Source organism: Eleutherodactylus coqui, chromosome 5, assembly GCF_035609145.1.
Source record: "Eleutherodactylus coqui strain aEleCoq1 chromosome 5, aEleCoq1.hap1, whole genome shotgun sequence".
NCBI classification, from domain to species: domain Eukaryota; kingdom Metazoa; phylum Chordata; class Amphibia; order Anura; family Eleutherodactylidae; genus Eleutherodactylus; species Eleutherodactylus coqui.
In genome coordinates, this window is record NC_089841.1 from 256,840,974 (window position 1) to 256,913,062 (window position 72,089).

Sequence of the window (72,089 nt, forward strand, 5' to 3'; positions counted from 1 at the left end):
TTCTGCTTTCTTCTCTTCACTACATAGTGCTCATTGAGCGTTATGTTGCCTTCAAGAGAGAAGGCAGAAGCGGTTAAAAAACACTTCTGCCTCTTTCTCCAGATTCTCGTCTGTCACTGACAGCTGAGGACCTGACCTGCTCTATTGCAAGAGCAGAAGCTTTAATCCTGTGCTAGATTTTTACGATCAGTTGGGATTAAAGCCCAGGCCCAAGCACCGTAAATTTACGGCGCTTCGTCCTTAAGGGGTTAATAGGGTGGTCTACTCAGTTCCTCCTGCAGTTAGGACTACATGTACAATGCAACAGGTCCCCATTTAAAGGAGTGTTATTTCCAATAAGTAATAGTTGCAAAATGTATCTATAAGTGTAATCAGTTTAGCCAAGAATGCAATTATGGAATAACTCTTGTAAATGTTGGTTTTGCATTTGCTTTGTATGGTGATATTTTGCAAAAAAATGGAAACAAAGGTCATCGCTATCACAAGATTGATCCACAATAATGTAATTTCTATAAAAATTGGTACTTTATTTATGACACTAAAATGATAACTTGTGATTCCAATCAGTTTATTTTAGACAGTTACTTCCCCTTCTGCACTCTCCTCTTCTTCCTCTAAAAGACTATAAGAGGCATGACTCTGAAATGGGCGCTGAAGAGGGTGAGCTAGTAGTCTGGCCATACAGTTATGAAGCTCCAGAGCAGGTCCTGTTATTGACACTTCATATTTATAACTTGTGCCTTTAGTATCAAAACTGCTGAAGAAGGTAAGTACGTCCTGTCAAAGATAAAAGACAATGATATTTGCAAGCTAAACATTAAAAGACATTAAGGCCGGTCTCACGCGACTGGATTGGAATTGCGAATTCTGCAGGCTCTGTCCACCCATGTGATACCCAATCACTCGCAGGTAATCAATTGCATTGCCATATGCAGTTCCATTAGAGTTTCGGAATTACATAATCTGCAAGCGGAAAATAGAACACAACATCTTCTATTTTACCTTGTATACGCACGACATAGATCCCATTGTTCTCTATAGACTTGTTGTTCTCTATATTGTGCATTGGCTGCGCGTACGGTCTAGTATACCAATCATTGCTAAATGAATCCCAGGTGTACTGCATATGACCGCCTATGTGAGTTATGGTCATGTACAGTACAATTTATCCACCTTTACACAGCCGGGTTTACAGCTATAAACCTCTGTGCGAGTCCCACAGCGTTTCTGCTTACGCCCGTGGGAGTCCGGCCTAAGACATACCAACTATAAGCACTGTGAATCTTACACAGTTTATGTGTAAGAATGCATTTTTATGCAGATATTAAGTGTGTGACAGCTGAAGCATGTGTTTACTACTGTATTTTGTTGCAGCCATAGCTAATTGTGCACCATCACGCTTAATTTATTTGTTGGAGGTGCAGACTTTTGTTTCTTTTATGCATTGTATTTATATAGGAGTGGCTGCCTCCTATTTTTCAACTATATTAACAGAAAAAGGATTTGCACTGAAAGCACTGGCCCTTTAACAAATAATGCAGGAGAAATCATTGAAGATGATAGAGGGAAGGCAAACCTATTAAATAGTTTCTTTTCAAGCGTATTCACAAACGAAAAGAAATGCCACATGAGATGCAGGGGAATAAAATGAACCCTACACAAAATATCTCATACCTAACACAGGAGGAGGTGCAGAATCGGTTAAAAAAGATTAAAATCGATAAATCGCCTGGCCCAGATGGAATACACCCAAAGGTACTAAGAGAACTAAGTGATGTGATAGCTAGGCCACTATATCTAATATTAGTGGATACTATCAAGACCGGGGTTGTACCATTGGAATGGCGGATTGCTAACGTGGTTCCAATTTACAAAAAGGGGTCCAAAAGTGAGCCTGGTAACTACAGGCCGGTAAGTCTCACTTCAGTAACTGGAAAAATATTTGAGGGGTTTCTGAGAGATGCCATCGACGAATACCTCAAGGAGAACAACGGTATAACTCCTCACCAGCACGATTTCATGAAGGGTCAATCATGTCAGACCCATCTGATCAGCTTCTATGATGAAGTGAGACTGTGGAACTCTCTGCCTAAGGATGTGGTGATGGCAAAATCCATAGAGGAGTTTAAAAGGGGACTTGATGTCTTTCTAGAGCGGAAGGATATTACAGGATATAAATCTTAGGTTGTTAATCCAGGTACACAGGCAGGTAGGTACTATTAGGGGTTGATCCAGGGATTAGTCTGATTGCCATTAGGGAGTCGGGAAGGAATTTTTCCCCCAAAAGGGCTAATTGGCTCCTGCCTCTTGGGGTTTTTTGCCTTCCTTTGGATCAACAACATAGGAGGATAAGCAGGTTGGACTAGATGGACATTGTCTTCATTCGGCCTTACATACTATGTTACTATGTTTAATAACCGCACCTGTGTTCTGCCCAGGGAGCGCTGATAACAGCTGATTATATTGTCTCAGCTGTCAGCTCTGTGGCAGAACAAAGGGAATATATTCAGAGAACAGCGGGTGGTGTGTTCCCTGAAAACAGTTCCTGGAGGCTCACGCACTACTATTTGGTACTAATAGGCATTAAGTACCAAGTAGCAGTTTATGCAAAAATGATTCATCAAAAGCGATCTTTCAAGCAATCATCTTTATGTCTAAATGCATCTTAATGCATCCATTTTCCAATCTGTCCAATGTGATTCACATATATAGCGAAATATCCAGCTTTCCCATACATATTGAGGCTTTTTAGCCCAAAGAGAGGTGTCTGTACAGCTAGGTACACATCCATTAAGTTTTGCCTTATTGTGGCAGGTCTTATTTTTAGGGCATAGATGGTGTGGCAAAAATTACATGATGCATTTTTTCTGTGGGTCAGTACAATTCTGACAATATCAAAATTTATAGTTTTTGTAGTACTAACTTTATTTTTCCCATCGATAGGGTTGCCTGAAAGCTTATTTTTGTGAAAAGACCTGTAGATTCTACTGGTATTAATTAGTTTGGGGTACATGTGAATCTTTGATCCTTTTTTAATTAAATATCTTTGAGATTGGGTGAACAAAAAAGCTCAATTGTGGCGTTGAGTATTTCTTTTCTTCTGATGGCATTCACAGTGAGGGACAAATAACATATTCTTTTAATAGGTCACATGTTTTGGGAGGCAACAATGTGTTTTGCAGAAATATTTAGGTAGGTGGTACATTGCCAGGATCCAAGGTTTCCCAGCAGAACATCGCACAGAGCCTGATACTGCCTGCATTGTCCATTGTATTGCCTTCTTTCCTTATTACACCCCGCTCCCATCTCTTCCACAGGTAACTAACGCATAGGCATCCAGCCGTCCGCATGATGTACACGAAGAAATGATTTCTCAGATCGGTCCAGCTTCATCCATCGCTCCAGTTCTGACGCTCATTTTCCCACTTTAGGTGTCTATGGCTATGCATGCAGCTGTGATGTACTGTATATGTTCCAACAACTTGCTATATCAGAGCCAGCATTGATTTTTTCCAGCAATTTGAGTTATAGTAGCTCTTCTGCGAAATCAGACCAGGGTGGCTAGCCTTTGCTATAGCCAGGATCTTTTCTAGGCAGTACAATAAAAGAAGAATGGAGGGTCATATTGTACAGACACCACAAAATGAGGGATACCTCAAAGTAGGTAAACTGTAAGGCAGGTTACTGTAAGACTTATGCACTACGGAACAATATGCACTCCCTGTACTGCAGCATGGTGCTCCATGCTGTGTTATATTAGAAAGTTTTTCACCAATAGAAGCAATGCTGCTAGGAGAAAAGAATTTTGTGGTAAGTGTTAGTGAAACAAATATGACTCCATATTCTATCCTAGGCATAGCCATTTTTTTATCGGGTAGCCATCTTGTATAACTCTTTCGTTTACATTCATTTTTCCTTTAAAATGAGACTAATTACTGATATTAAGCCTTGAGTGAACAGCCAAAGCTGATAGCCATGAAGCATCCAGACTGTACGGCGTGTCAAGATGACTTGTTCTCTGCTGTTCATGCAGGTTTCTAAATATTTATACTAAACATTCCAGTATGCATGTTCCAAGAATCTAACCATAGCCGTGTGTTTGTTTGGCATTTTAGATGTTAAATTCTTTATCTTGTATATTCAGATGTGTGTCTATGATTTATGAACCAATGGTAATAAATGAATTTAATCTAATTGAAGCATGTGCTTCTATAAAAACTACTGCCTGTCAATGAAAGATAGATAACTTTTGATCACATCCAGTCAGGTTTGTGGTTTATCAGTTATTTCTGCGCCCAAATATACTTCTTACTGAATTTAGACCCCAGAAGTATACCGTATAGTAATAGATTTATTTGCACTAAGAGTAAGGCTGGGTTCACACGGGGCGTATTCCCGCGGTTTGGCCGCAGCAAAAGCCGCGAGATTTCTGCCGGGAGAGTGCTGGAAAAAACCCGCGGCGGCTTTGAAGCGGCCCGGCCGCTCGCTTTTCCGCTGCGGCCGGCGCTCCCATAGAGGAGAGCGCAGCCTCGGCAGAAAGAAAAGATAAATAGACATACTACATATTCTTAAACCGCGGCTGCGGCGGCCGCAGTCGCGGTTCCAGCCTGCCTTACAGCAGCGGATTGGCCGTCCCGTGTGGACGAGATTTCTGAGAAATCTCGTCCACATGGCTGGCTAATCCTGAGATTAGCGGCCGCGGGCGGATTTGCCGCGGCGAAATTCCGTGACAAATCCACCCTGTGTGAACCCAGCCTAAGTATCAAAAGTGTTATGCAACATTTTCTTTTTCTGTTGGATTTATACAAAATGTATTAAAAAAACAAAACACAATACATCTGTATAAAATCCCAGGCACAATACAGCCCTATAGAAGTCTATGGGTGCCCTATACAACTTGGCATTTATGCATAGCTGTCCTGGTGCCATGTGTCTTACAATTTGTGCTAATTCTGCAAATAAAACTTTTAATTTGTGATACATTAAATATATGAGTTAAAGCAATGTTGTTGATAGAGCATGTAATACTCATAGGTCTCATCACACACTTACCTTCCAGCCTATATCTTCATCATCAGAACCATTATGGATGCAAATGGCATCAAAGAAAAAATAAGGGCACTGCAGCATTTTCTGCGGGAGAGAATAAAGTTATAATTATAATGTATAGCTTTATAACACAATCGGAACACAAAAAGCAAATACAGTGGTGCCTTGGCTTAAGAGTTTAATTCGTTCCGTGACAGAGCTCTTGACCCAAAACATTGATACACTCGAATTCAATGAATGGCCAAGCGCTGCCTGTGATTGGCTGAGCGCTGTGACAAATCACAGGCAGCGCTCAGCTGCCATTCATTGAATGGCTGAGCACTGCCTGTGATTGGCTGAGCACTCAGCCAATCAGATACAGCCCTTTTAGCAGGCAGGGATTATAAATTCCGCCTGCTGAAAGAATTTCAGAGCAGTGCAGGGAGAATAAGCGGCTAGACACGCCTGAGTTCCCGCAGCGGTGGACAGGTGAGTTTATATACATTTTGTTATTTTTTACTACAGCTAGGGATGATTTTTCAGGTAAAGGCTTAGATTTAAAGCCCTTCCCCGCAAATCACTGGGGGGGGGGGGGGGGGGGGTGGTTTCTGGCAGCAGCAGCAGCCCCATTGAATGCAATGCTGCACAGAGCAGTGATGTCATCGACCTCTGGTGGAATGTGGAAGCAGGCTTGTAACCCGAGTTTTTGCTCTTAAATCAGAGCAAAAATTCAGGAGAGCGCCTTCTCGCAAGTCAAGAAGCGTGCACGCTGAGGCACTCGCAAGCCAAGGTAAGACTGTATAGGAGTTTTTACCCAGTGCAGACATATTTACCTTCATGGTCTCTGTTAGAGTGAGTGAAGGCTGAGAAGCTGGCCGGCTGTAGATTAAGATTATCCTCACTACATAAGGAGGGGGGATAGTCTGCACATTATCTGTAACTGGGAATTCAGTTCTCTGCTGTCTGCATAAAAAAGTAGACAAATTTGCCATTATATAAATGCAATCTCCACTCTCAGGAGTTTTAGATGGCAGTAGTATAAACTATAGTTCTATAGGTTAGGCCGGTATTAGTGTATCTTGACGCCACCGGAAGCTAGGGGTTTGACAGGAGGAACGTCCCTCTCACACCCCTAGCTCCCGATAGGCGAAAGAGATTAAGGTCCTAGAAGGTCAGTGAGCCTTAGTATGTTAGCCAGCGCTGATGTGCTGCACCCGTCACCTGGGTCCCTGTCACAGACCTTGCGCTGTTGCCTTCCTGTGGCAGTCCCCACTGCTGTAGCCTTCCTTCATTAGTGGTGCACTAAGCCGTGTGCCCAGCACCGGTGTGAGATCTGTCCTCTGCCCGTCGGGCGGCTCTCAGTGTGTCAGCTGCCCCTCCCCCTCCAGGCAGTGGCCTCCCAGACGCCAGATGCGATTTCTATCAAACGGGTGGGGTAGAGGGATTGCCACTGTGGGAGCCCTGCAGCCCTCGGGGAGCGTGCGGCCGGCAGATGGGAGTGTATCTCCCCCTGGTCCTCTGTATTTCCTGAACCCGGCCACGATATCAGACTGAGATGGGAATTGGGGGAGTCAGACTGCGGCGTTTCTGGTCGCATTTACCTGGCTGCTTTAAAACCTCCGCTGCGCTGGCAAAATTCTAGGGGATACGGCTTCAGGATCACCGGCGGGGATAGCCCCGCTGTATGCCTTCTGGACCTGGGGTCGCTGTATGGATTTTCTTTACATCTCTACTGCCATTCTAGAACCTGCAGCCTAAGCACCTCTGGAGCCAATCAGGTACAGGGGGCATTGCTACAGTGTCAATCTTGACTCCACCAGGAGTTACGGTGGCGTCAAGATACACTAATACCGGTTTGGTCTAAAACAAACTACCAAAGAGTCCAATAAAATCTTCTTTTTTTTTCTCAAAATTACACCCTAGAAGTTGTTGTTTTGCCACAAAACTCGGCATGCAGTTCCATTTCAGGCAGATATACAAAAGATGAGACTTATGGCATGATTAGATGAACAGTCTTGTCAACCGAGATCCTAAAAGTGGTTCCCCCCATGGCCTATAAAAGGCCCGCAGAGGCTCCTTGTGTGTAGTGACCTCTTCTTCTGCTTGTGTGGAGCTTGTTGACCACCAGAAGCCTCTACGACACAGAGAAGAGATTTCACCTAGTTACCAGCGTCTGAGAGGGAGCGCATTATTGGGATGTGAGAAGCTGGATGGTTGAATTAACGAATTGCCTGCCACCCGATATGCTGCAGGATACAATACAGAACATGTATGCCTCCATGCCCGCCTGTATTACATCTTGAATCCAAGCTAAAGGCGGCCAAACAGGGTACTAGAGGCTCCATTCCCACCCATATCACACCTTGCATCCAACCTAGAGGTGGCCCAACAGGGTACTAGAGCCTCCATGCCTACATCTTGCATCCAAGGTAGAGGAGGTACAACACGGTACCACTCTATAAAATCAGTTCTCCATGCACAAACATAAATAGGCATATACTCACTCCTTTGTTTACTGGCTGCAGTCCCACCTCGTTTACCGTATATTACAGGTGATGCAACCAATGACAGAGATCAGTGATCAATTGCTGAATTCTGTCTTTTGCTGCATCGCCCATGACATTACATAAATAGCCTGACGAAGCCTGTAAACGTGATATCAGAAGGAAGACCCAGAACGGCGGCGGCACAGGACACAGTGGGGAGAGGTGTGTATATGCCTATTTGTTATGTTAGTGCATGGGGAACAAATCTTTTTTTTAGAGAATATTCAACTTTGACAACCCCTCTAATGCATCGCGTAGCTCAGCCCCGTCACATGTGCCGATTCCAGCCAATAAGGAGGCTGGAATCGGCACACGTCATGGGGCGGAGCTACGTGATGACGCGTACAAGGGGGCGGAGCCAGAACGCCGCTGCTGCCGAGCCGAAGGGAAAAGACCCATCTGCGCAAGCGCGTCTAATCGGGCGATTAGACGCTGAAATTAGACGGCACCATGGCGACGGGGACGCCACCAACGGAGCAGGTAAGTGAATAACTTCTGTATGGCTCATATTTAATGCACGATGTATATTACAAAGTGCATTAATATGGCCATACAGAAGTGCATAACCCCACTTGCTATCGCGGAACAACCCCTTTAATAATATGTTAAGCAATTCTTATAGTGTCTAGCTTTAAAGAGGATATTACAGAGGATTATTTTACTAACTTACATTAAGTTAAAAAGGCCTTCAAGGTCTGTACAACTGAATTAAGGAAAAATATATAGCCACATCTGTTTCACAATGCCCTGCCAGATCCGTTGCATTGTGAACACCAGTGATGACCAATGGCCTCCCATTGACTTGACTCCCATTAATATAGGTTCCACCAAGGTGTCTGCGGTTTATGGGAAGAAAAAGCTGTACATGATAAAAGCTGGCATAATCTGCAATGGAGGCTCCTTCTAAAACCTTCCATGTGGGATATGAACAGAGCTATAATTATAGGCACAAAAATCTGCTTTTTAGAAACATTTTTCTACTTTGCTTTCAAAATGTACTGCAAATGACAGGAATTAGGTTTACCTGATAATTCCCTTTCTTGAAGTCATCCTGACAGCATACACCTGGAGGTTGTCCGCTGGACACCTGTTGGCACAGGAAGCGAAAACACAAAAGGCAACTCCCACCACCGGCTCACCAGTGTGTACCAAATGACTACAGTGAGGCCTCATGTCCACGGGCAAAAGATTATTTAAAATCCGCAGCAGATCACCCACATGCGGATCCGCATCCCATAGGGATGCATTGACCACCCGCAGGTAGATAAATACTCGCGGATGGTCAATAAAAGCGATTTTTTTAAAAATTGAGCATGAAAAAATCCGCACCATGCTCCATTTAGGTGCGGGTCTCCCGTGGGGACGGCTCCCGCTGGCTTCTATTGATGCCTATGGAAGCCGTCCAGATCCGCGGGAGACCAAAATCAGAATATACTCACCTGCTCCGGATCTTCCCTTCTTCGCAGCTTCATCTTCTCTCCGTCGTGGCCGGATCTTTTTTCTTCGGGCCGCCACATGCGCGCGGCATGCAACCGACGTGCCGTGCACATCCGCCGGGCCGAAGAAAGAAGATCCGGCCGCGACAGAGAGAAGATGAAGCCGCAAAGAAGGGAAGATCCGGAGCGTGCAGAGAGGTGAGTAATTGCTATTTTCATCCCTCATGTCCGCGGGGCAGGAGGGACCCGCTACGGATTCTCCATGGAGAATCCGTAGCGGGCCTGATTTTCCCCGTGGACATGAGGCCTGACCCGGCTTTACTTAACCAATATTTTTTAATACAGAAATCATAATACAGTACCTTACTTCACGTAAACATAACTCAAGGGGAGGGAAAAGCCCCTATGCTGTCAGGATGACTTCAAGAAAGGGAATTAACAGTTAAACCTAATTCCTGTCTTCCCCTCGTCATCCTGACAGCATAGACCTGGAGAAGTGCCAACAATCTGAGGGCTTTTTTTAGGAGGGGACCACCGCTTGTAGCACCTTACGCCCGAAGGCCATATCGCAGCTGGCCTCTAAATCCAGGCGGTAGTGTTTTGTGAATGTATGGATATTCGACCATGTGGTGGCCCTGCAGATTTGGTCGGTTGTCACCTGGGCCCTTTCCGCCCAGGAACAGGCGACCGCCCTGGTGGAATGGGCCTTAACGTTGCCCGGGAGGGAAATCCCCTGGGATCGGTAAGCTTCTTTTATAGCCAGTCTGACCCATCGCGCTAAGGAGTCTTTAGTAGCGGACCCTCCTCTGCCCGGACCCTGAAATTGAATAAAAAGGTTGTTAGACTTTCTGAAGGAACGCGTGACCTCCAAGTACTTCGAGACTGCTCGTCTAACGTCTAGATTATGGAACTTCTGTTCCGTGATGTTACGGGGTTCTTGGCAGAAGGAGGGAAGGACTATGCGTTGTTCCCTGTGAAAGTCCGTGAGGACTTTAGGCTGAAAGAAGGGGTCAGGTTTGAACTCTATTTTATCTGGGAAGATGGTCATATACGGAGTCCTGATGGAGAGGGACTGGATTTCCCCAATCCGTCTAGCGGATGTGATGGCGACTAAGAAGGCTACCTTATAGGAAAGAATCGTAACCGATAGGTCTTCCAGGGGCTCAAAGGGGTGTGCGCAGAGTGCCTGTAAAAATAGGTTAAGATCCCAGGGAGGCATGGTTTCCCTCACAAAGGGGTGAAGTCTGACTGCCCCTTTGAGATATTTCCTAATTAAATCTATGGTCCCCCAAAGGGGAGTCAAAGAAGGCTCCAAGAGCGGCCACCTGGACCTTAAGGTTACTAGGTCTTAATCCCATATCTAGCCCATCTTGCAGGAACTCCAATATCATGGATACTATGACCCAACCACCTAGAAAAGGTCTCCCAAGCCCTAGGCTCTCGCTTAAGGTAGTTATTACCCTTCCTGATAGCCCCTGGCTCAGGTATTTTATCCGCTCAGCTTCCAGGCCGCCATCCTAAACTTCCGGACCCCTGGGCATATCAGAGGACCTTGTTGTAGGAGGTTGTCTCTCTGCGGAAGATGTAGAGGGTCCTGCGCCGAGAGAGCGGCCAGGAGCGGAAACCAGGCTCTTTTGGACCAGAATGGAGCCACCAGGATGACAGAGCCTGGGGACCCCTGGATCTTCCTCAGGACCAGTGGGATCAGGGGGATAGGTGGGAAGGCGTATGCGAGGTCCCAATCCCAGACCTGGGACAACGCATCTATTCCCAGGGAACCCCCGTCTGCTCCCCTGGAGAAAAACCGGGGACATTTGGTGTTCTCCCGTAAGGCGAACAAGTCCACCTGCGGTGTCCCCCATTTTCCTATGATCAGCTGAAATGCATGTGGATGTAGACTCCACTCCCCCGGATCTATCTTCCTGTGGCTGAGATGATCCGCCATGGAGTTCTCTGGGCCTTTTACGTGGAACGCTGTGACGGAAGGTGTCCGCTGTTCTATCCATTCAAGAACTTTCACCGCCAGGTCTTGGAGTCGGGGGTTCCGTGTGGATCCCTGGTGGCGAATGAGGGACACAGTTGTTACGTTTTCGGAAAAGATCTTTATGTGTCTACCCCTGACCTCTGTCTCGAAGCCACGGACGGCCTTCCATACAGCGCAAAGTTCCTTATAGTTGGAGGACTGGATAGCTTCCTCCTGATTCCAACCCCCTTGGACATAATTTACTGATACCAGTTGCACTTGCATCAGTAAAAATGGATACTGGGGATGCGGGGTACCAAACTTTGGCTCTGGCGAGGTTGGAGGTGGACATCCACCATTCCAAAGATCTCTTTATCTTGGAGGTAAGGAGAACTGACTGATCCAGGGAAGCGGATAACTTATCCTGGTTACTCAGGATGAAGTCCTGGAGGGTTCTACAGTGTAATTGGGCCCAAGGGACTACCCCGATACAGGATGTCATGAGGCCAAGGACCCTCATGCCTCTCCTAAGGGAGATTTTAGTGGAGAGAGAAAGTGCCTGACACTCCTCTAATATTGCCTTCTGCCTCTCTAGGGGGAGGGATGAGCACTGGTGGTGAGAGTCCAGGATAACCCCGAGGAATTTTTTCTTTTGTTCGGGAAGGAGACTAGACTTGGCAGTGTTGATGATCCAGCCCAATGATTCAAACAGGTGGAGAGCGAGATCAATATGGGACCGAAGCTCTGTGGCTGATCCTGCTATGATAAGGAAATCATCCAGGTATGGTACGATCAACACTTTGGTTGTCCTTAGTGCCGCCACCATCTCCAAGCATAGTTTAGAAAACACCCGAGGTGCGGAAGAAATCCCGAACGGCAGGCACGTAAACTGGTAGGGTGAGACTGCTCCATTAACCACCAGAGCGCACCGCAGGAACTGCAGGAAATCTGCGTGGATTGGGATGTGGTAGTAGGCGTCCTTTAAGTCTATGGTGGCCATGACGCTATCCGGTGCAATTAAGGGGACTGCCGACCATACCGATTCCATTTTGAATCTTTTCTATGAGATGGACCTGTTTAGAAATTTCAAATTAATAATGGTTCCATAAGACCCGTTGGGCTTTTTAACGAGTAACAGGGGGGAGTAGCAACCCCTGAACTGCTCTTCTATGGGAACCAGAATGATAGCCCCTAAGGATAACAGCTCCTGTACCCCCAGCTGGAGGGCCTGAGCAGACGAGGGTGACTGGCAGGGGGTAACTACGAACCTCCTAGGAGGGGAGGAGGAGAATTCGATTTTATAGCCCTCCGTAACTAGGCGTAGGGCCCAGGGGTTGGAGGTCACCTCCTTCCATTTAAGGGCGAACCCCATCAGCCTACCCCTGACCTGTAGGGTTTTTGAGGGCAGTATCTCACCCTTTCCTCCCTTGGGGTAGGACCAGCGACCAGTCTTCCATTTCCCCTTGTATGTCCTGGGGGAAATAAAGGATGGAGGGTAGGAGGAGGGAGGTCGCTTGAAGGACTTCTCCGTGGGTAGCCCCTGGCTCTTGTCTGACGCCTTTTCCAAAAGGGTATCCAGGGAAGGTCCAAAGATTCTATGCCATTGGAAAGGCAGGGCGCAGAGCCTGTTTTTTGATGCGTTGTCGCCCGCCCAGGCCTTGACCCAGACGGCTTTCCTGGCTGTATTAGAGAGAGCCGCTGAACGGGCTCCGAGCCTCACCGACTCCATTGAGGCATCTGCTAGGAACCCGGTTGCTTGTTGGAGGAGGGGAAGGCAGCTGGAGATGTCTTCCCTGGAACCCCTCTGGGCGATCAACGTCTGGAGTTGGTCCAGCCAGACTGTCCTTCCTCAGAGTCATACTCCTCTATATGCATCCGCCTTGCCCTTTTCGTGGGGGGCGGAAGGGGGAAAGAGGAGAGAGAGGCTTCAATTTCCTCACGGATTACGGACCGGATGTTCGCCATGGCAGAGGAGCCCTCTTCACGGATCCCTTTCGCCGTACAATCTGTACACAGCGGTATTGTATGGCTTTCCTCTAGCCGACGTAAGCAGACCGGGCATTTACGTATGCGTTTTTTGGCCTCTCTATTCTTTAGCGCATCTCTGTCCTAAGAAACGGAGATAGCAAAGAAAAAACTTCCAGCACCTTAACTTTTCCTCTTCACCCCAGCAAAAAACCTATAAGGAAGTCTACTTACAGGCAGACAGCTCTCGGTGTCCTCCCTGGCTGACATCTTGCAACTTTCCAGCATAAGGTGCAGACAGGTGCCATTGCAAAGAAAATCCAGCCTTTTAAACTTTTAAATTTGGCGCCGACACGCCCCCGAATGAGGCCCCGCCCCCCACGTGACGCGGCCATGCTGACATCCCGTAGCCGCGCCGGACCCGGGGGATGCGCTCTTACACGTCGGATGCACACCAGGGAGGAACACCCCATGCTGCCTTCTGCAGATCGCACGCGGCCGCGCTGTCCCCGCTGTCATACCTCTGTGTCGGATCCGGAGAGAAGCGCTTACCCACTGTGTCTCAGTGCCGATGACGGCCGTCATGGACCCTACACACCGCTGCCAGACCGGAGCTGCAGACGGGGTGAGTAGAGGCAGTATTCTCGCCGGGGTACCTCCGCCAGTCAGCTACCCTCTGGGCAGTGCACTGGGGAGTTTTTCCCTAATGGAGAATAGGTGCTGGGTAATATCCTGTGGGTGAGGGTCCCCTCATTGGGTCTCCCCCGCGCAGACCCTGCCAGCCCGATAGAGAACATCCCCCCCGGGCGGGCAGGCTGCTTGGGAGTTCCTTTCTTGTTCACCTCCATGGGCATACACCTGTAGGCTCCGTTTGGACTGTCCTGTAGGGACAGGAAGACACTGGTGAGGCGGTGGTGGGAGTTGCCTTTTGTGTTTTCGCTTCCTGTCCCAACAGGTGTCCAGCGGACAACCTCCAGGTGTATGCTGTCAGGATGACGAGGGGAAATGAAGAATACAATTGTGTCATATTAGAATTGCATTTGTTATACAGGAGAAATCTTCAAAATACTTAAAGCTCAAACTACTCCAGTGCTTGAAACTTTGTTTGACGGAAATATGAGAGATAGTCCCATCCCCTCGGATACGAACATAGCGTACAAACTATTACCAAAGCCTGGCAAAGACCCCATCGATGCAAAGTCCTACAGACCAATTTCCCTAATCAACACCGATTTAAAATTAATGGCTAAAATTATGGCAGATCGCCTAGCCAATATCATGCCACACATGCTTTCACCAATGCAGACGGGTTTCACGAAGGGACGTTCAGCCATCTATATATATATAAAGACGAAAGCCCTCACTGACTCACTGACTGACTGACTCACTGACTGACTGACTCACTGACTGACTGACTCACTGACTGACTCGCCAAAAGTTCTCCAACTTCCCGAGGTCGTAGAAACATGAATTTTGGCGCAAGCATAGATTATCTCCAAAATAGGAAAAGTAATTGGGTCCCAACTCGATTATTCAATTCTAGCGCAAAAGAATTGGCGTCGAAATTTAACGTACATAATCTAAATCTCTCAGTTCCCAATGTCATTAAAACTTCAAATTTGGCACGAGCATTGGATATGTCATAAATAGGAAATGTTAATAGGTCCCAACATGATTATTCAATTCTATGCGCAAAAGAATTAGCGTCCAAATTTTACGTACGGAATCTAATTTTCTCACTTTCCGGTGTAATAGAAACTTGAAATTTGGCACGAGCATTGATTATGTCATAAATAGGAAAAGCTAATGGGTCCAAACTCGATTATTCAATTCTAAGCGCAAAAGAATTAGCGTCGAAATTTTACGTACGGAATCTAATTTTCTCACTTTCCGGTGTCATAGAAACGTGAAATTTGGCACGAGCATTGATTATGTCAGAAATAGGAAAAGTTCATAGGTCCCAACTCCATTATTCAATTCTAGCACAAAAGAATTAGCGTCCAAATTTTACGTGCGGAATGTAATTTTTTCACTTTCTGGTGTCATAGAAACGTGAAATTTGCCACGAGCATTATGTCATAAATAGGAAAAGCTAATGGGTCCCAACTCCATTATTCAATTCTATGCGCAAAAGAATTAGCGTCCAAATTTTACGTGTGGAATGTAATTTTCTCACTTTCCGGTGTCATAGAAACGGGAAATTTGGCACGAGCATTGATTATTAGAGATGAGCAAGCGTACTCGGAAAAGCACTACTCGCTCGAGTAATGTGCTTTATCCGAGTATCGCTGTGCTCGGGTCTGAAGATTCGGGTGCCGCTGCAGCTGACAGGTGAGTCGCAGCGGGGAGCGGGGCAGAGCGGGCGGGAGAGAGGGAGAGAAAGATCTCTCCTCCGTTCCTCCCCGCTCTCCCCTGCAGCTCCCCGCTCCGTGCTGGCACCCGAATCTTCAGACCCGAGCACAGCGATACTCGGATAAAGCAAATTACTCGACCGAGTAGTGCTTTTCCGAGTACGCTCGCTCATCTCTATTGATTATGTCATAAATAGGAAAAGCTAATGGGTCCCAACTCGATTATTCAATTCTAGCGCAAAAGAATTGGCGTCGAAATTTTACGTGCGGAATGTAATTTTTTCAATTTCTGGTGTCATAGAAACGGGAAATTTGGCACGAGCATGGATTATGTCATAAATAGGAAAAGCTAGTGGGTCCCAACTCCATTATTCAATTCTATGCGCAAAAGAATTAGCGTCCAAATTTTACGTGCGGAATGTAATTTTCTCACTTTCCGGTGTCATAGAAACGTGAAATTTGGCACGAGCATTGATTATGTCATAAATAGGAAAAGCTAATGGGTCCCAACTCCATTATTCAATTCTATGCGCAAAAGAATTAGCGTCCAAATTTCACGTGCGGAATGTCATTTTCTCACTTTCCGGTGTCATAGAAACGGGAAATTTGGCACGAGCATTGATTATGTCATAAATAGGAAAAGCTAATGGGTCCCAACTCGATTATTCAATTCTATGCGCAAAAGAATTAGCGTCAAAATTTTACGTACGGAATGTAATTGTTTCACTTTCCGGTGTCATAGAAACAGGAAATTTGGCACGAGCATTGATTATGTCATAAATAGGAAAAGTTCATAGGTCCCAACTCGATTATTCAATTCTAGCGCAAAAGAATTGGCATCGAAATTTTACGTGCGGAATGTAATTTTTTCACTTTCCAGTGTCATAGAAACGTGAAATTTGGCACGAGCATTGATTATGTCATAAATAGGAAAAGCTAATGGGTCCCAACTCCATTATTCAATTCTATGCGCAAAAGAATTAGCGTCCAAATTTTACATGCGGAATGTAATTTCTTCACTTTCCGGTGTCATAGAAACAGGAAATTTGGCACGAACATTGATTATGTCATAAATAGGAAAAGCTAATGGGTCCCAACTCCATTATTCAATTCTATGCGCAAAAGAATTAGCGTCCAAATTTTACGTACATAATCTAAATCTCTCACTTCCCAATGTCATAGAAACATGAAATTTGGCACAAGCATTGATTGTGTAATAAATATGAAAAGTTAATGGGTCCCAACTCGATTATTCAATTCATGGTTACCTCCACGTGGTGTTTTCTGGGTAACGCAGAGAACTATGCAAAATGGTGAACATATCTTTTTCCTCAGTATCTCTAAAGTAACCACGACTTCATAAGATTTTCCATGTGAACACCAGATAAACACCAGTACCAAATTAACTCGGGCGAAGCCGGGTATATCAGCTAGTCACAAATATAAGAAAGATTCTAACAATTCTCAACGACATCAAGCTACGCCCAGCAGCTCACCCCTCACTGGCCCTTCTCGCAATAGATGCGGAAAAAGCTTTCGACAACGTTTTGTGGTCATGGCTGAAGGAAACATTGGACAGAATGGGCTTTGCAGGCCCCTTCTACACCTATCTATGGAAACTATACTCCTCCCCCCAGGCACAAATCAACACTCCAGGTTTTCTCTCACCAAGATTCCCTCTACAGAAAGGCACTAGGCAAGGGTGCCCCTTATCTCCACTCTTATTTAATTTGGCAATCGAACCATTAGTGCGTTCACTGGAAAGCAACACAGAAATCAAGGGCATAAAAGTCCGGAATAAAGAGGTAAAAACCATGTTATTTGCAGATGACATTTTGCTAGCACTAGCCCACCCAAAGTCTGATCTGCCACGGGTTTTTGCCCTGCTGGAAGCCTTTGGGAATTTGTCAGGTTTTAAAGTCAATACTACAAAATGTGAGTTACTAGACATCTCCCCCCGGGGCAAAATTACAAACAAAGAACTCAAAAACTGCCCTGTAACTATAGCACAAAATTGTATCAAATATTTGGGTATAAACATAGTCAAGAGACCGGAGTCCCTGTATGCATTAAATTATCCCCCAATAATACTTAAAATAATAAAAGAACTAGACCGGTCGAACAACCTCCCACTCTCCTTTTCTGGTAGATGCCATCTGATCAAGATGATTAGCTTCCCAAGACTCCTGTACCCACTACAAACAATACCACTCCTACTCCAAAGACGTGATCTGGCAAAGCTACACACAGTGTTCCTGGCTTTTGTGTGGTCACGGAAGCGACCGCGCATTGCTTTGAAGAAACGAATGCTCCCCAAGAGTGAAGGAGGACTCAACTTCCCAGACATTCGACTATATAACGTCGCTAGCCTTGAGACACTCCCTCGATTGGCTAGGGCGCTCCAATGATTATTCAAATACCATCCTTGAAGCAGAACTATTTGATTCATGGAGCCTCAATGCCCTCATACATACAACCTATGCCAATCTCCCGGCCGAATGCAAGCAATCCCTTATGGCAAAAGACACCGAGCAGCCTGGAAAATAACCCGTAAGATATTGGGACTGCCATTTAAAATCTCCAAACATATGGAAACACCCAGAATTCAAAGAGGGGGGAGAAAATAAAATGTTCAGAATATGGCGACACAGAGGGATTACGAAAGTCCACCACCTCCTTCACCCAGAGAACCCTAGATACAAAACTTTTGAAGAATTGTGTGGGGAATATAATTTACCTCCATCTTACTTCTTGCCATTCGCGCAAGTGCAGAATTTCCTACGAGAAAGACTAGCTGACATATCAAGAGAAACAACAATTAACCCAATTGATATCTTGGTGAATAATCGTATAGGTAAACAATCAATTTCTAGCCTGTATAACAGACTTAGGCTGCCTGCAGACGGGCGGGTCGGATCTGGCGGCGAGAATTCTTGCCGCGGGACCCGAGCGCCTGCAGGGACGAGCGCGTACTCACCCGCGCTTGGCGGCCCCGCCTCTTTCATGTGCCGGCTGCCGGGCAGCCGCCACATGCGCAGACCGGAGCTGGTGGCCGGGTGAGTGACGTTTCTGTGCGGGGCTCGCATGCCGCGGTTTGTTTGCCGCGCGACATTTCACGCGGCCAAACCGCGGCCGTCTCCTATGCAGGCTTCCGGTGGCGGAAATCCCACAGGAAATCCCGCCGCGGGATTTCTGCCCGTGTTCAGGCGGCCTTAGAGAGGGATGGATGAAAGAAAATGGTTCCGGATTGTTCCAAAAGTGGGCGAGAATCCTACAGGACCCAGATTTGTCTGAGGGAATAATTAAAAGTTGGAATGCAGTGAGGCAGGCGGTATCAAACGAGCGTTGGCGAGAAACATACTTCAAGTTTAATACACAGGGCAATATATGGGTTTGACAAACCTGGAAACCCTAACGGCCCAGATAGATTACAAGCTTGCCCTAGATGCTCCCTGCCGCATTCAGACTTTCTACATGGCATCTGGCAATGCCCCAAAATTGAAAAATATTGGAAAGAGGCCCATAAACTAATTCAAGATATAGGGGGACAAAATTTACACAAATCTTTATATTCCACCAATTACCGGACAACACGAAAAAGGCCAAAATGATCCACAACATTCTACTAATTAGCAAAAGGTGTATTCTAAATAACTGGTTACTAGCCAAACCTCCGGGAGTAAAAGATATCATACAACAAGTAAAATATCTGCTGAAAATGGAGAGAATAGAGATAGAGAGGTATGCAGAGACCGAAGCCCTAAAATTTTTTAAAAAAATGGAGAGAGTTTATAGAAAAGTTTCGGGACTAAATTAAAGAATGCATGCACCAATTCACGAATACAACATGGTACTACAAACAAAAGGACATGAACCAGCTGGGAATTCTAAAGATCACATGATAAAGTACGGAAGGGATGTGACCATTGAGAAATAAACTTTTGAACCCCGAAAAATCTGCTCTGAAGTCGGGGGTCGTCTTATGCGCCGGTAATACAAAAAAAAAAGTGTAAAAAAAAAAAATCATTACTCACCTCCCCCGGCGTTCTGTCGCGCTCCGGCAGGATGTCGCTCGCTCCTCGTCCCCGGCGCAGCATTGCTTTCTGAATGCGGGGCTTGAAATCCCCGCTTCCAGAAAGCTAATACACACGCCGTCAGCCAGTCATTGAATGGCTGTGATTGGCTAAAACACACGTGGCTTCAGCCAATCACACTATTCAATGACATCATTGAATGGCTGTGATTGGCTGAAGGCGCACGTGTGTTAGCAATCACACCCATTCAATGATGTCATTGAATAGTGTGATTGGCTGAAGCCACGTGCGCCTTCAGCCAATCACAGCCATTCAATGATGTCATTGAATGGCTGTAACTGGCTGACGGCGTGTGTATTAGCTTTCTGGAGGCGGGGATTTCAAGCCCCGCATTCAGAAAGCAATGCTGCGCTGGGGACGAGGAGCGAGCGACATCCTGCCGGAGCGCGACAGAACGCCGGGGGAGGTGAGTAATGATTTTTTTTTTTCTCCACTGTAATACCGGCGTATAAGGTGAAAGTTGGGGGGTCGTCTTATACGCCCCGTCGCCTTATACGCCGGTATATACGGTATTTGTTTCAGTTATGTTTTATAATAATATATTAAGTTCTAGGGATTTTAGGGGAGGGGAGATAAAGGGAAATAGTTAAAAGAAAAAGGGAGGGCATATAAATGTGATGAATAGTGCTTGATATACAGAAACTGTTAAAGATGTGACCTAAATTCTATGTAACTATTGCATTCTACTAATGTATGTTTTCCTTATAAAATGCCAATAAAAAAATAATAATAAAAAAAAAAAAATTGCATTTGTCAGACCAAGGATAGCATCTGTAAGGAGTTTGTACGCCGCTCCTCCCTCCCCCCAAAAATATATTGATTGTTTAATTCGCTGCATATGACACTGACCCCAGTGTGAATGTGTTAGAGATGAAGAATGCCTCAGTGGAAGTGTTTTTTCACTATTTTAGTCAAAATGAAGGATATAAGTCATACAATAGTTACATTTAGTGTTGTACTCTATGTAAGCACACACAGCTTATTCGGAAAAGTCATCTGAAAGTTGAGGTATGCTTTAATGAGGACCTGTCACATCCTTTGACCAGCAGGCCAGGCAACGTCCTGAATGATTCATCCAGTGTCTTTATTTTGGATTTAACCCGCCACCCCACATTTGCACACTACGGCTCCAGTTACTTTCAGAGTGTGATATCAAAGTACCTCTTGTCTGTGAGTGAGTTACATGCTCCGGCACTGATCACATGACTGTGACATCATCACCGGTCCTGTATGCACACTTGGCTGCTGTCTGGCTAGGTGTTCGTTAGTATTCCATAGCAACTGAGGCCGTGGGGGTTTGTAGAGGATGTAGCAGCAGTGTGCTTAAAGGAGCTGTGATGATGTCACCCTCATGGGAGGAGTCGGGGGCACTCTGCTGTGCTGCTTTTCATCCCAATTGTATGAAGAATAATAGCAGAGCTGTATGTGACGTGCATGTAGCAGACCTGTGTGTGACGTGCATGTAGCAGAGCTGTATGTGTTTGACCTGCATGTAGCATCATAAACACTGATGCTATAATTTCCTAATAATTACTAGTCCGTATGCTATCAAGTGTGTGGTGTCCATCACTCGGTGATAATGGCTGAGATGACCTTTGATTGACACCGCGTTGTGGAGATTGCAAACTTAACAGTGGACTAATATCAGGCTCTGAAAGAAGCCGGAGCCATTGATGGCAAACCAGGGAAAGGAAAGTGGTGCTGCCATGACCAAAATAAAGACACCAAAGAAATCAGCGACGATGCAGCTGAACAAACCCTCCGGTACTGAACAATCAAACATGGCTGCACCACTTCTCTGACTACCAGATGTGCACAGTGCATTAGTATGCATTGGTAGTCTAAGACACTACTACATGCTGCTCTGGCCAATCAAAGCAGCGTGTAGTGTAGTCATGCAGAGTGCATATCAGAATGAGAGAAGGGCGCAGACATCTTGGTTTCAGGACTTGCAGGTTGCTTTAAGCCACTGCTTTATATGTAAAGGATACTGAATGATTCGCAGACATTGGTCTCCAGATCATAAAGGCAGCTGCAGACTTCTCGTGGGTCTGAAGTAAATCCAGAGAGCTGAAAAATATAAAATATAAAATTTAGAAACCACTTAGTAGCAGAAAATAATAAACCCAAATCAGACATAATAAGTCTGCAATCAAAGACATTTTTTACCAAACACAAGAGTCAATAAAAATGACAGAGACGGCTCATTGCACAGACAGATAAAGCGACTGTGTCTACCAATTGAGCCAATCACCTGCAAGAACATAGGGAGCGCTGTACTTCCTAATAAAGGAAAATTCTCATTGGCTAATGCAGGCTCCTGTTGGGCACCACTGAACAACCAATGGGTATTTTCCCTTACTACAGAGGAAAGGATTTCTTAGTGAATATGGGTGCCAGTCACACAGTTACAGGCTAGGACGGAGTGCCAGGAGCCCGCAGTAACAAACAAGTACTTCCTCCTGTAGGGCCGATATCAGAACCTGTCAAAAGACCAGGCAACGGTTTCCAGAAAGCAGCAGGAGCAGCATGAAAGCTCCAGTCTGAATCTGAGTAAAAGTGCCTGTACACCTTCAGCAGCTGTGGACAGACTGTTCTCCCGGCTACCCTGCAAACATAAACGCTTGGATCGGCCAAGTGTCCATATGTTTTACATGAAGACGGTGGAGAATGGCTTATTAATCTCTTGGAACTGCTTATTTTAAGAAAGGCCCCACCCCTATTGACAACCCCCCACTGCACCCCACTTTCCTCCCTCCACAGAGAAGTGGAAAACAGCAAAAAGTCACAAATTATTGCAGAAATGTATCATGTCCATAATTTGTGACTTGTCTATGCCAGAAAACTGGCCTAAATCATTTAGGAAATTACTTCCCTTTGAATTAGTGGCACACCACAGGTACCCATTGATCCATGTGGCTGCTGTAAGCCATCTCTCTAAATGCCAATCGCCGCTCAGGCAAGTGGACTGCCCCATAAAGATGCATATAAACGGAATAATAGTTCAAGGAATATGCTTAAAGGGGTTGTCCCGCGGCGAAACGGGTTTTTTTTTTTTTTTCAAACCCCCCCCCCCCCTGTTCGGCGCGAGACAACCCCGATGCAGGGACGTACAGAAAGCTTACCGGAGCGCTTACCTTAATCCCCGCGCTCCGGTGACTTCTATACTTACCTGTGAAGATGGCCGCCGGAATCCTCTTCCTCCGTGGACCGCAGCTCTTCTGTGCGGTCCATTGCCGATTCCAGCCTCCTGATTGGCTGGAATCGGCACGTGACGGGGCGGAGCTACACGGAGCCTGCATTCTGCACGAGCGGCTCCATTGAAGAGAGCAGAAGACCAGGACTGCGCAAGCGCGGCTAATTTGGCCATCGGAGGGCGAAAATTAGTCGGCACCATGGAGACGAGGACGCCAGCAACGGAGCAGGTAAGTAAAAAACTTTTTATAACTTCTGTATGGCTCATAATTAATGCACAATGTATATTACAAAGTGCATTATTATGGCCATACAGAAGTGTATAGACCCACTTGCTGCCGCGGGACAACCCCTTTAATTCTCAACTTTTTTTTGTTTAACTTATTAAAGACCAAGAACAGTCAAATTTATGGTGTTTAGTCCTGGACTTTAATCCCCTGCTGTATATTTACTATCAGACGGAATTAAAACCAATCTAGCAAATGGAGGAGAAGGCAGAAGCAGATTTTACAGGATATATAGCGCTACATGAGCTATATAGTGGAGAGAGCAAAAGGAAGTTTTACTTCCACTTTTTGACCCGGCGATCACATGACACCCAGGTGCCCTCCTAGCAGACCCATATCAGTTTGTTAGTTGACTATTGTCACTACAGGTGGATGTTTTTTTCCTGTAGCTACAGTGGAAAAGTATGAAAGTAATAAAAAAGGACCCCCCCAGAAGTCTTATATGACATCATTGAGGATATAGAGGTTAAAAAATATATATATGATTACAGAATAAGAAATACTCGGATATAAGAAAATGACCATCACCGATACCAACTAAAACCATAGAAATTATAGATTAAAATGTCCGAATCAAAATCAGAAACCTATGCCTGTACTTTATCTTAGTGTAAATATATTAATTTTAAAAATAAATATACTTTTTAAAAAAAATATAAAAAAATACATGTGGATATCAACCATCCAACCTTATTAATAAACTCGCTGAGAGCTTGGAGGTTTTCATCAATCCAATGTTGCGCAATCAATTTTCGGGCCATATAAAGTAACCTAGTTGTTGCTATCTGCTCTGTCTCTTCCACCAACAGATTACTCATACCAGAACATAAACTAAAGGTACCATATCTAAAGTCATCTGATATACACTACTTATCATGGAAGCGACCTCCCGACAGTATCTCTCCAATTTAGGGCAGCGCAATATCATATGAATCAAACAGGCTGTTTGAGATTTGTACTGAATAGATAATGGTGAGTCTTTGACTCTGATTCGATGTAGAAAAGCTGGGGTTCGATAAACCCTATGTATCAGGTATAATGGAGACAGTCAATGTAACTCGCTCCCGGACATCTTTGGGATTGTCTGTAGAATCTCAGCCCACTGATTATCTTTAATAGGCCCTGTGTCTCCATCCTACTTCCTTTGTACCTGCACAGTGTTATGCAGGTCTGAATGTACCTTTATACTCGTAAGACAAAGTTTTCTAGGAGTAGACATTGCTAAGCCAATAATGTCAGCTAGAAATAAATGAGCAATTTGGTATTAGGTAACACTAGCCCACCATCTTCTTTTGATAATTGTAAGGTCTCTTATCTCATTTGGGTACGCCATCCTAGGTCCCAAATGAGACTGTCTGCTTTATTTAAAAAATAAATAAAAATGTGTTATTCTAATAGGGACATTATGGATCAAGGAAAGCAACTGCAGCATCCAAATCATTTTAACCATATTAACTTGACCAACTACTTATAACGGTAACTTGCTTCATATTTCTAATTTTTGCTTAACTCTAGATAGATTCAAGGCTCAGTTTGTTATATTCCTGAATATCACTTGTAACATAATCTCCTAGGTACTTGAAGAAGTGTGCGCAAACGATGGCTGCAGAATCTATGAACCACCAAATCTGGTTTATCCACAGGCATGAAAATGGATTATTATTAGCGAGACTAGAACAACTGCCATGTTCATTAATAATAGATATAGTCTTCCAGAGAAGGACCCACATTGCCCAATAATAAAAGCATATCATCTGCAGATAATAATAATTATAATATTTATTTGTATAGCACCAACTTATTTCGCAGTGCTTTCAGGCATGGTAGAAACACTAACAACACAACAATTACATGTGATATACAATAGGTTTGAAACAAACGGGGTGGGGATGGTACAGGAGGTACGGGGGGGGGGGGAGGTAGGCATGGGGGAAGACAGGAAATACGAGAATTACATGCGGAAATCAGGTATTAGAAAGCAAACAGGGTGGGGGTGATAAGGAGGTGCAGGGGTAGAGGTCACGTGTGATAGGCAAGGTGGAAGGTGTGGGTAGTTATAGGGAGGGGCAGGGGGACTAGGTCATGAGATTTGGTATGCCTCACTGAAGAGTTACGTTTTTAAGGCACAACTGAAATTTCGTGCATCGGGAGTTGTCCGGATGCCTTGAGGTAGAGCGTTCCAGGGGATGGGTGCTGCTCTGGTAAAGTCCTGTAGGCGAGCATGTGAGGTTCATATTAGAGGGATGTTTAGTCTGAGTGTGTTAGTGGATCGGAGTGTGTGCGCTGTGTGGTGTACGGACAGGAGGGAGGCGATGTGCGGTGGTGCGGCGCCATGGAGAGCTTTGCGGGTGAGGAGTTTAAATTTAGTTCTGCAGTGGATGGACAGCCAATGCAGTAACTGCAATAGTGCAGAGGCATCTGAGTAACGACTGGATAGAAAAATTAGCATAGCTGCCACATTTAGTATGGATTGGAGGGGAGCGAGTCTTGTGTGGGGAAGGCCAATGAATAGCGAGTTGCAGTTGTTGAGCCGGGAGTGGATGAGGGCAACCATAAGTGTCTTTTGCGGGTCCGTGGTGAGGAACGGACAGATTTTAGCAATATTTCTGAGGTGCATGTGGCATGTGTGGGCCAGAGAATGGATGTGGGGGTAAAGGAGAGGTCAGAGTCCAGTGTGACCCCCAAGGCAAGCGGGCATGCTGTCTGGGGGTGATGATGGTGCCAGATACTGGAATGGAGATGTTAAGGGGAGGTCAGTTAGAAGGCGGAGAGATGAGAAGGTCAGTTTTAGAGAGATTAAGTTTGAGAAAAAGGGAGGACATAGTATTAAGAGACAGCAGACAGACAGTCTGTGATATTTTGGAGGAATGGTTTGGAAATCTCACGGGAAGAAGTGTATTGTTGGGTGTTGTCAGCATAGAGATGGTATTGGAGGGTGAAATTGAGGATGGTTTGTCCAATTGGGGCTGTGTAGATAGAAAAAAGTAGAGGACCATGGAGCGCGCCCTGCAGTACCAAGACAGCAAGCGGAGGGGAGATAGAGCCAGCAAAGGAGATGCTGAAAGAGCGTTCAGAAAGGTAGCAGAGAGCAGTGTCCTGTAGGCCAATAGAGCTTAGCATAGTGAGAAGAAGGTCATGGTTGACAGTGTCAAATGCAGCAAAGAAGTCAAGGAGGATTAGTAGGGAGTAGTCACCTCTTGACTTTGCCGCCATCAAGTCATTTGATATTTTTGTGAGGGCGGTTTCAGTCGAGTACAGAGAGCGGAAACCAGACGGGAGGGGGTCGGGGAGAGAGTTGTCAGAGATAAAGTGTGTGAGGCGGGAGTAGACCAGGCGTTCTAGCAATTTGGAGATGAGGGGGAAGTTTGAGACGGGTTGGTAGTTGGCGGTATCAGTCAGGTCAAGGGTTGGTTTTTTAAGCAGCGGGGATATGATGCAGTGTTTAAATGAGGAGGGGAAGGTGCCAGAGATTAGGGACAGGTTTCAGATTGTGGTGAGGTGGGTAATGAGAGCTGTGGAAAAGGACCGGAGGAGGTGAGAGTATCGCTAGCGCAGTTGGTGGGGTGAGCAGCGGAAAGTAGCCTGGAGACTTCTGCCTCTGTCATTGGTTCTAACATAGAAAGTGAGTGGGTGCTACATGCAGTTCTGAAGAGACTGGGATCGGCACTAGACGTGCAGTTTTCAGAGATTTCTTTTCGGATGTTGTCGATGTAATCTCTTCTTCATTTGTACCCCATTTGAAGTCAACTACTCCACTATGAGATCTAATTTTACTCGCCAGAGGTTCAATAGCATTCAAAGGCAAATAAAAGTGGGGAGAGTGGGTATCCTTCGCATGCTTCCTACCGCAACTCCAGTCCTCAGGGACCCCAACAGGTCATGTTTTCAGGATTTCCTCAGTATTGCACAGGTGATGTAATTATTGTCGGTGCCTCAAGACATTGCCACAGGTGTTCTTACTATAGGATATCTTGAAAATATGACCTGTTGGAGGGCCCTAAGGACTGGATTGCTGTAGAAAGAAGTGCGTTAAGCTGCCAATGACCAGCACCCTGGCTCTAGGATCTGCATAAAATTGCAGTCACTTTACAAAAATAATACTGAAACCCATTTTAATCATAACTTCCCATTAAACTCAACGTTTTCAAATGCATTAGCGGTGTCAATTGCGCAGAAAACCCTCTTATCCGCTGGAATTTGCAGATTGACATACAACCTCTGGATATTCATTACTGTGGATCTAGAAGGTATAAAACCAGTTTGGTTGGTACAAATCAAAGAAGAAATCACCCACGTCAATAGCTAACACCTTGGCTACAATTTTAATATCCGCTGTCAAAAGATAAATTGGATTATACCATAAGGGGATCCTTTCCCAGTTCTGGCAGGACTGTACTGACTGCATCTTTCCTGGAAATAGGCAGAACCTGCTTAGTAACCATGTCATTAAATACCGCCAATAATTTCATAATTTTACCAAGCTTTTTGTAACACTCAATGGGAAGACCGTCCATACTCCAGGCCTTATTATTTCACATAAATATCACTGCCTCCTGTAATTCCCCCAACAGTATTGGTGAATATAAATATAAATAGTTTTCACCGTGCTAGTATCCATTTCTCCCTGAAGGTTTCTTAACCCAGTAATTCATGCGGACCATGTTTGGGCCTTAGCCACAGTAGTCCGCATATAACCGATTCGTTTGCCCTTCTCAAAAAAGTGCTGCTTCAAAAATCCCCATTTATTGCAGCAGTTACTATATCAAATTAAGTTATGGGCTCCTGCCAATTACATCAAGCATCACGATTACCGTTTTGCATGCAAATGTCTTCCGATTCTGCTAAGTGTTGCAGTAGTTCCTCTCCTAGCGGTCTCAGACTGCACTTAATAGAACTTATATTTTGATTAGGGATAATAATCTTCATTTATATAGCGCCAACATATTCTGCAGCTCTAACAAAGACAGGGGGAATACAGAAAGACAAAAGTAAAAAAAAATTTAGAACCACGGTTACATAGTAATCAGTTGATGGAAACAATAGGGGTGAGGGTCATGCTCCAACGAGCTTACATACTACAAGTAATGGGGTGATACAAAAGGTAAGGGAGATGTGCGCAGTATGGCGAGGTGGAGAGTGAGGGATGCTATACGCATAAACAATGGTCAAACATTAAATCATGTGATGCAGAAACTGTGTGACTGCAGGGGACAGTTGATGGTGGCTAGCAGGGATTGCAGTCAATAGATCAGGGAGTAATGTTATCAGGCGACCTACAGAGGTGTTTGGTTTAAGAGATATGAAGTTTTGTGAGTCATGGATTGCCCGGATAGCCTTTGGTAGTGCGTTCCAGAGAACTGGTGCTGCTCTGGAGAAGTCTGGTTTTGATAGCAGAGCGGAGGGTGCAGCTTGGGTGATGGATTGAGATGAGGGAGGCAATGTAGGTGCCACATACTGAGATTGAGATGGCAGAATAAAGTCGGTTAGTAGAGGGCGAAAACACCAGTAGGTCAGTTTTAGAGAGGAGATGTTAGAGACAGCAGACAGACAGTCGGTGATAATTTGAAGGAAAGGTGCAGAGATGTCAAGGGAAGAGGTATATAGCTGGGTGTCGTCAGCGTAGAGGTGGCATTGTAGGCCAAAATTCCCTGATGGTTTGTCCAGTAGGGGCTTTTTAGATAAAGAAAAGGAGAAGGCTGATGACCGAGACCCGGGGAACCCCATGTGTAGCTATGACCCATCTGTCATCTATGGGTGGGTATATAAAGTATCTTGGACAAGGTGTGTATCCTGTAAACAAAGAATCAGAAGATAAAACGATTTGGCTAGCTGTAAAAAGCTTAGAAGTCCCCCATAACTCAAACATTCCACAATAGAAACATTATTTTTTCCGCCATTGTACATAGGTTATAGCATGCCCCCCCAGGAGTACATATGAGCAAGCATGTCACAGCAAGAAGATATGATTAATAAGGTACTGGTCGCATACAGAAATAGAGAAGGAGAAAGAAAAATAAAAGCCCAGAACTAAACCAAAGATCCTGTGAAACAGCTGGCAGTTTGGGGCACCGGTTCTCCAGGACACGGTGATAGTTCTATGCAAGTGTAGGTATATAGTCAAACCTCTATATACAGGTGCCTCCATTAAGCCCCTGCAGGCCGACTTTCCAGAGAAGGTATTAGGAAAGTAGTGCACCATCCACTGTAATCTTACATTTCTAATGCTTTGCTCAGGATTATATTTCTATCCTTAAAATACATATAGGGTCCTAGGTGAAGGTGGGCACAACGGCACTTAGTGGGATCTTTCCACAACATATAGTTAGAAAGTTTCTGCCAATATTATTTGAAAGTCACTATTATAAGTATTCTGAAAGGTTAGAATCCTCTTTTCAGGGAGCCTAACTATACGCACATTGTTGCAGCGTGAGAGATAATAATAATATAATAATCTTTATTTGTATGAGGGGGTACTGATAAGTCTCTGGCTTTACCCAGAAAGAAACGAGATGTGAAGATAAAACTTTACATTTATTCCACATACTCTCCACTGATGCCAACGCACTTCCTACAATCGGTATTCCAAGTTCTGTAAGCCTTGCAAAAAGAAGGATTTTGTGCCTCAAACCAGTCATCCGTGGCAGCCATGGCATCAGAAATGGTGTGAAATTTGATACCCTTGAGGTGTTTCTTCAGGTTTGAAAACAGATGATAGTTGGAGGGAGCTAGATCTGGTGAATAAGGTGGGCGGGTCAACCAGCTGGAAGCCTAACTCCACCAGTTTTGCCGTTGTCGCTTGTGCAGAGTGAGCGGAGGCGTTGTCTTGCAGGAACAAGATTCCTTTGGACAGCTTGCCGCACCTTTTGGCCTTCATAGCTGCCTTCAATTGGTCCAAAAGTTCAATGAAATACCTTGCATTGATGGTGGAACCATTTTGAAGGTAGTCCACTAGCAGCACGCCCTCCTTCTCCCAGAACACAGATGCCATCACCTTAGTGGCTGATTTTCGCACCCTGAACTTCTTTGGGCGAGGAGAACCACTGTGCCTCCACTCTTTTGACTGCTCCTTTGTTTCAAGGTCATACAAATTATTCCAGGTCTCATAGTGACTATTTGATCCAGGAAATTCTTATCAGTCCAGAAAGGCTGACAAACGGACCAGGAAGTTTTCACTCGCATGCTCTTTGATCTGTTGTCAAACATTTGGGGACCCACTTTGCAGATAGCTTCATGTTCAAATGTTCATGGAAAATGACACAAACAGGTTCACCAGAAATCCCCATGATGTCTGCTATTCCTTTAGCTGAAATTTGGTGATTCTCCAGTATGAAGTTGTGCACAGCATCCACGATCTCCGGAACAACCACCTCTCTCGGTCGTCCAGGACGTTCCTCGTCATTGGTGCTAAAGTGGCCCGTTTTAAATTTGGCAACCCAGTCCTTAACTGTAGAATATGAAGGGCATTGATCCCCCAATGTCTGCGACATATCACCTTACAGAAACAAGAATTTTATCACTCCTCTGCTCTCATTTGCTGTGAATATCGCCTTAGACTCTTAGATCACTGTTGTCATAAGCTACAAACACAAAATTTTGAAAACATATATTAGACACATAAGGCTTTCATGTGATGTAACATTCGTTACCATAGAAACAAAAAAAGAAAACGAAGCCAAAGACTTATCAGCAGCCCCTCGTATAGCACCCATATATTCCGCAGCGCTTACAAAGACAGGGGGGAAAAGAAAGACAAAAGTACAAAAATTTCAGAACCACAGTTACATAGTAATCAGTTGATGGAAATAATAGGGGTGAGGGTCCTGCTCCAACAAGCTTACATACTACAAGTAATGGGGTAAAGGGGCTGGAGATGTGCACGGTATGGCAAGGTGGAGAGAGAGGTATGCTATACACATACACAATGGTCAGATATTTATCCAGGTGACGGTAGAATCGGTATGACTGTAGGGGCAGTTGATAGTGGCTGGCAAGGATTGCAGTCAGTAGGTCAGGGAGCATGTTATCAGGCGGCGTACAGAGGGGTTTGTTTAGGGAATGCGGTATGTCTCCCTGAAGAGGTGTGTTTTTAGAGCACGCCTGAAGTTTTTCGAGTCCTGGATCGCCCGGGTATCCTTTGGTAGTGCGTTCCAGAGGACTGATGTTGCTCTGGAGAAGTCTTGGGGGCAGGAATGAGAAGTTGGAATTAGAGGGGTGCGCAGTCTAGTTTCGTTAGCAGAGTGAAGAGCCCGGGCTGGGTGATGGATTGAGATGAGGGAGGCAATATAGGTGGTGATGCGCTGTGGAGGCCTTTGTGGATGAAGATAGTGAGTTTAAATTGAATTCTGTATTTAACGGGCAGCCAGTGCAGTGACCGGCACAAGACAGAGGCGTCCGAGTAGTGGCTGGACAGGAAGATGAGCCTGGCTGCTGCATTCAGGATGGATTGGAGAGGGTGGAGTCTGGTGCAGGGGAGGCCAATCAGCAACGAGTTGCAATAATCAAGCCGAGAGTGGATGAGGGCAACAATAAGTGTTTTTAGCGTGTCTACAGTGAGAAAAAAGCAGATTCTTGCAATGTTCTTGAGGTGGAGCTGACATGTTCAGGCAAGAAATTGGATATAGGGGGTAAAGGAGAGATCGGAGTCGAATATGACCCCAAGGCAGCAGGCATGCTGTCTGGGAGTTATGGTGGCGCCACACACTAAGATGGAGATGTGAGGATGAGGTCGGTTAGTGGTGGGTGGAAATACGGGTAAGTGAGTTTTAGAGAGGTTTAGTTTTAGGTACAGAGAGAACATAGTGTTAGAGACAGCGGACAGACAGTCGGTAATGTTTTAAAGGAAAGGTGCAGAGATGTCATGGGAAGAGGTTGGTGTCGTCAGCATAGAGGTGGTATTGGAGGCCAAATCTCCTGATAGTTTGTCCAATAGTGCAGATAGAGAAAAGGAGGGGGCCGAGGAACAGCAAAGGGAAGAGGAGGAGAGGTAGAGCCAGCAAAGGAGACGCTGAATAAGCGGTAGAGGAGGATCAGTAGAGAGAAATCACCCGTCGATTTGGCTGTCAGTAGGTCGTTGGATACCCTTGTAAGGGCACTTTCTGTCGTGTGTTGGGGTGAGAAGCCAGACTGTAGGGGGGTCGAGGAGAGAGTTCTCTGATCGATAGCTTACAAGGCGGGAGTAAACTAGGTGTTCTGGTAGTTTATAGATGAAGGGGAGATTAGAGATGGGTCGATAGTTGGCAGCCTCAGTCTGGTCAAGAGTCGGCTTCTTTAGCAGTGGGGATACGATGGCGTGTTTGAAAGAAGAGGGAAACATGCCAGAGGTCAGAGAGAGGTTGAATATACTGATGAGATGGGAGATGACCACTGGGGAGAGGGTCGCTAGCGCAGATTCTGGGGCGAGCAGAGGAGAGCAATTTGAAGACTTCTTCCTCTATCGTTGGTCTGAGTACAGGCAGTGAGCAGAAGCTAGTTGCAGTGCCGACAAAACTAGGGTCAGGGCTAGTATGGAATTGGGAAGTTATTGTCTGACGGATGTCATCAATTTTCTTTTTGAAGTAGGCAACCAACTATACAGCACTGAGATCTGTCACAGGGGGCTGCGGTTAAGGGCTAAGAAGGGAGTGGAAAGTATCAAAGAGCAGTTTAGAGTTGTGCGATAGTGAGGGGACGAGAGAGGTGAAGTAGACTTGTTTGGCATGGTGGAGGGCGAAGTTGTAGGTTCTGAGCATGAATTTGTACTGGAGAAAGTCCACAGACGTTTGCGACTTTCTCCACAGCCGTTCAGCACTTGTAGAGCACCGCCGGATGAAACGTATTTGAGGCGTGAGCCAGGGTTGCCACGTTCTACGTCGGATGGCTTGGGTCATGGGGGGGCGCCGCTTCATCCAGGGCATATTTGAGAGCGGTGCTGAAGTGAGCCGCAGCCAGGTTGGGGCAGGAGATGACAGAGATAGGGGACAGAGAGGACTGTAGGGACTCCGTAAAGCCCTGGGTGTGAATAGCCTTAAGGTTCCTATAGGTACGGTAGGTAGGTGGGTCTGGAGAGATGTTAGGGAGCGTGACAGAGAAAGAGAGGAGGTTATGGTCCGAGAGTGGACGAGGGGAGTTGGTGAAGTTGGAAGCAGAGCAAAGACGGAGAAAGACCAGATCCAGAGTATTGCCATCCTTGTGAGTGGGAGAGGCTTTGAGTTGAGAGAGACCAAGGGAGGAGGTGAGTGATAGAAGCTGAGAGGCAGATGGGGGCATTAGTGGGGATGTTAAAATCACCTAGGATGAGGGTTGGAATTTCACAGGAGAGCAAGTGGGGGAGCCAGGCAGCAAAGTGGTCCACAAACAGGTGAGGAGCACCTGGGGGGCGGTAGATAACTGCTACTCGCATGGACATTGGGTGGAAAAGCCACAGTGTATGTACCTCAAATGGTGGAAAGGTGAGTGAGGGTACAGGGAGAATGACCTGGTAGTTTTCTAGATCAAGTTTATTTAGCAAGTTCACTATAGTCTGGTCATGTTTGCGAACATCATGTTGTAATGGCAGCAGCTGGTCTTCGAAATCACTCACATGGCTTTCCACTGCAATAGTTCTCTGTGGAATATTTTGCACATCATGGCGAAGGAGACCCATATCTTCTTTTAGGGAACTAACCTGTAGATGCAGCTCAGTTAATCCTGAATTACATTTGTTAACTACCACAAGTCTGCCGAGGGTTGTAGAGCAGCTATCGCCAAATCTAAGGCAGAATGTCTATGCAAGGCTACCTACTGCCCCCTCCTCCCGAGATCCAACCTCTGTCAAGGCTCCTAGTGCAGGGCCAGGGGAGCCATGTCCCTTCGATGGCCGTGAGGAGGTGGATCTGGCAAACTTTGCCAGCTTAGCTACAGTGTCTCTGACCAAGTAAGCTTTCAGCACACCGCCGCCACGTCTCAAAAGCTACCATCCAGTGTTTTGTGCTGGTCCTTGCAGCGGTTCATTTTCAGAAAATTACACATTGGGCAATTCTGCAGGAAACCCTTTGTCCCCAGGTACAGATACTGAGCACAGTATGGGACAAGTAACAGGGTGAGAAGTAAGATACTGCACAGGAGTTCTCACAAAACGCAGCCACTCCCATCCCAGCCCCCCCACCCCCCATTCTCAGCTTCTTAACAGCAAAGAAAAAATAAAAAATTGGAGATATATCGTCTTTAACAATGTAGGCATCCTATTCAGTAATTGTTATTTATATTGTCAAATATTGGCCTTACTTGCTCTCACTTACCCACATAGCTTCATTATTTGCAACAACAAGGGCAAATTCATGTCTCTTGTCAATCTTGTGCTTGGTGCGAACGAACATCTCAATCATTTTTTGTGAAGAATTGAGCGCATTGGTTTTTGCTCTAGAAAAAAAGGAATGCAATATACAAGCACCCATAAAAAAATGACAAATTATGAGAATCATGATAGTCCAAATCACACGTACATGGACATATAAACTTACCCATTGAAAGATTCCATTTTCTGAGAGGACATTTCTTCAGACAAGTCCAAGCAGATGATCTAAAAAAAGACAATGACATGAGATGCGGCCAAAACTAGACAGAAGGAGAGCTTTCTCCTTTGAGAGAGGAAAGCATATCAGCGTACTCCCATCTCTCCTCCACTGCTGCCCAGTCCACGCTACTCTCAATACAGTCAATGAAAGCCCCCTGTTCCCATCCTTACAATGCCAACCTCTCAGATGCCAATGAACATTCTTGACAAGAATGATGTTCCCTTTTCTCTTCACAAAAATATTCCAAAGTAGTTGACGTGGAAATACTGTTAGCATTTGAAGTAAAGTACAAACCTGGTATACACCTTTGGCACACCTTAGTAAAGACACCATCTAATAGCTCATTGGACTTCATTTGACTTTCAGATCTGCAAGAATTCATTATGGCTTCTACCCAGAGGTATGAGAGGAGCCAGGGTGTGCCAAGAAAACATTCCCCACATAGTTACTCCACCTCCACTGCCTTAAAGGGGTATTGCCATCTCGGCTTTTCATGGCCGAGATCGGAAAACCCAACCATCTATTTCCTACTACCTGTCGGAAACAGCCATGTGCGGTTTATGTAACTCGTATTAAAGTGAACAAGAGCTATAGAAACAGCATAGCGTGCTTCCATTGATAGACCTTTAGGAGTTCTTACTTTTTGCGAGACGAGGTGTAACTTTTATCGGTACCATTTTGGTGTACATATTGCTAAAGATTACAGCAGCGCTCTCAGAAGTCACCAACCTTGGAGGAGCGGTATATTACACGCTGTTCCAAACAGTCCCGATCCAAAAAGGACCCCAAGCCAGAGGAACAATTAAGAATATATGTCAGCAGCAAACGAGGTGTCGTTTTCACAAAGGAAGAGCTTTATTCCACTTCACAAGCAAAAAAATCAGGCAGACAGCTGTGACGTTTCAACCCAACTGGTCTTTGCCAAGCTAGTGCTGCCAGCGTACAAAACACACTATCCTCCCATAAAAAAAACCAATCAGAACAATGATAAACAATTGCTTACACTTGCGGTTTTCCTCTTCATGTGTCACTGTGTCCAGAGATATTTACATCAACCCATCTCTCTCCAATATAAGAGGGTGCTCTAAATATATCAAATGTGTAGCAAATATACAATTATTAAGATGAATCTTTTGTTACCACCCCACATTGGGACAAATCAGTATGGTTCAAAATATTTTATTTAAAATTTTCACCACATTATAAAGTCTGCATGAACTTTGTTATATTGCAAAATTTGTTACTTAATAACCATGAGCTCATTAGGGCCTCATTCAGCTTACCGAGAAAAGACCTAATATCATTAGAAACAGAGATAAACTATACTCAACTAAAAAAAACTTAGATCAACAGAATACAAAGCCACAAGTCAAGACCGGTGAACCCAGGATCTGAATCTTTCTGAGGACCAGAAACAGATCCAGATCTGCCATGTTATGTAAAACTCTTCATGGGCTTTGTTCTCACTCGCCCTTAGTTCGTCAAAGCGCATAATATCATTGAGCTCCTCTACCCACATCATTCTTTGGGGGACACATAGAGGACTTCCAGACAGAGTCTAGGGATGATTCTCCTGGCTGTGAGAATAAAGAATCTCAGAAGACCCCTTTTTGCTTTTTTGATGGGTCCCGGGAGGACTGAGACCAGTGCCATCTCCACCGTCAGTTTCACATGTGTTCTGCGAATACAGTTGTAGACCTCCATCACCTCCTTCCATAGGGTGGCTACCACAGGACAGCTCCACCAAATGTGGGACATGTTTCCTCTATTGTTGTTACATCTCCAACAGATAGGTGAGGTCTGGGGAAAGATTTTATGTAATTGGTCCGGAGTCCTATACCACCAGGATAGGATTTTAAAGTTTAGATGCTGCGCTTTGCAGGCAGGAGAAATTTTGTGACAAAGGACCCAGGCTCTCTCCCAGTCCTCTCTCGAAAGATTCCACCCCAACTCTCTCTCCCATGCCTCCACGTAAGGTGGCATCTGGATCTCCGACTCCCGATTCAGCAATAATTTATAAAGGATGGAAATCATGTGTCTCTGTGAGGACAAGGACATTCAAATTTGCTCAAATGGCAAGAGGGGGGGGGGGGTGTAAGATTCACCCGAGGGGTCAGGGACCCCATGAAGCCCCTTAGTTGGAAATATTGTAACCATGAGCCTGGCTTGTACCTACCCCACCCATGATCTCCACCAGGGGCCTCAGACCCACTCCCGACACCACGTCCCGCACACAAGGTAGCGGTGAGAGTGACAGCTGCAGAATAGGGGACCCTTGCATGGAAGCCCTGAATTGCAGGTTGAAGACCAGGGGCGTGGGGGGCCCTGGGACCGACACCAGTCCATTCCCTGGCGCAAACTCCAACCAGGTCTTAAGTAATTGACCGAGGAATGGCGAGATATTCCGGATAAGACTCGTATATTTGGGTGGGATCCAGGCCACACCTGGCAAAGACCCCGGCACCAGGGCGTGTTCCGATGCCACCCACAGTTTTGAGCTCTCTTGTTTAAGTAAGTCAAGTATACAGATGGCCAAACTAGCTTTTTAATGAAGAGTAAAGTTAGGCAGTCCCAGGCCTCCCCTTTCCTTGCTTTTCTTAATGAGTGAGAAGCGCATCTGTGGCTTCCTTCCTCTCCACACGAACATTGTAATGAGGGACCGAATACGTTTTAAATAATGGTTTGGGAGTTTTACTGGGACAGTCTGACACACATAAAGGAACTTAGGTAAAGAATCCATTTTAATAACATTGACCCTCCCACTCTAGGAAAGGAATAGAAACTTCCGCTTGCTCAGATCTCTCTAGAGCAGTGTTGGCGAACATATGGCACGCGGCACGGAGAGGGCACGCCAAGCCCTTTCTGGCGGCACGCGTGCTGTTCGCTAGTGTCACCCTCTCCTCCGCACTGCAGATCAATGGGAGAGCTTACTCCCCCTGTCAGAAGTATAGGCGGGCAGTTCAAATCCAGAGCTGACGGTAGCCTGAGGTGAAGGGGATTGCTGGCACACACTGTTATCTAGCAGCTCCTCATTCCCCCCGCCCCTCCGCACAGCAGCCCAATCAGAGCGCTTCCTTCCTCCCCTGTCAGAAGGAAGGCGGGGCAATTGAAATGTGGAGCGGATGGCAGCCTCCATTCAAAGTGATTGCCCTGTGAGCAGAGTGGAGCGGAGCTTGAGTGCAGCAGTAAGGAAAACCTGGACGGAGGTTAAAAGAAAGACTATAGCTGCCTGGGTGATGTAAGATAACAACACTTACTGCAAAGAGAAAGGCATCATTCGAATACGTTCCTGTAAAAAACGCCTAAATGTACAGAAGCTTGAGGAAGAAAGTAACTGACAATGGTTTCACTGCTAAACACTTCTCAGCTCACCAACTCCCGCTGCACACATGAACACGGGCGTATTTGCGTTGCGGAATCCGTAGTGGGCGTCCGCCTCTGGATTCTGCAGCAAATATTGTGCATAGACATGCTGTGGAAAATCAATTTTCCAAGTCCACGAGCGGAAATCAATTGCGACTTTACACTCACAGATGGAAAATCGCAGCATGTTCTATTTTGGCCAAACGCACACAGCGGATTTGCATTGCGGAGTCCACAGCAGGCGTCCACCTCTGGACTCCACGGCAAATACCGCCCCATAGCATGCTAGGGAATACGTGGTTTCACTTCCATGAGCAGAAATGGATTGCGATTTTCTGCTCGCAGAGCAGAAATCGCAACATGCAGCAATTCTGTGAGGGCTATGCACGGACGGCTTCCATTGAAATCAATGGAAGCAGTTTGTCCTGCGCCCATTTTGCAGTCATGATTGCAGAATGGCCGCAGGAACTGTGTCAGCGCGGCATAATCTGTACTGCGCATACGTGCTGGCTGGCAGATCCGCAATACAGATTATGAAGAACCCGGATAGGTACGCGGGAGTCAATGGCTAGGGTTGATTCAGCTGCGGGATCTGACCCAGCTTTGTGCAGGCGTCTCAAAGGTCATATTTAACCCCTTAATGACGCGGCCCCTCTTTTTTCCCATTTTCGTTTTTTCCTCCCCCCTTTTAAAAAATCGTAACTCCTTTATTAATCCATCAACGTCGCTGTATGAGGGCTTGTTTTGGGCGGGACGAGTTGTATTTTTGAATGGTGCTATTTAACGCACCATATAATGTGCCGACAAACTTTTTAAAAATTCTAAGTGGAGTAAAATGAAAAAAAAACACAAAACTACATTCCACCATCTTTCGGTGCGTCTTGATTCTACGGTGCACAAACTGCAACAAAAATGACCTGTTAACTTTATACTACGGATCAGTACAATTACTACAATACCAGTTTTTTTGTAGTTTATTTTTTCTGTACTACTTTTATTTTTTTTCAAAGACATCTAATTTAAAAAAAAAAAATTTCTGCGAACATCTTCTGCGAGCAATAACTTTGTAATTTTTCCATCAACGTAGTTGTGCGAGGGCTCCACCCACTTGTGTTTTCTTTAACGCTGCGATACCGCTGAGATTGTCAGTGGGACTTTCTAATGTTAAAAACGCATCACAAGTTTGTGCTTTGCAATTTTTGTGCGATGCCTTTTCTAACATAAGAAAGTCCCATTGACAATCGCGAGAAAAACACTGCGATATCGCAATGTTAAAAAACCGCAAGTGGGTGGGGGCCCTAAGCCTACCTTATCTCTGGGTGGGGGCCCTAAGCCTACCTTATCTCTGCCTACACAACTGAGCTGAAGACCAGAGTAGGCCATTTAGGGTGAAAACAGATGGCCGTATGTGCAACTACGCTCACCAGCACAGGGCGCAGTTGCGCCTGAATGAGGGCAATTTCGTCCCCTTTGCTGGTCATTCACACTCTGCACCAGAGCGCAGGAGTTTATAAAAAAACTGTGGGAAAATAGGTGTTGCCTGATCTTCCCCGCACAATCTATTTACTACAGAGCAGGGCTAATCTTTTCTCGGCCATAGTATTAAAGGGCAAGTAAAGAACTAGTTAAAACAAAACCACTGAAATCCATTGACTTCAGTGGGTTTGTTTTGTCCCATTATACGGCCGTGATTATTACAGCAGCATAAGGGAGGAAACCACGTTCGCCTAAAAACTACCCCTAAGGGTTAAAACAGAAGGCCATATGTGCAATTATGCTCGCCACTACAGAGCATAGTTGCGCATGAACCGCTTTGGTTTTTTTTCAATCAGGCCATTCAAACTCCTCTGAAACTGCCCTTCCGGTTACATTGCCGTATTGGCACTTTGCAATAAATAAGTCGGTGTTGGGTTGCAAATTGGGCACTCGGTCTCTAAAAGGTTCGCCGTCACTCCTCTAGAGTCTCGAGAAAGGGCTCGTAGTTTAGTTTAAATGCCAGAGAGAAATCTGCAGGGAGGCAAGCTCCAAGATATTTGATCGAGTAAAGTTTCCACTTGAAAGGCAACTGACTCTCCAGTTGAGAGACCTCGGTCTGCGGCAACGACACGTTCAGGACCTCCGACTTTTGGGTGTTTACTTTGTAATTGCTTACTCCACCAAAGTGCCGGAACTCTATTAGGATCCCCAGGAGACCGATGCGAGGGTTGGACAAGTAAAGCAGGAGATCATCCGCAAAGAGTGCCATGTTGTGTTCTATGTCACCTATGCGGAGACCCCTAACAGAACTGTTTTGACGAATCGCATTTGCCAGTGCCTCCATTGTTAGGACATAAAGAAACAGGGATACCCTGTCTAGTTCCATTCTTGATTTGAAAGGCGTTCGACAGGGCCACGTTGATTCGAATCCTGGTGGAGGGGTTTTGATACAGGGACATGATTCTGTCCTTCATTCTTGGGCCAACTCCTATTTTATCTAGAGTGGCCGAAAGAAAACTCCTGGGACAAATCATTATAGCCCATATGATATAGAACAAGATATTGCATGCTATGAGGTATTTTTTATTTTCATCTTTTTTTTTATACACAATCATTGAGGAAACTAGATCTAAATTCAATCTTCCCCAATGTTGTCATCAGATAACAGAGAAACATATTTTTCTTTTGGAAAAGTGCTCATAAAAGAAAACATAGCATCTTGGTCCACCACCTCAAACATATTATACAACATATAGGTAGAAGATATCAATAGACTTCTATGTGAATGAAAATAAACGATCTTCCTGCATTTCTTTCTGTTTTAACAGAGCCTCTCTATCACCACCCCTCAGGTTTTTGTTTTGCGACGTGGCTCTGTTAAAAAAGTAATGCAATGGATATTTAAGATGAATACTTTATCACCAAATGGCCTGAATTAGGACTATAACATCAATAAGCTGATTTGATGAGTGGATTATATCAGCAGACACATTTGATGTGCGTATTTCCTGATAGATATTCTGATGACGTTTTGAATTTAAATCTTCTTCTCGATGTACCGGACGGTGTGACCTCTCCCTGAAGCTACTTACCTTCTATTTAGGCCTCATGTCCACGGGGAAAATCAGGCCCGCTACGGATTCTACATGGAGAATCTGCAGCGGGTCCCTCCTGCCCCGCGGACATGAGCGCTGAAAATAGGAATTTAAAAGAATTTACCTATCCGGAGCGGGCGGGGAAAGTCTTCTCTTCCTCACGGCCGGATCTTCTTTTTCGGCCGGCGGATGAACTCGTCACGGCTGCGGCACGTCGCTCCGGATGGGTAAATTCTTTTAAATTCCTATTTTAGGTCTCCCGCGGATCCGGACGGCTTCCATAGGCTTCAATAGAAGCCCGCGGGAGCCGTCCCCGCGGGAGACCCGCATGAAAATGGAGCATGGTCCAGATTTTTTCATGCTCCATTTTTTTTTAAATACCTTTTATTGACCATCCGCGGGTATTTATCTACCCCGCGGGTGGTCAATGCATCCCTATGGGGTGCGGATCCGCGGGCAGGAGAAGAGTTAAAATCTGCTGCGGATTTTAATTCTTATTTTGCCCGTGGACATGAGCCCTAAATTGCTATAGAAATGGAGATCATTTATTTTCATTCACATAGAAGTCTATTGATAGCTTCTACCTATATGTTGTATAATATGTTTGAGGTGGTGGACCAAGCTGCTATGTTTTTTTATGAGCTCTTTTCCAAAATAAAAAATATGTTTCTCTGTTATCTGATGACAACATTGGGGAAGATTGAATTTAGATCTAGCTTCCTCAATGATTATGTGTACACAAAAAAAAAGATGAAAATAAAAAACACCTTATAGCATGCTATAATATCTTGTTCTATATAATATGGGCAATGGGCTATAATGATTTGTCCCAATGTGGGGTGGTAACAAAAGATTCATCATATTAATTGTATATATGCTACACATTTGGTATATTTAGAGCCTCCCCCTTATATTGGAGAGAGATGAGTTCATGTAAATATCTGTGGACACAGTGACACATGAAGAGGTACATCATTAGATACACATCAAGAGAGGGGATATCTTGGTAACAATACTATGAGCCATATAAATAGAATGAGAAACAGTATAACCTATACATCTTGACTGATGCTCAAGTATCCATCAGATAGGTTCCATTTAGTGATGAGCGAGTACCTGCCCGCTCAAGACAAAAGGTTCGGGTGCCGGCGGCGGGCAGGGAGCTGCGGGGGAGAGCGGGGAGGAACGGAGGGGAGATCTCTCTCTCCCTCTCTCCCCCCCGCTCCCTCCTGCTGACAGCCCCTACTCACCGCTCCCCCGCGCCGGCACCCGAACCTTTTGTCTCGAGCGGGCAGGTACTCGCTAAGTGCAATGCTCGCTCGAGCAATTGCCCTTAGCGAGTATACGCGCTCATCTCTAGTTCCATTCCATCTAAATGCACTTGAGAGCTCTCATCTTAGCACACTATAAACATAGAAACAGACGGGAAGGCAAGTCATGTGATCAGCTGATGCACAGGAGGTGTTACTGAGCAACGTCATTGGAGATGTGGCTCCACACCATGTGCAGTAGAGGAAGGTGAATCCAAAAGACACATGACATGTTTGGGTATCCATTACTTGAACACAGTTCCGCTCAGGACATGATCAGTAGCTATGAGTGAACGCAGTACATGGTAATGTAGGTCATGGAGGATCACACCACCGCACATGTAAGCAATTGTTTATCATTGTTCTGATTGTTTCTTTTTATGGGGGGATGTTTTGCATAGTGTGTTTTGTACCCTGTCAGTACAAGCTTGACAAAGAACAGGTGGGTCGAAACGTTGCAGTTAAACTCTATATATGTTAAACTCTTTTAAAAGAGGCTGCACGCCCCACATTAAAGCAGAATTGAGGAAGCTTATACATGCTGAACCTGTGTCAGTGTGAAATCTTCTTATGCGCATATAATCAATTCAGAATTAATCTGGAAGGGTGTAAACATTCCAAATTGAGTAAGCCCTGGTTCCACAAAGGAAATCCACAACAGCCCTAAGAAGGAGCTTTAGGGTTATTGCACAGAGGATCAGGACAGTATAGTGTATAACTTTCCCTATAGAAGTGGGTGTGTCTCTACACTCTGTGTCTAATGCACTGCAGACACAGAACGGTATAACTGAAGTTGTTTGCAGTAGGCTAGGAAATGTTAGAGAGCAATTTCACGGTGAGAGCTGGTTGTACGGCACTGCAGCCTGAGAACGCTATTACTGAAAGACTGGGAACAGGCCGAGATGCGTAATACAAAAATGGATGCACTACAACTCCCAGCAAGCCACAACTATAATGACACGGTCAGATGTAGCCCTAAGAAGGACCGTTGGGGTTCTTGAAGACAGGATCATACGCTAACACTTTCCTTATATAAGCAGCTCTTTCCCTAAACTCTGCATAATACACTGCAGACTGAGAATGCTATAGCTGAAATGGCCTGCAGAGCCAGAGATTGAAAAAAAAAAAAATGGTGCACTACTGCTCCCAGCCAGCCACAACAGTAATGCACACTATGAAGAGCGAGTAGCCCTAAGAAGGACCGTTGGGGTTCTTGAAGACTGGATGCTACGCTAACACTATCCCTGTATAAGCAGCAGCACTTTCCCTAACCTCTGCCAGTATGTGTCTAAGGTGAGCTGCGGGCGGGACCAGTTTAAGTACTCAGCGGTCACCTGATCGGTCCAGCCACTCACTACTGTGGGATGGGATAGGGCTGGCACGTCACAGCAGGAAGCGGTAATGCCTTCCCCGCATGTATATAGGCTAGAAAATGGCGCTAAACATGCGGGGAAGGAAATGCAATTGACATCTCAATTGCACAACTGTAAGGCACACGGTGAGATGTAGCCCTAAGAAGGAGCGCTGGGGTTCTTGTACGGAGGATCAGGACTGTAAAACTTTCCCTATAGAAGCAGCTCTGTCCCTAAACTCTGCGTTATGCACTGCACACGCAGAACAGTATAACTGAAATGGAGTGCACAGCCCTAGATGCTTTTTAAAAAATTGGTGCACTACTGCCCCCAGCCAGCCACAACAGTAATGCACACTATAAGGAGTAGCCCTAAGAAGGACCGTTGGGGTTCTTGACGACAGGATCCTACGCTAACACTATCCCAGCAGCACATTCCCTAACCTCTGCCAACATGCATCTGAGGTGAGCCGCGGGCGGGACCATTTTAAGTACTTCTCGGTCACCTTATCCCACCAGCCACTCACTGCTGTTGGTGGGCAGAGGGCTGGCACGTCACAGCAGGAAGTGGTAATGTCTTCCCCGCATGTTTAGTGGCTAGAAAATGGCGCTAAACATGCAGGGAAGGGAAATGCAATTGACTCGGGTACCGTGTGGTGTTCGACTCGAGTGACGAGCATCTCGAGTATCCTAATGCTCGAACGAGCATCAAGCTCGGACCAGAGTGCTCCCTCATCTCTAAATACAAAGTATACAAGGGAATTTAAAAACTCTGCAAAGTTGTCCATAGCCCCTAAAGGGGTGCAAAGAAACCACTTGTCTGCATTGTTTCTACTCTGCTCCACTTGAATTACATATACACACCACTTTCTCTGGGCAGTTGACTCTTGGAGTTTTGACTTGAAATTCCGCAGGAGGAGGAGGGACACAACTTGGGGGAGCAGTGACCGATTGGGAAGGATCCTCCGCCTGTGCCGCCTCACCCTCTCCCTCACTTCGGCTGCCCACTACAGGTTGTGGTGGCACTTCCCTGTCTTCAGCACCCTCTGGGTTAAAACGTGTATGAGGTCTCTGTTCCAGCGTTCTTTCGCCGTCTTCTGCAGGCTCTGAGGTATCCATGTTGCATGTCTCCTCCGTAGGACTATCCAGTTTTGTAGTGGGGTGTTCAGCCAACTATGGGTATCAAGCAAATGGAATATTGACCCTGTAATATCAAGAAAAGCATATTAACATATTAAATGTTAAATAGAGATGAGCGAGCATACTCGCTAAAGCAAACTACTCGAGCGAGTAGTGCCTTATGCGAGTACCTGCCTGCTCGTCTCTAAAGATTAGGGTCCCGGCGGGGGAGAGTGGTGAGTTGCGGGAGTGAGCACGGGGGGAGAGTGAGAGAGAGATCTCCCCCCGTTCCTCCCCGCTCTCCCCCACCCTGAATCTTTAGAGACGAGCGGGCAGGTACCCGCATAAGACACTACTCGCTCGAGTAGTTTGCCTTAGCGAGTATGCTCGCTCATCTCTAGTGTTAAATACTCTTGCATAAAAACGAAAATTATAATAAAGGGGCTAACCAATATTTATTGGTTACCAAGAAAAATTAAGTTTGCAAACTTTTAAGGCTACTTAGGCCACTTCATCAGATTTTAATCTCAAGAGATATAATCTGTGACTAAAGCCTGATGAAGAGGCCCAAGTAGAGTCAAAAGTTTGCAAACATAAACATTTCTGGTTAGCCAATAAAGGTATCATCTCTATAATACTCTTGTATGGCTTACATTGTAACTAGTGTGGTGGAAGTCCAGTATTCCTATATTTTGGATCGGTGGGCCTTGGCAGTAGACAGTTATCAATTTAACATTCTGTATACATACTTCTGTCTTGCTACAAATATAGTTCATGACAGTTGTGCAATAAGTACTTCCTACATATGAAAGTATCTGTTTTTCATAACTCTGCTGACAAAGATGGAATTTAGCCCGTAACCAACATGTATAAATATATTTGACTGTCCAGCTGCATGCACTAATACGGAACTAGGAATCAGACATGGACAACCGCAGAAATTACCCAAGCAATTTTACTGGAAACGTATGCAAATAACATGGGAGGTTTGTGCAATTTATAGTTCATGATGTAACATCCAATCATATCGAAGGAACCCCACGTGGCTCCAAGACAACCCACTCATTTCATCCACCACCTGATGGCCAATCACAGATGACCGGAGGATGGAAGAATTGCAAGATGCTTATCCAATAATTAAACAATACGTTGTATGCATGTAATCTTTGACCTGCCCAGATGGGCGGATTTGTTAAACTCTTAAAATAGGCTACACGCCGATCATTAAAGTTAGAATTGAGGAAGCTATGCATGCTGAACCTCGTGTCAGTGTGAAAAACTTCTTATGCGCATTATCAATTCAGAATTAATATGGAGGGCTGTAAACATTCCAAATTGAGTAAGCCGTGATTCCGCAAAGGAATCCTACGACAGTGGGGGCTCGTCCGGGATGTGATCGACAGGTTCCATAGAATTCGGACAGAAGACACGGACATATGCGACCTTGGACTTGGTGGGCCCAAAATATCATCAGAACACGGTGAGATAAATTAATTATCTATACCTGTGTGGCTAAGTTCAGGCTCGCCTATGTGCCGTGCCAGGCCGAATGATTTGGACCCGATCGACAGGTACTTCTTTAAGTCTCGATCACATGATAAGAACCTGTCATAAGATATAAAGGAATGTTTACATGCCTGTTGTCTTGAGAGTACTAGTTAATTGGTGACATCAATAGCTGCCCCCGGGAGGGCCTGTACGGGGTGTTTCCACTCCTGAGGGAGGAGGGAGCCGTTCAGGTGGCCTGTCGCAGAGACTCAGCAGTCCTGAGGCCCATTTGGAGGGCCCAGGGAGGGAGAGACTGCCAGAGAAAAGTCTGATATGGGATTTCCGCTCCTGCTAGGCCTGCTTGTAGGGTCCGGGAGAAGGGAGCTATCAGACAGTATCCCGAGGGGCAGTGAGACTACGCCAGCCGTACTGGTGCTCTGTCTATTTGTGTGTGTCCACAAATATTTGTTTATTGTTTAAATGTCAACGAGTAGATCACTCCGTCTGAGGGTAGATTGATAAACTGTGTAGCGACAGAAATGCTAGAGACTCTAGGGCGGGGCATATTATGTCCGGCGTCTGAGGAGACTTTTATAATCATGTTGTTATATAGGAATAGTTTGTTTGTCTACAATATAGAATTAGTATCAGTCCTGCTCAACTGTGCCCGTAATTGTTTAGAAAGGAAAAAAAAAAAAAAAGCTGCTAACTACATTTAAAAAGAGGAAGTGGAACTCTTAATAGAAGCGGAGCAATTCCTGTGCTGTAATAAATAACTACTGTTGGATGTTAAAACTACTAGTATGTCTTGTTATGTAACCTAATCTTTGTCATACGCCCGTCATAAATGTAAAAAGTTATATGCCACCCACATCCTGAGGGGGCTCTTAAGAATACAGACTGCGTAGCCCCACCATGCCCACAAGAAAATACTTCTATGTTTGCCAAGTCCCCAACAGCGTACATGTTAACAGACCCCCCTACCTGCAATCTTCTGATTAACAGACCCCAATTCACTTGTAATCACATAGAATGTTAGGTGGTCACCGCTGTGACAGAAGTTACAACATAATATATGTGATTTATGCATTAGACGTTAGAATTTCTCTAAGTGTCAGAAAAGAGGAAGTGAAGGTGGGCTGCAATGGCGTCTGTATTAATATACAAAGACACCAGCTTAGTGAATAGAGAGAATTGCAGTACATTACCAATCAGATGGAGATGCCCGGCATCTAAGACTGCATCTGCCCGGTCGCCGGAAGTCTGACAAAATTGTTGTAAAAGTAAAAGTTAGCCTTATAATCCCAGCTGTTGCTGCACCAAGGTTATTCTCGTCTTGTTCTACATCAAATGCAATCCTACGTAGTTCAAATATAATATCCCTCTGGGCTTAGTCTTGAGGATCCATTTTTGTCATCATCCGATCTTCCAGTAAGTTGAAGGTGAGCACTTGAAGTACATACAGCTGGTGTGCCATCTCATTATTGATCGCATTCTGTGCTCTGATTACATGAGTAAATCCCAGCTTCTTATAGTCCCTGGTGTACATAGATCTCCGTTTTTCAATGCTGCCCTTAAAAAGAGGAAGTTACTTGCCCTGTAGTCCCAGCACAAGTAACGTATATTCACAGACAATATAAAATAAATAAACTACAGGGAGAAAGAGAGACGGTAGAGAAGCCAAGGAATAGGAAACAAGCAGGTAACGATAAGGCCAGGTATCCACAGGAGGAACGGGGCAGATTGACCCGTAATTTGTAAAATGTAAATGGTGTGGTGCATAAGACTTTATCTTTATTGGGTTGTGATGTGTACCCAAGGACTGCCAAACATTGAATGAGGGAATAAGGAAGTAAGTGATTAGCCACACTCAGAGGGGTGGAGCTAGATGATGCAAGAACACGTCTCTTATCCAAGGAGGGGGTAAGAATCATAGATAGCCAGAAGAAAAAGTTTTTTTGTTTTCCCTCCTGTCTCAAACTCAGCTTTCCACGGTTCCTGACAAATTATGGGACACCTACAAGACAGGCATAGGGAAATTGAATGTATCGACCATGATAATATATACGAGACCCAGATACACACCCCTGGGTCAAACAGTATCCCCCTAGATAATAAAAAAAAAAAAAAAAAAAGGGGGTGAAGGGTCAGCCACACATGTTAGGTGCTGTGTGCTGATGCTTTGGAAAAAACTGCCAACCGGCCACAATTTCACTGTTAATTTCTCTTGCAGAAGGCTGTAAGGCCTGGAGGCCTCCAAAGACTAACCAAGTTCTGCAGGCCATACCTGTACTTACACCCGTTGCCAAATTCCGCACCTTTCTGGGCCTTGTTTCATACTGCCGCCTATATGACAGTATTGACACAAAAGCACGAAGGACAACCACAGCCATGAGGGTGGATCCAGTGACTTGAGGAGCTCCCTCATCTGCTTGTGCGGTGGCAGCAGTACAGGCAATGGTTGACAAATCTTCTAAGTTGGTATTGGACTACCCCCTAGTGGTCCACACCCCAAATGACACCCAGAACATACTCATGCAAGTGCAACCCAAGCACTTATCTCTGGCCTATTAGATCCGACTATAATGTGCTCTTTCCATGCCTCCCCCAATATTGCTCTGGGCTTCCCAATGTTGTAATACCTTGAATCCGGCTACTCTTCTTTTACTCAGGTATTCCTGGGGGGGAGGGGAGGCATAGGTGATTGAGTATGGCGGATCAGCTATTTTTTAAATAGCATTATTGTAGTGATGTACACACTGTTAATGATGCATATTTTGAGTTTTCTTTTGTAGATGGTATCAGGGTGAGGATTGATGATTCCGAACCAGATATGCAGAGGTCACACAACAAGATGTCCTAAACGCAGAAGCTCTGCCTCCGCATGTCTCAGGGCAAGAAGCGGAACCGGAGGCCCTCACTGAGGCGTGTGGAGTGGTAGAAGGTAAGTCGGCAACTTTTTACACTGACTCCTGGAATGCATTTGGCATAGCTCATGATTATGGCCCAATATGGAAGGCCAGACAGCTTGTTATCTCAGTAGGACAGCCAATTAAGAATGGTGCAGCGGTGCAGAGTCTCATGGAAACCCTACTACTACTACCTGGCAATGGAGAATCCACACCGATTTCTACAACGGAGAAGCGAGAGATGACACCCTCGCCGACAACACAGCAAAGGCAGCGGCCCTCAAGCCGTGGAAGAAAGAAGAATAGATACTGACAGCATGAGTCAGTGATAAGACTTTGGACTTTGATAAAACCTTTGGACTTTGATAAAACCTTTGGACTTTAATAAGACTTTGGACTTTAATAAGACTTTGGACTTTAATAAGACTTTGGACTTTAATAAGACTTTGGACTTTGATATGTCAAGGACTTTACAGTTACAAGTCAACGAGGAAAGAAAGCAGATGGGCTAAAATACGGGAGCGACAGCACAGGACGGCGTATGGCGAACAATCAACAGAACTTGCCTACAGAGGTCCCTGTTCCCCATGATGGCCCAGCTGGTATACAGAATCAAAAGCAGCGATGACGGCGACACTGAACAAGAATGGGTGACACCTGGGTTCTCTGTAGCTGCTGCATCATTTGTCCAGTTAGCATGATCTTTGCCATGTGCGAGTCCGGACAGAAGTAAGGTGGCCATATAACACTTGCCTTGACCACTCTACCCATTTCAGAGATTGCCAATTTGACCACATTCAGCTCACACCTGTTGGGGAGTATGAATATGTGCTTGTTGTTGCTCGAGTCTTTTTCAGGTTGGAGGCCCACCCGGATACTAAGGTAAATGAGCAGATAACCACACAGAAATTCATGAATGAGGTAATCTGCAGATATGGGGTACCAGAAGTGGTTGAGTCGAACAAAGGTACACACTTCACAGGTGAAATAATGCAACACATCATGTCTGTTTTGGGTATATTTCAGGCTTTTCACACACCCTACCATCCACGGAGTAGTGGGAAAGTAGATACGAAAGGCAATAGAGAAAATGGGTAAATTTTGAATTGAGTGTCTTTCATTAGTTTTTCTTTTCCTTAGGAGGATACATGCCACAGTAGCTGAATTTGGGGAATGATTTTCTTGTTAATCTTGTCATAGGCCTCTCCAAGGAATTGTTAGTAATGCATTCTGCAGACTCTGCTTTTCCCCAGGTCCTACAGATGAGTGTCACAATCTAAAACCAGGTGACAGGGTCTATGTGGAAAAGTTTAAGAGAGAAACCCTGTTTGAATGTCCCTACCAGATGTTGTTCACCACCCCAACTGCAGTCAAGCTCAAAGGAAAGCCCACTTGGACCCACTTGGATCCACACTTCGCACTGAAAAAAACTAATGATCCTGCATATCCTTTACATGCTATAATGTGGTACAATTCCTCTAACACACACCTTTGACTACTGTACACTAGCCCCTGTTTCAGAACAAATTAAAGGAGATGTCCCGCGCCGAAACGGGTTTTTTTTTTTTAAACCCCCCCCCCGTTCGGCGCGAGACAACCCCGATGCAGGGGTTAAAAAAACCACCCGCACAGCGCTTACCTGAATCCCGGCGGTCCGGTGACTTCAATACTTACCGCTGAAGATGGCCGCCGGGATCCTCTATCTTCGTGGACCGCAGCTCTTCTGTGCGGTCCACTGCCGATTCCAGCCTCCTGATTGGCTGGAATCGGCACGTGACGGGGCGGAGCTACACGGAGCTACACGGAGCCCCATAGAGAACAGCAGAAGACCCGGACTGCGCAAGCGCGGCTAATTTGGCCATCGGAGGCCAAAAATTAGTCGGCACCATGGAGACCAGGACGCTAGCAACGGAGCAGGTAAGTAAAAAACTTTTTATAACTTCTGTATGGCTCATAATTAATGCACAATGTATATTACAAAGTGCATTATTATGGCCATACAGAAGTGTATAACCCCACTTGCTGCCTCGGGACATCTCCTTTAATACAATCAAATGTGCAATATGAAGCCTACACTGAGGGTGAGAATCCAACACCGCATCGTGCTAAGAGAGACATTGACACTCAAGGTGGTAACTTTGACCCACATGTATACATAGATGCAATAGGAGTGCCAAGGGGGGTGCGAGATTAATTTAATTCTAGAGATCAGGTTAAAGCAGGTTTTGAGTCCTTATTTGCTTTTGTCACTGTTAATAATAATGTAGATTGGATGAATTATATCTCTTACAATCAGCAGAGGTTCGTAAACTACACCAGAGATGCTTTGCAAGGGTTAGCTAACCAGTTAGGGCCCACTGCATCCATGGCGTTCCAAAATAGAGTGGCCGTGGATATGATTTTCGCAGAAAGAGGTGGGGTATGTAATTTCCTGTACGTGTATTCTCCCTTTAATGTGACCAATGTTTCCCTTGTTTGAAAAAGATGAAGAGCCAGTTCCGATAATGCCAACCACATACGCTACCAAAGAAAAGGAGAAATGTACTAATACTGTGCCTGCCCCGATCTCCTAAGATGGATTGTCAGTGGAATTCCCATTTGCCAAGGGATAGTGCAGAAGACCTTAGGTTCCGGCGAGGGCACACCCTGTGGGGTGTTAACTTGTACAGATAGAGGGTATGGATGCCCGGAAATGAGCCCAGGGAATCCATGGCCTCCCTCTGAGGTGAGGTAGGGATCCCTCCCCTCCTAGGAGTAGGGACTTACGGGCAGTGGGGAAACCCTGATGCAAGGGTGAGGCGAACTGGACGTGTTCACCATTAGGACTATCTCCAGGAGGGACATTGGTGTGGGTGAAGATTAAGGAGTCCCACGCCGTGCGTACCTGTGCACGCTATTAGTATTGTAACATTATGCTAGAGCGAGAAGAGAGGCTCCTGGTGATAGTTTTGATCTACACGTATACATTGACATCATAGGATAGCCAAGGGGGGTACCTGACAAGTTTTAAATCTGCTTGTGCGGTTCAAAATAGAATGGCACTAGGTACGATTTTAGCCAAAAAAGGGGAGTGTCTGTAAGATGATAGGGGAGACTTGTACCTACATTCCAGACAAAACGTGACCCACAGGTAAAAAACGCAGTTGCCATTAAGAAGCTGACCGCACTAACTAAAAAGAGCTAACCTTAGTCTGTTTTCCTCCGTTAGGTACCTAACAGGAGAAGGGAAAAATATAGAAAAATAAGTTTTGAAACATTGTGTATTTAGAACACTGTGATAGGTTTTCGCTAAGATTTTGCTTTATTTTATCTGCAGTGCACTCTGCTTATGTCCACGCAACATGCCGGTGTTACAACGCCCCTGGTCCTGTTACCTTGCCGCCTCTGGAAAAGGGAAGTGGGAATAATCAGCTTGTAGCTCTTTCCTTCCAGACTAATATATATGATCATGCACTTACTAATGAGACAGGGATTCAGTCATGTTGATCAGTCATTAGATAGTCCTGACTTTGCACTCTTGTTGATGAATCGAGGTAACGTCAAGAAGGCGGGGTTCTATACAAGTTATGTAGAGTTTACCTGAGATAGTAAAAGTCGCACCTCTCCTAACCTAATTATGGTTGTCACCTTTATAGTCATTCTAATTTCTGTTTGTCGTTGCATACAGTGTATTCCGACCCTGATGACTGCCTGGTCCACCTGTCCCACTACGACGTCCAACAAAAAGCCCACTGTCAGCGCAACCGTCGTCATCATGGATCCAGAATGTGATGATGTCGAACCATCCTATACCCCCATGGCAGTAGTAGGCCCAGTCGTCTACAAAACAATGCGAGTCTAGGGTCAGCGGTGGGGGATTGGGGTGGGACGGAGCAGGGCGAGTTTAGTGAAACAGATAGTTTCAAGGGGGGTCTGTGGTGGAAGTCCAGTATTCCTATATTTTGGATCGGTGGGCCTTGGCAGTAGACAGTTATCAATTTAACATTCTGTATACATACTTCTGTCTTGCTACAAATATAGTTCATGACAGTTGTGCAATAAGTACTTCCTACATATGAAAGTATCTGTTTTTCATAACTCTGCTGACAAAGATGGAATTTAGCCCGTAACCAACATGTATAAATATATTTGACTGTCCAGCTGCATGCACTAATACGGAACTAGGAATCAGACATGGACAACCGCAGAAATTACCCAAGCAATTTTACTGGAAACGTATGCAAATAACATGGGAGGTTTGTGCAATTTATAGTTCATGATGTAACATCCAATCATATCGAAGGAACCCCACGTGGCTCCAAGACAACCCACTCATTTCATCCACCACCTGATGGCCAATCACAGATGACCGGAGGATGGAAGAATTGCAAGATGCTTATCCAATAATTAAACAATACGTTGTATGCATGTAATCTTTGACCTGCCCAGATGGGCGGATTTGTTAAACTCTTAAAATAGGCTACACGCCGATCATTAAAGTTAGAATTGAGGAAGCTATGCATGCTGAACCTCGTGTCAGTGTGAAAAACTTCTTATGCGCATTATCAATTCAGAATTAATATGGAGGGCTGTAAACATTCCAAATTGAGTAAGCCGTGATTCCGCAAAGGAATTCTACGACACTAGAGATGAGCGAACGTACTCGGTAAGAGCGATTTCGCAATCGAGCACCGCGATTTTCGAGTACTTCACTACTCGGGTGAAAAGTACTCGGGTGCGCTGTGGGGCGGCGGGTTGCAGAGGGGAGTGGGGGGTAGCAGCGGGGAACAGGGGGGAGCCCTCTCTCCCTCTCCCCCCCACTCCCCGCTGCAACCCCCCGCTCACCCACAGCACACCCGAGTACTTTTCACCCGAGTAGTGAAGTACTCGAAAATCGCGGTGCTCGATTGCGAAATCGCCCTTACCGAGTACGTTCGCTCATCTCTAATTGTAACACATCTATTCCCATACCAGTTGTACCTCACACGTATCTTTATCGGCACCTCACTTCCCACAATAAAAATTTTACGATTGTGTAAAACTGCAATAGCCACGATTAGCCTTCATGTTGATCGCAGCCATTGACCGTTTAACCCTTTCCAGTCCAATTTGTATCCTGGTGTTCCTAGGGCGGCTTACTCTTTTTCTGCCATTATACAACAGCGCTATCTGCTGGCTAAAGCCAGTACTGCATGAGGTGACACGTTGGATAGGCTCCGACAGTAGAGAGGCTGGCAATGTACAGTAGGAGAACCCCAACGGATGTCTTCCAACATCGGAGCTGCACAGCCTTAAATCATAATGTCTTCACAGGTCAGACAGTGGATTGGAAAGGGTTAAATGACTTGATTGGAGAATGGGCTTCCCAAATGGCCAATGCCTCCAATGAGATGGCGAAGTGCCATTTGGTTGTCATAGCCACCTAGGACCTTCTGAAGGCCTCAGGGCTGCCATGTTTTTCTGCCTACTAAAACAGGCCTATGGCCTGTCGTAATACAATGCCATCAGAAATAATAAATGATCTGAAGTACTACAGTATATGGTCTAAGCGATCAAATGATCACAAGTAAAAGTAAAAATAAGTGAAAAAAAACTATTTAAAAAAAAATCAAAATTCTTTAAAGTAAAAAAAAAATAAATTCTGTATTCATTAGAGAAATAAAAAAAAAACAAAAAAAAAAACATATTGGGTATCATTGTGTCTATAAGGACCCCTTCACACTGACTATCTTGATTTTCCTGCGAGAAATCACGGCATAATCACATCTTTATTTCCGCAATTTTTAAGTGTCAGCGATGCTTTTTCCTGAGAATAATCTCGCATTGCTGCCACCCATGTTTTGTGAGCGTAAAAGTCAATAGGAGTTTCTAATGTTAAAAACACTTTGCACGAAAATCACAAGTTCGTGCGTTATGATGGGATAAAAAGGAGGCTCCATATGAAAACATGGGAGATAAAAAAAAAAAAACAACAATTGCAAAACGCAGAAAGATAGGGCATGCCACAATATTTGTTTTTCACTCCACATCGCATGAGTGAAAACATTGCAAATGGGAATGAAGCCATTGAAAATCATCTGTTTATAATTTGGTGTTTTCATCACTCTTGCATTGCTCAAAAAACGTGCAATTTTCTCAGAAGTGGGAAGGCACCCTAAGGCCTCAGTCACACGGGCGTTTTTTCCCGCGATTTGAGGATCGCATAACGGATGTGCATCCACAAATCGCGTGACCAGGTCCGACGATTCGCTGAAAAATCTGCACCTAGCAGCGTTTTCAGTGAAAGGGCCCGATCAAAGGAGCGCTGCCCGCTATCCTCTGCCACAGCTGTGGCAGAGGAGAACGATGTTCGCCCATTGAATTCAATGGAGCCGGCAATACAGCCGGCTCTATCGAAAGCAATGGGCTGCCGGCAAGCGCTGTATGAATTTTCGGGGAAGGGCTTAAAATATAAGCCCTTCCCTGAAAAGCATCCTGCAAATGTGTAAAAATCTGTCATTCAATAGCTGAGAGCTGCCTCTGATTAGTCCCTGCGCTCAGCCAATCAGAGGCAGCACTCACTCACCCATTCATGAATGGGTGAGTGAGAGCTGCCTCTGATTGGTGAGGGCTGTGACCAATCAGAGGGAGCCCATTCAGAAGGCGGGGATTTTAAATCCCCGCCTGCTGAATACTACAGAGAGCAGTTCAGGAGAACTGCCGGCCGGACGCGACTGAACTCCGGCTGCAGAAAAAAGGTGAGTATACATTTGTTTTTTTATTTTTACACATTTGCAGGATGCTTTTCAGGGAAGGGCTTATCTTTTAAGCCCTTCCCCGAAAATTCACACAGCGCTTACCGGCAGCCCATTGCTTTCAATGGAGCCGGCTGTATTGCCGGCTCCATTGACTTCAATGGGCGAACATCGTTCTTCTCTCCCACAGCTGTTACAGCTGTGGCAGAGGAGAACGATCTTTAGTATATGTTCTCAATGGGGTAGGCGCTGCCCCATTGAGCGCATGTATAGAACACAATGATTTGCAGAACGCAGATAGGCGCGTCCTGCGAATCGTTGTGTCCTATAATTTATCGCACATCTGCATAAAAAACGGACATGTGACCGATCCCATTGGGATGCATTGGGTCTATATATCTGCAGATCGCAAGTGCGTCTGCAGATCGGACCAAAAAACGCCCGTGTGACGGATCCCTAACAGTCTACTCTATCAAAACAAAGCATTACTTATCCTGTACGGTGAATGGCTGTAATTGGTTCATTGAGCACTGGCTCTGATTGGCTAAGGCGGCACTTGACAGCCAATCAGATCAATCTCTTATTGGAGGCCGGGTTTTCAACAGTTACCAGCAAGAGATCCGTCAGTGCTGACAACTACACAGAAGCCTGCAGGAACGCCAGAGAGCAGCGTTGGGGACCCAGACGGCGCCTGCTAGGTGAGTATTCTTTTTTTTCAGCTTCCTTGGCGTCGTTTTCAGCTGTGAACGCAGACAAAACACTGGCAAAATGCATGACAACACTGCTAAAACCGCAGAAAATCGCCCCTGGTTCCCTATGGAGCCTTTGTTTTAACACATCGCAACGCACGAACTTGCAACATGCAACCATGATTTAACATAAAAATCATGCTTAAAAAAGCAGCTTGATGCTCAAATATCGCATAAATGAAGACGCGATTTTGCCGCGATATTCTTGTAGTGATCGCCAGTGTGAAGCTACCCTTAGAAGTATCTTTAGCAAGAACTCAGAGTAGCATTAGTCTCTAGCGAACACCTCGCCCGCGCTCTCGTCTGCACAGTCCACTCCTTTCATTGGGTTGACTCACAGTCAGTCACAGAAATGTCCAGTGCCCGCCAATTTATGCAGGGCGGTGGAAAGATACAGGACCAAACCGGTGACAAGTACCAAAAGTGACAGTTGGTCATTCGTTCAGAACACCCAGAGGGCAACCTGTCAACTTCACACTGCTGGCCTCACAGCTGCACCCCGCATGGCTCCACTGGAAGACTGGCACTCCTCCTACGCCCGCGTTCCAAACGGCAGACTGCTTCACTGCTGCCCAAGGCAGGGCTCACACGAACCTATTTGAATTGCATAACATGCGGGCAATCAAATATTGACTTCCGCTTCTTCACCCACAGCGTAAGTTTGGTATTACACAAGCGCAAAAAAAAACACGCAGTATGTTCTATTTTGCCTTGTATTACGTGTGAGAAAGCCCATTATTCTTTATGGGCATTTAATCAACGCTGTCCATATGCAATGGTGTTTATATGCACCGTTTTCAAGCGACAGCGTGATATTTAAAGGGGTTGTCTCGAGGCAGGAGTGGATTTTTTTTTTTGCCCAGTCCCCCTAATTAAGCATACATTACTAAGCCCCCCTGTAAATGACTTTTCTAGCTGGTTTGTACTTACAGTTCCAGCGTTTCAGCAACTTATAAAAATTTTCCCAAGATGGCCGCCGGCTCTTTTCCCGTCGCTTGCTGTAGCCCGACGTGCGCGCTCCCGAGACGCTACCAGCTGTGTCTCCCTGACAACCAGACGCCCCGCAGCCGCCGGCCGGACCCCTGGAGTGAACACGGCCGACCAGTCACCCACCGCCAGGCAGCAGGTAACCGGCGCAGCCCCCCCCATCGCAGCGACAGCCCCCCCCCCATCGCAGCGACAGCCCCCCCGGCGCAGCGCCCCCATCGCAGCGGCAGCCCCCCCCGGCGCAGCGGCAGCCCCCCCGGCCCATCACTTACCAGGACGGCGGGACAGCTGGGCGGCTTCTCGGGACAGCTCGGCAGCTCTGCACCTTCCTCTAACAGAGGATGGTACAGAATGGCCGCTCCAGCGCGCTCCCGAGCAGTGACAGCTCGTCTGCGCATGCGCAGAAGAGCTGTAGCGGGGAGCACACTGAAGCGGCTCGTGCTGAAAGGAGAAGACCGGACTGCGCAAGCGCGTCTAAAAAAGCAAGCTGCCAGCGAATTTAGACGGAACCATGGAGACGAGGACGCCACCAACGGAGCAGGTAAGTGAATAACTTCTGTATGGCTCATATTTAATGCACGATGTATATTACAAAGTGCATTAATATGGCCATACAGAAGTGTATACCCCCACTTGCTTTCGCGGAACAACCCCTTTAAGGAAAAAAGAAAAACCAGGAAGACTGCGCTTGACGGTGTGCGTGAGACACCAAATGGCTACCATACAGTGATAGGCTCGGCCCACCGCCAGCTCCACAGCAGTAAACTGCTTGGTGGCTCACGCAGCGCTTGGCGACTACAATAAATCCGGCTTAAAGCCTCTCTCACACGGCGTGATAACCAGCACGCCGCACGTACGCTTGTTCCTTGCCGACTACTCCTTACACTATCTTGGCGTGTATGTGCGTGTAATAAGCGTCACGTGCATACCGTGGTTTTTTTTTTACATGGGCATGTCTCGCCCACTGTGTGAGGAGATAAGTCTATGATAGATTGGTATTACGCATGCAAAACCCGTGTACGCAACACGCACTGATCATACGCTCATGTGGGAGGCAGCACATTAATATAATCACAGTACTAGTGCACACGTCAGAAGAGAACGCAACAGCCGCCCCCTTATATACGCCGGTAGACCCTGCGGACGACCAGACCGCTATATGCAATCAGCACAGGTTGGTGGCTGTGGTAGTGCTGTGATTGCTTTACTTTGGACAGGGCACATATGTGAAGGCTAGCACTCTAGTGTCTGGGCCAGCCTGAGGAGAGAGCAGTAGGGCGCATTGCCTTATCAACGCACAGAAAAATAGTGCCGCGCAGTAATCTGTTCCCCGGTATTCTACTGACGACCACCTCTCCTTTCCACTTGGTGGGGGGACCGAGATAAGGAACCATAGGGGGTAACTGGCATTCCCAGAAGGCTTTGTCTCCCCCAGGGAGAGGGGCGGCAGGCCCGGGTGAGGTATGAGGAGGCGAGCGGGTAGAGGAAGGTTCGGTTAAACGCACGCGCTAGCAGGTATCCCTCCTCCGCATCATTTTCTCCACACGGAACACTGACTAACCTTGCGGCTGATGTCCCGAGCCGTTTTGTTGTTCTTTCAACAATTGACACCAAATGCTAATGGTGATGCGGTCATGTTGCACCAGGAAGTGCCTGAAGGGAGTGGAGAATTGTGGGAATTGTAGTTCTGTAGCTACAGAAATATGTCTGACAGAGTCTTGTGGTTGCTGGGTGGAATACACGTACTAGGCGTACACATACTAAAAGCAGACATACTAGCAGTACACGTACATATATTAGGAGTCCACATACTAGGAGCACACGTACACATACTAGAAGTCCATATACTAGGAGCACACCTACTAGGAGTCCACATCCACATACTAGGAGCACACCTACTATGAATCCACATACTAGGAGCACACTTACTAGGAGTACACGTACACATACTAGGAATGCACATACTAGAAGTTCAAATACTAGGAGCACACCTACTAGGAGTCCATATACTAGGAGCACACCTACTAGGAGTCCACATACTAGGAGCACACCTACTAGGAGTCCACGTCAACATAATAGGAGCACACCTACTAGAAGCACACTTACTAGGAGTACATGTACACATACTAGAAGTCCATATACTAGGAGCACACCTACTAGGAGTCCATATACTAGGAGCACACCTACTAGGAGTCCACATACTAGGAGCACACCTACTAGGAGTCCACGTCAACATAATAGGAGCACACCTACTAGAAGCACACTTACTAGGAGTACACGTACACATACTAGAAGTCCATATACTAGGAGCACACCTACTAGGAGTCCACATCCACATACTAGGAGCACACCTACTAGGAGTCCACGTCCACATACTAGGAGCACACCTACTAGGAGTCCACGTCCACATACTAGGAGCACACCTACTAGGAGTCCACGTCCACATACTAGGAGCACACCTACTAGGAGTCCACGTCCACATACTAGGAGCACACCTACTAGGAGTCCGAGCCCACCTACTAGGAGTCCACGTCCACATACTAGGAGCCCACCTACTAGGAGTCCACGTCCACATACTAGGAGCCCACCTACTAGGAGTCCACGTCCACATACTAGGAGCCCACCTACTAGGAGTCCACGTCCACATACTAGGAGCCCACCTACTAGGAGTCCACGTCAACATACTAGGAGCCCACCTACTAGGAGTCCACGTCCACATACTAGGAGCCCACCTACTACGAGTCCACATCCATATACTAGGAGCACACCTACTAGGAGTCCATATACTAGGAGCCCACCTACTACGAGTCCACATCCATATACTAGGAGCACACCTACTAGGAGTCCATATACTAGGAGCCCACCTACTACGAGTCCACATCCATATACTAGGAGCACACCTACTACGAGTCCACATCCATATACTAGGAGCACACCTACTACGAGTCCACATCCATATACTAGGAGCACACCTACTACGAGTCCACATCCATATACTAGGAGCACACCTACTACGAGTCCACATCCATATACTAGGAGCACACCTACTACAAGTCCACATCCATATACTAGGAGCACACCTACTAGGAGTCCACGTCCACATAATAGGAGCACACCTACTAGAAGCACACTTACTAGGAGTACACGTACACATACTAGGAATGCACATACTAGAAGTTCAAATACTAGGAGCACACCTACTAGGAGTCCACGTCCACATACTAGGAGCCCACTTACAAGGAATACACATACTAGGAGCACACCTACTAGGAGTACACATGCAAGGAATACACATACTAGGAGCACACCTACTAGAAGTACACATGCAAGAAGTCCACATACTAGGAGCACACCTACTAGAAGCACACTTACTAGGAGTACACATGCAAGAAGTCCACATACTAGGAGCACACCTACTAGAAGCAAACTTACTAGGAGTCCACATACTAGAAGCACACGGTATTAGTGTATATTGACGCCACCAGAAGCTAGGGGTTTGACAGGAGGAACGCCCCTGTCACACCCCCAGCTCCGGATTGGGTGAAGGCACCAAGGTCCTGCTTTAGCCTGAAGTGCTGGCGGATGTAATGGGATGTGACAGAGGAGTGCTCCCAGTGCAGCCCCGCAGTTAGCCACCTGTGCCCCGGCTCTGTCGCTGTTTCCTGCCTGGTGTGGTCATGCAGTCAGCGGTGGAGGGATGTCCTGTTGTGTGCCGCGCCGCTGTCGGGCCTGTTGTACAGCAGTGTACGTCCGCTGCCCTTCATGTAGTCTCCCCTGCCACAGTGTACTTAACAGACATGGTGGTGGTGGGGGTGGGGGAGCCGGCAAAGTCGCTGGACTGCGTTCTGCTGTCCCTGCGGCCGACCCCGCTCTGTGCTTTTACACAGAGTGGGGTTCCACTGCCCGCTGAGCGACTTTCAGAAGTGCCAATGCGCGCCTGCAGCGGGGGCCGTGCATGGCAAAAAAAGGGATCTGAGCGTCCTTTCCAGTGCCATAATGTGCGGCAGTTGCTGGGTGTGTGTGTGTAGGGGGGGGGGGGGGGGTGGGACATCCATCCATAGTCAGGGAGCTGCTGCTGGGGGGTACGTGGATGGAAAGACTGGGAGCTGCTGCACAACCTTAGTGGGCTGCCAGGACCTGCAGCCCTACATCCTCTGTAGCCAATGTACTGGGGGCGTGTCATCCCACTGCATCTTGCCTCCACCAGGACTTCCTGATGGTGTCAAGATACACTAATACTCAAGCACACTCCTAGTTGTAATAGTGACCCCCACAGTGACCTCAGTAGTACTAGTATCTATCAGAGTAGCTTCATTAGGAAGGAACCTCCCGAGTCATCGGGTCCAACTCCCTGCTCAGTCTCAGTAGTAATGCTCACTCGCACAGTGGCCTCAGTAGTCATAGTGTCCCCCACAGTAACCGTCACAGATGTTGCATTCTCTCCAGCTAACATATGCAACGCCTTCAAAAATCCTTTTTTAGCTTCATTTCCAGCCTTTGGAAGCAATCTGCATGTGTTTTGCGGCTAAAACATGCTTTGTTACAGATGTTGCATTCTCTCCAGCAAACACATGAAAATCATCCAGAAAGCCTGTTTTAGCTTCATTTCCAGCCTTTAGAAGCATTCTCCATGTGTTTCGCAGCTAAAACATACTTTGTCACAGATGTTGCACTCTCTCAAGCAAACACATGCAAATCGTTTAGAAAGCCTGTTTTAGCTTCATTTGCAGCCTTTGGAAGCATTCTCCATGGGTTTTGCAGCTGAAGCATACTTTGAATGCTGCATTCACTCCAGTAACGATGAGCAAAACCTTCAGAAAACCTGTTTTAGCTTGATTTTCTGCGTTTAGAAGCATTCTCCATGTGTTTTGCGGGTGACACATACTTTGTATGACAAGTTACATTCACTCCAGCAAAGACAAGGAAAACCTTCAGAAAGCCTATTTTTGCTTCATTTGCAGCCTTTAGTGGCATTCTCCATGTGTTTTGCAGCTAAAACATACTGAGTGTCTGCTTGCGGTAAGTACAGTTGGAAGCAAAACCACAGAGCAGCCAATATCATCAGACATAAGGCCTATCTCCTGAGATTACATTCATAGCGATACTAAGAATAATAAAGATAAAAAGCATCATAGGCAGAAGAAATTATACGCACGGTACGTCATTTTTTAGCCTTCCATAACTATATAGATAGATAGATAGATAGACTGTATGCAATAAGCCTGGATGTCTGACAGTTAAAGCTGCATCGTGATGTCATTAAGGCTCTATTATGACACGTACAGCTTGGAACCATAAATACTACAGCATGGCAGCCATTTACAGTCAGCCTCCATTCCAGTTGGAAGTGGGCAAACATGTACTAGGCTATCTTCCCAAGAAGCCGGATAAATTGGATGTTCCACCGAACGGCTATTTTATTCAGCCCGTAAGGGGGAAGCGGCGGCCTACAAAATCTGATTGGTCGCTGCTGCTGCTGTACCTACCGCAAGCAGACGCTCAGTGGATACAATGCTGCGAGCTGGGGAAAACCCCTAGAATAATCCATGGCAGGCAGGCAAAGTGTAAATAACGGGATTGGTTAGCTGCTCTAAAATTCTTGCTTGTACCTGAAAAAGGTTTCGCCTGCAACCCGGCCTTCTACTGGTTTTGGCGACGTGACATTGACTCCCAAGGCACAGTCCCTGAAAAAGGTTTCTGCGGGCACCGACAGTGCAGTGTTGCAGTCCTCAAACCTGTGCAGAACTCTTTTCCGTAAAATTAGCTAGATTCGCTTAAACCTCTTGTGGTGTATTATAGCCTTCTCCTGAGATGACATTCATAGCGATACTAAGAATAATAAAGATAAAAAGCATCATAGGCTGAAGAAATTATATGCACGGTACGTCATTTTTTAGCCTTCCATGACTATATATCTATATATGCATACATCCATATATTTAGATAGATATCCATAAAAATCTATATCGATATTTATGTATTTCTATTAGAGATGAGCGAACGTACTCGGATAAGCACTACTCGTCCGAGTAATGTGCCTTATCTGAGTACCGCTGTGCTCGTCCTGAAAGATTCGGGGCGCTCCGCTGCTGACAGGTGAGTCGCAGCGGGGGGCGGGGCAGAGCGGGCGGGAGAGAAGGAGAGAAAGATCTCCCCTCCGTTCCTCCCCGCTCTCCCCTGCATCTCCCCGCTCCGCAGCGCGTCCCGAATCTTTCAGGACGAGTACAGCGGTACTCGGATAAAGCACATTACTCGAACGAGTAGTGCTTATCCGAGTACGTTCGCTCATCTCTAATTTCTATATATTTATATAGATATTTATCTATACACAGAGACAGATAGATAGATAGATAAACTGTATGCAATAACCCTGGATGTCTGACAGATAAAGCTGCATCGTGATGTCATTAAGGCTCTATTATGACACGTACAGCTTGGAACCATAAATACTACAGCACGGCAGCCATTTACAGTCAGTCTCCATTGCATTTGGAAGTGGGCAAACATATACTAGGCTATCTTCCCAAGAAGCCGCAGCGGCCGGATGAATTGGATGTTCCACCGAACAACTATTTTATTCAGCCCGTAAGGGGGAAGCGGCGGCCTACAAAATCTGATTGGTCGATGCTGCTGCCGCCGCCATTTTTTTAAAAAAGGTACGCTCAGTTCTTTCATGGAGAACAATAAGGTAGGTACTTACAATTTAGGTAGGTAGGTTCAGTTCTTGGAGGTTGGGGAATGCTTATGGGCAAGGCCTTATGTCTGATCATATTGGCTGCTCTGTGGTTTTGCTTCCAACTGTACCTACCGCAAGCAGACGCTCAGTGGATACAATGCTGCGAGCTGAGGAAAACCCCTAGAATATCCACGGCAGGCAGGCAGGCAAAGTGTAAATAACGGGATTGGTTAGCTGCACTTAAATTCTTGCTTGTACCTGAAAAAGGTTTCTGTGGGCACCGACAGTGCAGCGTTGCAGTCTTCAAACCTGTGCAGAACTCTTTTCCCTAAAATTAGCTAGATTCGCTTAAACCTCTTGTGGTGTATTATAGCCTTCCCCTGAGATGACATTCATAGCGATACTAAGAATAATTAAAGATAAAAAGCATCATAGGCTGAAGAAATTATACTCACAGTACGTCACTTTTTAGCCTTCCATAAATATATATATATACACACACACACACATATATATATATATATATATATATATATATATATATATATATATACTAGCTCATATGCCCGGCTTCGTCCAAGTTAATTTGGTACTGGTGTTTATCTGGTGTTTACACGGAAAATCTTATGAAGTCGTGGTTACTTTAGAGATACCGGAAAAACATATGTTCACCATTTTGCATAGTTCTCTGCGTTTCCCAAGAAACACCATGTGGAGGTAACCATGCGACATTTCCTTTATATAAAATGACATCAGGAAGTGAGAGAATTAGATTCCATAGCTAAAATTTGGACACTAATTCTTTTGTACTTAGAATTAAACAATCGAGGTGGGACCCATTAACTTTTCCTATTTATGACATAATCAATGCTTGTGCCAAATTTCAAGTTTCTATGACATCGGGAAGTAAGAGAATTAGATTTCGTACGTAAAATGTGGACGCTAATTCTTTTTCGCTTAGAACTGAACAATCGAGGTGGGACCCATTAACTTTTCCTATTTATGACATAATCAATGCCCGTTCCAAATGTCATGTTTCTATGACACCAAGAAGTGAGAGAATTAGATTCCGTACATAAAATTTGGACGCTTTTTCTTTGGCACAAAGAATTGAATAATCGAGTTGGGACCCATTAGCTTTTCATATTTATGACAATCAATGGTCGTGCCAAATTTCACGTTTCTATGACACCCCGGAAAGTGACAAAATTACATTCTGTACGTAAAATTTGAACGCTAATTCTTTTGCGCATAAAATTGAATAATCGAGTTGGGACCCATTAGCTTTTCATATTTATGACATAATCAATGCTTGTGCCAAATTTCACGGTTCTATGACACCGGAAAGTGAGAAAACTACATTCCGTACGTAAAATTTGGACACTAATTCTTTTGCGCATAGAATTGAATAATCGAGTTGGGACCCATTAGCTTTTCCTATTTATGACATAATCAATGCTCGTGCCAAATTTCACGTTTCTATGACACCGGGAAGTGAGAAAATTACATTCCGTACGTAAACTTTGGACGCTAATTCTTTTGCGCATAGAATTGAATAATCGAGTTGGGACCCATTAGCTTTTCCTATTTATGACATAATCAATGCTCATGCCAAATTTCATGTTTCTATGACACTGGAAAGTGCGAAAAATACATTCTGTACGTAAAATTTGGACGCTAATTCTTTTGCGCATAGAACTGAATAATCGAGTTGGGACCCATTAGCTTTTCCTATTTATGACATAATCAATGCTCGTGCCAAATTTCGAGTTTCTATGACACCGGGAAGTGAGAGAATTAGATTTCGTACGTAAAATTTGGACGCTAATTCTTTTGCGCATAGAATTGAATAATCGAGTTGGGACCCATTAACTATCAATGCTCGTGCCAAATTTCACGTTTCTATGACACCGGAAAGTGAGAAAATTACATTCCGTGCGTAAAATTTGGACGCTAATTCTTTTGCGCATAGAATTGAATAATTGAGTTGGGACCCATTAGCTTTTCCTATTTATGACATAATCAATGCTCGTGCCAAATTTCACGTTTCTATGACACCGGAAAGTGAGAAAATTACATTCCGTACGTAAAATTTGGACGCTAATTCTTTTGCGCATAGAATTGAATAATCGAGTTGGGACCCATTAGCTTTTCCTATTTATGACATAATCAATGCTCATGCCAAAATTCGAGTTTCTATGACACCGGGAAGAGAGAATTAGATTCCGTACGTAAAATTTGGACGCTAATTCTTTTGCGCATAGAACTGAATAATCGAGTTGGGACCCATTAACTTTTCCTATTTATGACATAATCAATGCGCGTGCCAAATTTTAAGTTTCTATGACATTGGGAAGTGAGAGATTTAGATTCCGTACGCAAAATTTCGACGCCAATTCTTTTGCGCTAGAATTGAATAATCGAGTTGGGACCCAATTACTTTTCCTGGTTTGGAGATAATCTATGCTTGTGCCAAATTTCATGTTTCTACGACATCGGGAAGTTGGAGAACTTTTGGCGAGTCAGTGAGTGAGTCAGTCAGTGAGTGAGTGAGTCAGTGAGTGAGTCAGTGAGTGAGTCAGTGAGTGAGTCAGTGAGTGAGTCAGTGAGTGAGTGAGTCAGTGAGTCAGTCAGTGAGTCAGTCAGTGAGTCAGTCATTGAGTCAGTCAGTCAGTGAGTCAGTCAGTCAGTCAGCCAGTCAGTGAATGAGTCAGTGAGGGCTTTCGTCTTTATATATATAGATATGCATACATCCATATATTTAGCTAGATATTCATAAAAATCTATATCGATATACATGTATTTCTATATATTTATATAGATATTTTTCTATACACAGAGACAGATAGATAGATAGATAGACAGACAGACTGTATGCAATAAGCCTGGATGTTTGACAGTTAAAGCTGCAAAGTGATGTCATTAAGGCTCTATTATGACAAATACAGCTTGGAACCATAAATACTACAGCACGGCAGCCATTTACAGTCAGTCTCCATTGCAGTTGGAAGTGGGCAAACATGTACTAGGCTATCTTCCCAAGAAGCCGGATAAATTGGATGTTCCACCGAACAGCTGTTTTATTCAGCCCGTAAGGGGGAAGCGGCGGCCTACAAAATCTGATTGGTCGCTGCTGCTGCTGCTGTACCTACCACAAGCAGACGCTCAGCGGATACAATGCTGCGAGCTGGGGAAAACCCCTAGAATAATCCACAGCAGGCAGGCAAAGTGTAAATAACGGGATTGGTTAGCTGCACTTAAATTCTTGCTTGTACCTGAAAAAGGTTTCTGTGGGCACCGACAGTGCAGCGTTGCAGTCTTCAAACCTGTGCAGAACTCTTTTCCCTAAAATTAGCTAGATTCGCTTAAACCTCTTGTGGTGTATTATAGCCTTCCCCTGAGATGACATTAATAGCGATACTAAGAATAATAAAGATAAAAAGCATCATAGGCTGAAGAAATTATACTCACAGTACGTCACTTTTTAGCCTTCCATAACTATATATATATATACACACACACATATATATATATATATATATATACTAGCTCATATGCCCGGCTTCGCCCAAGTTAATTTGGTACTGGTGTTTATCTGGTGTTCACACGGAAAATCTTATGAAGTCGTGGTTACTTTAGAGATACCGGAAAAACATATGTTCACCATTTTGCATAGTTCTCTGCGTTTCCCAAGAAACACCATGTGGAGGTAACCATGCGACATTTCCTTTATATAAAATGACATCAGGAAGTGAGAGAATTAGATTCCATAGCTAAAATTTGGACACTAATTCTTTTGTACTTAGAATTAAACAATCGAGGTGGGACCCATTAACTTTTCCTATTTATGACATAATCAATGCTTGTGCCAAATTTCAAGTTTCTATGACATCGGGAAGTAAGAGAATTAGATTTCGTACGTAAAATGTGGACGCTAATTCTTTTTCGCTTAGAATTGAACAATCGAGGTGGGACCCATTAACTTTTCCTATTTATGACATAATCAATGCCCGTTCCAAATGTCATGTTTCTATGACACCAAGAAGTGAGAGAATTAGATTCCGTACATAAAATTTGGACGCTTTTTCTTTGGCACAAAGAATTGAATAATCGAGTTGGGACCCATTAGCTTTTCATATTTATGACAATCAATGGTCGTGCCAAATTTCACGTTTCTATGACACCCCGGAAAGTGACAAAATTACATTCTGTACGTAAAATTTGAACGCTAATTCTTTTGCGCATAAAATTGAATAATTGAGTTGGGACCCATTAGCTTTTCATATTTATGACATAATCAATGCTTGTGCCAAATTTCACGGTTCTATGACACCGGAAAGTGAGAAAATTACATTCCGTACGTAAAATTTGGACGCTAATTCTTTTGCGCATAGAATTGAATAATCGAGTTGGGACCCATTAGCTTTTCCTATTTATGACATAATCAATGCTCGTGCCAAATTTCACGTTTCTATGACACCGGGAAGTGAGAAAATTACATTCCGTACGTAAACTTTGGACGCTAATTCTTTTGCGCATAGAATTGAATAATCGAGTTGGGACCCATTAGCTTTTCCTATTTATGACAATCAATGCTCATGCCAAATTTCACGTTTCTATGACACTGGAAAGTGCGAAAAATACATTCTGTACGTAAAATTTGGACGCTAATTCTTTTGCGCATAGAACTGAATAATCGAGTTGGGACCCATTAGCTTTTCCTATTTATGACATAATCAATGCTCGTGCCAAATTTCGAGTTTCTATGACACCGGGAAGTGAGAGAATTAGATTTCGTACGTAAAATTTGGACGCTAATTCTTTTGCGCATAGAATTGAATAATCGAGTTGGGACCCATTAACTATCAATGCTCGTGCCAAATTTCACGTTTCTATGACACCGGAAAGTGAGAGATTTAGATTCCGTACGCAAAATTTCGACGCCAATTCTTTTGCGCTAGAATTGAATAATCGAGTTGGGACCCAATTACTTTTCCTGTTTTGGAGATAATCTATGCTTGTGCCAAATTTCATGTTTCTACGACATCGGGAAGTTGGAGAACTTTTGGCGAGTCAGTGAGTGAGTCAGTGAGTGAGTCAGTGAATGAGTCAGTGAGTGAGTCAGTCAGTCAGTGAGTGAGTCAGTGAGTGAGTCAGTGAGTGAGTCAGTCAGTGAGTCAGTCAGTGAGTCAGTCAGTCAGTGAGTCAGTCAGTCAGTCAGTGAGCCAGTCAGTGAATGAGTCAGTGAGGGCTTTCGTCTTTATATATATAGATATGCATACATCCATATATTTAGCTAGATATTCATAAAAATCTATATCGATATACATGTATTTCTATATATTTATATAGATATTTTTCTATACACAGAGACAGATAGATAGATAGATAGACAGACAGACTGTATGCAATAAGCCTGGATGTCTGACAGTTAAAGCTGCAAAGTGATGTCATTAAGGCTCTATTATGACAAATACAGCTTGGAACCATAAATACTACAGCACGGCAGCCATTTACAGTCAGTCTCCATTGCAGTTGGAAGTGGGCAAACATGTACTAGGCTATCTTCCCAAGAAGCCGGATAAATTGGATGTTCCACCGAACAGCTGTTTTATTCAGCCCGTAAGGGGGAAGCGGCGGCCTACAAAATCTGATTGGTCGCTGCTGCTGCTGCTGTACCTACCACAAGCAGACGCTCAGCGGATACAATGCTGCGAGCTGGGGAAAACCCCTAGAATAATCCACAGCAGGCAGGCAAAGTGTAAATAACGGGATTGGTTAGCTGCGCTAAAATTCTTGCTTGTACCTGAAAAAGGTTTCGCCTGCAACCCGGCCTTCTACTGGTTTTGGCTACGTGACATTGACTCCCAAGGCACAGTCCCTGAAAAAGGTTTCTGCGGGCACCGACAGTGCAGTGTTGCAGTCCTCAAACCTGTGCAGAACTCTTTTCCGTAAAATTAGCTAGATTCGCTTAAACCTCTTGTGGTGTATTATAGCCTTCTCCTGAGATGACATTCATAGTGATACGAAGAATAATAAAGATAAAAAGCATCATAGGCTGAAGAAATTATATGCACGGTACGTCATTTTTTAGCCTTCCATGACTATATATCTATATATGCATACATCCATATATTTAGCTAGATATCCATAAAAATCTATATCGATATACATGTATTTCTATATATTTATATAGATATTTATCTATACACAGAGACAGATAGATAGATAGACAGACAGACTGTATGCAATAACGCTGGATGTCTGACAGTTAAAGCTGCATCGTGATGTCATTAAGGCTCTATTATGACACATACAGCTTGGAACCATAAATACTACAGCACGGCAGCCATTTACAGTCAGTCTCCATTGCATTTGGAAGTGGGCAAACATGTACTAGGCTATCTTCCCAAGAAGCCGCAGCGGCCGGATGAATTGGATGTTCCACCGAACAGCTGTTTTATTCAGCCCGTAAGGGGGAAGCGGCGGCCTACAAAATCTGATTGGGCGCTGCTGCTGCCGCCGCCATTTTTTAAAAAAAAGGTACGCTCAGTTCTTTCATGGAGAACAATAAGGTAGGTACTTACAATTTAGGTAGGTAGGTTCAGTTCTTGGAGGTTGGGGAATGCTTATGGGCAAGGCCTTATGTCTGATCATATTGGCTGCTCTGTGGTTTTGCTTCCAACTGTACCTACCGCAAGCAGACGCTCAGTGGATACAATGCAGCGAGCTCGGGAAAACCCCTAGAATAATCCATGGCAGGCAGGCAGGCAAAGTGTAAATAACGGGATTGGTTAGCTGCGTTAAAATTCTTGCTTGTACCTGAAAAAGGTTTCGCCTGCAACCCGGCCTTCTACTGGTTTTGGCGATGTGACATAGACTCACAAGGCACAGTCCCTAAAAAACGTTTCTGCGGGCACCGACAGTGCAGCGTTGCAGTTTTCTAACCTGTGCAGAACTCTTTTCCCTAAAATTAGCTAGATTCACTTAAACCTCTTGTGGTGTGTTATAGCCTTCCCCTGAGATGACATTAATAGCGATACTAAGAATAATAAAGATAAAAAGCATCATAGGCTGAAGAAATTATACTCACAGTACGTCACTTTTTAGCCTTCCATAACTATATATATATATATACACATATATATATACTAGCTCATATGCCCGACTTCGCCCAAGTTAATTTGGTACTGGTGTTTATCTGGTGTTCACACGGAAAATCTTATGAAGTCGTGGTTACTTTAGAGATACCGGAAAAACATATGTTCACCATTTTGCATAGTTCTCTGCGTTTCCCAGGAAACACCATGTGGAGGTAACCATGCGACATTTCCTTTATATAAAGTGACATCAGGAAGTGAGAGAATTAGATTCCATAGCTAAAATTTGGACACTAATTCTTTTGCACTTAGAATTAAACAATCGAGGTGGGACCCATTAACTTTTCCTATTTATGACATAATCAATGCTTGTGCCAAATTTCAAGTTTCTATGACATCGGGAAGTAAGAGAATTAGATTTCGTACGTAAAATGTGGACGCTAATTCTTTTGCGCTTAGAATTGAACAATCGAGGTGGGACCCATTAACTTTTCCTATTTATGACATAATCAATGCCCGTTCCAAATTTCATGCTTTTATGACACCAAGAAGTGAGAGAATTAGATTCCGTACATAAAATTTGGATGCTTTTTCTTTGGCACAAAGAATTGAATAATCGAGTTGGGACCCATTAGCTTTTCATATTTATGACATAATCAATGGTCGTGCCAAATTTCACGTTTCTATGACACCGGAAAGTGAGAAAATTACATTCTGTACGTAAAATTTGGACGCTAATTCTTTTGCGCATAGAATTGAAAAATCGAGTTGGGACCGATTAGCTTTTCCTATTTATGACATAATCAATGCTCGTGCCAAATTTCACGTTTCTATGACACCGGAAAAGTGAGAAAATT

The 72,089-nt window shown here is 45.1% G+C and overlaps 1 protein-coding gene across 3 annotated transcripts; it reads right to left on the reverse strand.

Annotated features, from left to right (window-relative positions):
- Positions 1-503: 503 nt before the first annotated feature.
- On the reverse strand, positions 504-59,141 carry BABAM1 (BRISC and BRCA1 A complex member 1). Of its 3 annotated transcripts, none has more exons than XM_066604560.1 (9): positions 59,018-59,141; positions 44,356-44,695; positions 34,343-34,401; positions 34,121-34,241; positions 21,375-21,453; positions 8,245-8,269; positions 5,862-5,991; positions 5,053-5,133; positions 504-777 (listed from the first exon to the last, which is right to left on the reverse strand). In XM_066604560.1, the coding sequence occupies exons 2-9, from the start codon at positions 44,608-44,610 to the stop codon at positions 574-576; spliced, it is 954 nt and encodes a 317-aa protein (XP_066460657.1). In that variant the 5' UTR covers positions 44,611-44,695; positions 59,018-59,141; the 3' UTR covers positions 504-573. The 3 variants fall into 3 exon arrangements, with proteins under 3 accessions (XP_066460657.1, XP_066460659.1, XP_066460658.1); XM_066604562.1 differs by having other exon boundaries at positions 44,356-44,664; positions 59,018-59,119; XM_066604561.1 differs by lacking the exon at positions 59,018-59,141 and adding an exon at positions 46,115-46,191.
- Between the last annotated feature and the right edge of the window lie 12,948 nt (positions 59,142-72,089).

Bases quoted from the DNA above. Each gene is read 5' to 3' on its own strand.
- BABAM1 (XM_066604560.1), bottom strand. From the start codon at position 44,610: ATGGATACCTCAGAGCCTGCAGAAGACGGCGAAAGAACGCTGGAACAG. The intron at 5,134-5,861 runs GTAAATATGTCT...TCTCTCCCGCAG, and splicing joins CTCTAACAGAGACCATGAAG to AAAATGCTGCAGTGCCCTTA. The intron at 778-5,052 runs GTAAGTGTGTGA...TATCTTTGACAG, and splicing joins ATGAAGATATAGGCTGGAAG to GACGTACTTACCTTCTTCAG.